The 72,089-nt window shown below is 44.7% G+C and overlaps 1 protein-coding gene, 1 long non-coding RNA gene and 1 pseudogene across 3 annotated transcripts; all 3 read right to left on the bottom strand.

Moving 5' to 3' along the window:
• Nucleotides 1–20,112: 20,112 nt before the first annotated feature.
• LOC109748383 (ultraviolet-B receptor UVR8) lies at nt 20,113–23,652 on the bottom strand. Of its 2 annotated transcripts, none has more exons than XM_020307416.4 (5): nt 22,982–23,652; nt 22,696–22,875; nt 21,985–22,020; nt 21,744–21,863; nt 20,113–21,645 (listed from the first exon to the last, which is right to left on the bottom strand). In XM_020307416.4, the coding sequence occupies exons 1-5, from the start codon at nt 23,504–23,506 to the stop codon at nt 20,347–20,349; spliced, it is 2,160 nt and encodes a 719-aa protein (XP_020163005.2). In that variant the 5' UTR covers nt 23,507–23,652; the 3' UTR covers nt 20,113–20,346. The 2 variants fall into 2 exon arrangements, with proteins under 2 accessions (XP_020163005.2, XP_020163006.1); XM_020307417.4 differs by having other exon boundaries at nt 21,744–21,871; nt 22,982–23,248.
• Nucleotides 23,573–26,346, bottom strand: LOC109748384 (CASP-like protein 3A1; annotated as a pseudogene).
• A 2,332-nt stretch (nt 26,347–28,678) lies between these two features.
• Nucleotides 28,679–31,535, bottom strand: LOC109748386 (uncharacterized). The gene is made up of 3 exons (XR_002229332.4): nt 31,381–31,535; nt 30,268–30,332; nt 28,679–28,925 (listed from the first exon to the last, which is right to left on the bottom strand). It is a non-coding gene; the product is annotated as an uncharacterized lncRNA (long non-coding RNA).
• Between the last annotated feature and the right edge of the window lie 40,554 nt (nt 31,536–72,089).

Below are 72,089 nucleotides of genomic sequence, written 5' to 3' on the forward strand. Positions count from 1 at the left end.
GCCATCTTGAAGTTGGTACAACGAGGTTGACTCATCGGTGGCCGACTCGCCGTCAGAGCCGGCGGCCGTCCCATCACCAGATCTAGACTGATCGGAGAGTTCTTCGTGGATACACCCCACAAAAGCATGCCTTAAGGCAGGCCGGGCCTGGGCGGGTCGCACAAGCTGAGCCGTCTCGATGAGATCAGCGCAGAGACCCGGCTCAGGGCCCGGCTCACCAATCTTGCCAATGAAAACGTGAATTCCGCCGAAGGGGACCCGGTACCCGTACTCAATTGAGCCGGCGTCGGGGCCCCAGTTTGCATCGTCGATGTAGAGCTTGCCGCGACGACTCTTGGTCATCCGGCCCACAGCGTATCCCTTGATCCCTTCGAAGCTGCCCTTCAAGAACTCAAATCCACCGTGCGCGAGCCCCACGGTGGGCGCCAACTGTCGTGGAATTGTCACGGCAGATGTCCTTGAGCTAGGACTTAGTCGTGGAGCCATCGCAGCTAGGAAGCTTGAAGGGGTTATGCGGGATAAGGAACACGAGGGTTTATACTGGTTCGGCCCCTTACGGTGAAGGTAAAAGCCTACGTCCAGTTTGAGGTGATATTGATTAGGGTTACGATCACCGGGGAGCTAAACAGCTATATCCGGCTCTCGATGAGATTGTTGTCACCCTTAAACCGCTGCCGGGTCATCCCTTTATATGGGGAGGCTGACGCCCAGCAGCCCTTAGAGTCCCGGCCGGCTCATAAGCGTGTCCGGCTCGGACTCTCAACTATACTTGCCTTACACTACAAGTTCTACCATAATAACGACTGTAACTACGGGCCTTAAGCCATACCGGGTCTCAGCCCATCTCTGGCCCATCGTCTTCAAACTTGGCTCCGGGCTTCTGGCAACGACCGTACGAGTAACCCGGCCCCTCCTGGCGGGTGACTCTAAGGTCTACATCCTCAACACTTTCAGAGCATGAAGAAGAGAGACTATTGAAAACTCTGAAGAAGCACTGTGCTGCTATTGGATATACTCTTGATGATCTTAAGGGCATTAGTCCCACTCTATGTCAACATAAAATAAATTTGGAAGAAGATACCAAACCAGTTCGTGATCATCAATGAAGGCTGAATCCTAAGATGAAAGAAGTGGTAAGAAAAGAAATACTAAAGCTCCTTGAGGCAGGTATAATTTATCCCGTTGCTGATAGTCAGTGGGTAAGTCATGTCCACTGTGTCCCTAAGAAGGGAGGTATTACCGTCGTTCCTAATGATAAAGATGAATTGATTCCGCAAAGAATTATTACAGGTTATAGGATGGTAATTGATTTCCGCAAATTAAATAAAGCTACTAAGAAAGATCATTACCCCTTACCTTTTATCGATCAAATGCTAGAAAGATTATCCAAACATACACATTTTTGCTTTCTAGATGGTTATTCTGGTTTCTCTCAAATACCTGTGTCAGCCAACGATCAATCTAAAACCACTTTTACTTGCCCTTTTGGTACTTTTTCTTATATATGTATGCCTTTTGGTTTATGTAATGCACCTGCTACCTTTCAAAGATGCATGATGGCTATATTCTCTGACTTTTGTGAAAAGATTTGTGAGGTTTTCATGGACGACTTCTCTGTTTATGGATCCTCTTTTGATGATTGCTTGAGCAACCTTGATCGAGTTTTGCAGAGATGTGAAGAAACTAATCTTGTTTCGAATTGGGAAAAGTGCCACTTTATGGTTAATGAAGGTATTGTCTTGGGGCATAAGGTTTCTGAAAGAGGTACTGAAGTTGATAAAGCCAAGGTTGATGCTATTGAAAAGATGCCATGTCCCAAGGAGATCAAAGGTATAAGAAGTTTCCTTGGTCACGCCGGTTTTTATAGGAGGTTCATTAAGGACTTCTCAAAAGTTTCTCGGCCTCTGACTAATTTATTACAAAAAGATATACCATTTGTCTTTGATGATGACTGTGTAGAAGCATTTGAAATACTTAAGAAAGCATTTATCTCTGCACCTATTGTTCAGCCGCCTGATTGGAATTTACCCTTTGAAATTATGTGTGATGCTAGTTATTATGTTGTAGGTGCTGTTCTAGGGCAAAGAGTTGATAAGAAATTAAATGTTATTCAATATGCTAGTAAAACTCTAGACAATGCTCAAAGAAATTATGCTACTACTAAAAAGGAATTCTTAGCAGTTGTATTTGCTTGTGATAAGTTCACACCTTATATTGTTGATTCTAAAGTAACTATTCACACGGATCATGCTGCTATTAAATATCTTATGGAACAGAAAGATGCTAAACCTAGACTTATTAGATGGGTTCTCCTGCTACAAGAATTTGATTTGCATATTGTTGATAGAAAGGGAGCTGAGAACCCCGTTGCAGACAACTTGTCTAGGTTAGAAAATGTTCTTGATGACCCACTACCTATTGATGATAGCTTTCCTGATGAGCAATTAAATGTCATAAATGCCTCTCGTAGTACTCCATGGTATGCTGATTATGCTAATTATATCGTGGCTAAATTTATACCACCTAGTTTCACATACCAGCAAAAGAAAAAGTTTTTCTATGATTTGAGACATTACTTTTGGGATGAACCACATCTTTATAAATAAGGAGTAGATGGTGTTATTAGACGTTGTGTACCTGTGCATGAATAGGAACAGATCCTACGCAAGTGTCACTCCGAGGCTTATGGAGGACACCACGCTCGAGATAGAACTGCACATAAGGTATTGCAATCTGGTTTTTATTGGCCTACTCTCTTCAAGGATGCCCGTAAGTTTGTCTTATCTTGTGATGAATGCCAAAGAATTGGTAACATTAGTAGACGTCAAGAAATGCCTATGAATTATTCACTTGTTATTGAACCATTTTATGTTTGGGGCTTTGATTATATGGGACCTTTTCCTGCCTCTAATGGTTATACACATATTTTAGTTGCTGTTGATTATGTTACTAAGTGGGTAGAAGCTATTCCAACTAGTAGTGCTGATCATAACACTTCTATTAAAATGCTTAAAGAAGTTATTTTTTCGAGGTTTGGAGTCCCTAGATATTTAATGACTGATGGTGGTTCACATTTTATTCATGGTGCTTTTTGTAAAATGCTTGCTAAGTATGATGTTAACCATAGAATTGCATCTCCTTATCACCCGCAGTCTAGTGGTCAAGTAGAATTGAGTAATAGAGAGCTCAAATTAATTTTGCAAAAGACTATTAATAGATCTAGGAAGAATTGGTCCAAGAAACTTGATGATGCATTATGGGCCTACAGAACTGCATATAAAAATCCTATGGGTATGTCTCCGTATAAAATGGTTTATGGAAAAGCATGTCACTTACCTCTCGAACTATAACATAAGGCTTATTGGGCTATTAAAGAGCTCAACTATGATTTCAAACTTGTCGGTGAGAAAATGTTATTTGACATTAGCTCACTTGATGAATGGAGAACCCAAGCTTATGAAAATGCCAAATTGTTTAAAGAAAAAGTTCAAAGATGGCATGAAAAAAGAATACAAAAGCGTGAGTTTAATGTAGGTGATTATGTATTGCTATACAACTCTCGTTTAAGATTTTTTGCAGGAAAACTTCTCTCTAAATGGGAAGGCCCTTACGTTATCGAGGAGGTCTATCGTTCCGGTGCCATAAAAATCAACAACTTCGAAGGCACAAATCCGAAGGTGGTGAGCGGTCAAAGAATCAAACATTATATCTCAGATAATCCCATAAATGTTGAAACCAATGTTATTGAAACCGTAACCCCGGAGGAATACATAAGGGACACTTTCCGGATGTTTCAGACTCCGAAAAGGAATAGGTATGTGGTATGGAAAGTAAACCGACTCCAAAACAATTTTTATGGCAATATTTCTCCGTTTTGGAATATTTAGAAAAATAGAAAAATAAGAAGCACTCCGGGAAGGACACGAGGGCCCCACGAGGGTGGAGGGCGCGCCCCCCTACCTCGTGTGCTCTCCGGACTCCGTTTTCTTGCACGATACGTATTTTGGTCGGTAAAAATTCATTATATAATCTCCCGAAGGTTTTGACCCCGATATCACGCAAATATCCTCTGCCCTTGTTTCAAGCTGTTTTTCTGATAGATCTAGATTATCATGACGTCTCCAAGTGCCCCCAAGGACAAGTTCTTCGAGAAGGTCATCAATCCTTACCTCGCGGAGGTGCTACGACACCCTTAAACCATTGAGATGCGTGATGGGTTGCTGCACATCCGCAATGTTGAGGGACCGAAGGGGACCAGAAGCGTGGAGACGAGGCTCGAAGCAATGGAGCAACAAGTTTTCAAGTGCCAGGGGATGGTGGAACGTGGACTCAACTCCAACCACATGATGATCGCGGAGTTCACCAACAACCACAAACTGGATGCCAACAACATTGGGGAGACCATCTTCAAGATTCACGAGAAGATCGAGCACCTTCAAGCCCAAATCTATGACCTGCAAAACCAAAACTGTGAGTATGAATATAGATTCAAAAAGATGAGTTTGGCTGCAGATTTGAGGATTCCGGAGACTCGATCATCCTTCTATGATGGTGAGCCTATGCCTTGGAATATGGACGACAAACCCGCATCATCAACAACTCCACCTTCTTCACCAACAAAGGAGACATAATCACATGGGTATGGGCACTCCCCTTGGCAACTGCCAAGCTTGGGGGAGGTGCCCCGGTATCGTATCACCATCACACTCCTATCTTTACCGCTTTCTTAGTTTGACCCTATTAGTAGTATCTTGATCTAGTAGAATAAAATTTATGGCATGGTCTAGTTTTGAGTTTTTCTTTATGATCTCTCTATGTAATTGAGTCCGTGAGCTTTATAATAAAGATTAGTGTTGAGTCAAGGGCTTGATTATTTTGCCATGATCTTAAGTGAAGAAAAAAAAGAGAGAAAAGAATAAAAAGAAACAAAGAGATCATATTGATCTTATTGAGAGTAATGACTTCACATAGAAAGAGTATGATGATTAAAAATTGTTGGGAGTTGGCAAACATAGCTTTGGTCATCGTTGCAATTAATAGGAAATAATAAGGAAAGAGAGGTTTCACATATAAATATACTATCTTGGACATCTTTTATGATTGGGAGCACTCATTAAAATATGACATGCTAAAGAGTTGATGTTGGACAAGGAAGACAACGTAATGAGTTATGTTTTCTTATATCTGAGATAAAGTATATTGTCATGGATCATCCAACATGTTGAGCTTGCCTTTCCCCCTCATGCTAGCCAAATTCTTTGCACCAAGTAGAGATACTACTTGTGCTTCCAAAAACCCTTAAACCAGTTTTGCCATGAGAGTCCACCATACCTACCTATGGATTGAGTAAGATCCTTCAAGTAAGTTGTCATCGGTGCAAGCAATAAAAATTGCTCTCTAAATATGTATGATTGATTGGTGTGGAGGAAATAAGCCTTATACGATCTTGTGATGTGGAAGAAATAAAAGCGACGGACTGCATAATAAAGGTTCATATCACAAGTGGCAATATAAAGTGACGTTCTTTCGCATTAAGATTTTGTGCATCCAACCCTGAAAGTGCATGGCAACCTCTGCTTCCCTCTGCGAAGGGCCTATCTTTTATTATTATCTTCTTCCTTATGCAAGAGTCATGGTGATCTTCACCTTTCCTTTTTACATTTTATCCTTTGGCAAGCACAGGGTGTTGGAAAGATCCTGATAGATATATCTAATTGGATGTAAGTCAGCATGAGTTATTATTGTTGACATTACCCTTGAGGTAAAAGGTTGGGAGGCGAAACTATAAGCCCCTATCTTTCTCTGTGTCCGATTAAAACTCCGTAACCACAAGTATTGCGTGAGTGTTAGCAATTATGAAAGACTAAATGATAGTTGAGTATGTGGACTTGCTAGAAAGCTCTGACATAGACTCTTTCTGATGTTATGATAAATTGCAATTGCTTCAATGACTGAGATTATAGTTTGTTAGTTCTCAATAAAGTTACTGATTCATACTTGGCATTGTGAATAGATTATTACTTGAGCATAAGAAATCATATGACAATATCCATATATGTTGTTGTTATGAGAATAATCATGATGCCCTCATGTCCGTATTTTATTTTATCGACACCTCTACTTCTAAACATGTGGACATATTTATCGTTATCAGCTTTCTCTTGAGGACAAGCGAGGCCTAAGCTTGGGGGAGTTGATACGTCCATTTTGCATCATGCTTTTATATCAATATTCATTGCAATATGGGTTGTTATTACACGTTATGTCACAATACTTATGCCTATTCTCTCTTATTTTACAAGGTTTACATAAGGAGGGAGAATGCCGGCAGCTGGAATTCTGGGCTGGAAAAGGAGCAAATATTAGAGACCTATTCTGCACAACTCCAAAAGTCCTGAAACTTCACGAAAGTCATTTTTGAAAATAATAAAAAATACTGAACGGAAGAAATACGTCAGGGGCCACCACCTGCCCACGAGGGTGGGGGCACGCCCCTGCCTTGTGGGCCCCCTATTGGCTCTCCGGCGGCCATCTTCTGCTATATGAAGTCTTTCGTCGAGGAAAAAAATCATAAGCAACCTTTCGGGACGAGACTCCGCCGCCACGAGGCGGAACCTTGGCGGAACCAATCTAGGGCTCCGGCAGAGCTGTTCTGTCGGGGACACTTCCCTCCGGGAGGGGGAAATCATCGCCATCGTCATCACCAACGCTCCTCTCATCGGGAGAGGGCAATCTCCATCAACATCTTCACCAGCACCATCTCCTCTCAAAACCCTAGTTCATCTCTTGTATCCAATTCTTGTCTCCAAGTCTGGGATTGGTGGTAGTGTTGATTACTCCTTGTAGTTGATGCTAGTTGGTTTATTTGGTGGAAGATCATATGTTCAGATCCTTTATGCATATTAATACCCCTCTGATTATGAACATGAATATGCTTTGTGAGTAGTTACGTTTGTTCCTGTGGACATTGGAGAAGTCTTGCTATTAGTAGTCATGTGAATTTGGTATTCGTTCGATATTTTGATGAGATGTATGTTGTCTATCCTCTAGTGGTGTTATGTGAACGCCGACTACATAACACTTCACCATTATTTGGGCCTAGAGGAAGGCATTGGGAAGTAATAAGTAGATGATGGGTTGCTAGAGTGACAGAAGCTTAAACCCTAGTTTATGCGTTGCTTCGTAAGGGCCTGATTTGGATCCATATGTTTCATGCTATGGTTAGGTTTACCTTAATACTTTTGTTGTAGTTGCGGATGCTTGCAATAGAAGTTAATCATAAGTGGGATGCTTGTTCAAGTAAGAACATCACCCAAGCACCGGTCCACCCACATATCAAATTATCAAAGTACCGAACGCGGATCATATGAACGTGATGAAAACTAGCTTGACGATAATTCCCATGTGTCCTCGGGAGCGCTTTTCTCTATATAAGAGTTTGTCCAGGCTTGTCCTTTGCTACAAAAAGGATTGGGCCACCTTGATGCACTTTATTTACTTTTGTTACTTGTTGCTCGTTACAAATTATCCTATCACAAAACTATCTGTTACCTATTATTTCAATGCTTGCAGAGAATACCTTGCTGAAAACCACTTATCATTTCCTTCTGCTCCTCATTGGGTTCAACACTCATACTTATCGAAAGGACTACGATAGATCCCCTATACTTGTGGGTCATCAATCCTACAAGCAGCCAGGCGCTGATACCAAAGCTGTTAGGACCCCGATCCTAAGTCACACCGATCTAGCCTGTAACACATCATATCACTTTGCAGCCTCAGGCACGGTATTCCCACGGGTGCCACCTTACCTGGCCCGGGACCGTTTGTGCCTTTTGACTCAAGTATATGATAGTGTCGCCAGCATCCATATGACAGAGAACTCGGGCCGACATGACTAGTCGTAAACCCAAAGTGGCACTAACTTACAGGGACAGGCATAAATGACCCAGCAACGAACATGTTGGTCATCAGCGAGTGAATCTGGGCTGTAGCAGCTGGGCTAACAGGACTCTGGAGAATCTGGGCTGTAGCAGGCTAACAGGACTCCGGTAGACACCGCGTGACATTTCCCCGAAGGGGCAGACACAGGAACAAAGAAGGACACATGCCGGCCAGCCTAAGTGTTCCGAAGCAGTAGCAGGCTACCATGGCTCAGTGGAAGCACTAGGAGACATTTCCCCATAAGAGAGGCTACCAAGAATAAACAACTAGATAGTCGGATCCCACACATACCAAGCATTTCAAAATCATACACACAATATGCTCGATATGTGCAAATACAACATGGCATCACAACAAAACTCTATGACTCAAAGTATTTATTCATAAGGCTCCGAAGAGTCAGATATTACAAACATGGGTCTGATGCCCCAACATTCAAGTCATACAAGAAATAAGCACATGCGGAAGCTTAACTTGTCTGAGTATAGACAACTACAAATGAAAAAGGCTGAGAAGCCTGACAATCTACAAGACCTTCCCAAGGGTACAAGATCGTAGCTGAGGTAACAAGCTAAACGTCGAAGTCCATGCGGAACTACTAGTGAGACTGAAGTCTCTCTGCAAAACATAAATTAAGCAAACGTGAGTACAAATGTACCCAGCAAGACTTACATCAGAACTAGCTACATATGCATCGGTATCGACAAAGGGGTGGTGGAGTTTAACTGCAGCAAGCCAGCTTTGACTCAGAGGCTAACCTGAACTACGACTGCAAGTAACTCTTTTGAGGTGGCGCACACGAGTCCACATATTCACCATATCAATACACCACTATGGATCCGCTCTCGTCTCCCTACGAGAACGCCATCCATAGCACTCACGCTTTTCTTGCGCATTTTAGACTATCAACTTTCACTTGTCTATGAACTGTACATGCAACCCAGAAGTCCTTTACTGCCGACGTGGCTATTTGAATAGATGATGTTAACCCTGCAGGGGTGTACTTCTTCACACATGCTCTCGCCACTTACCACCATGTACACATCGTGTATCTCGGCAACCTTCAAGCGGAAGCCTGGCGAGGGAGTCGGCCACGACCTGACTAACCACACAAGTCTCTAGTCCAGGTTTATCACCTATTCGGGTTCCATCCGCAAGGAGATCCGGGCGGGGTGTCGCTCACGGCCCCAAACGATATGAGCAGGGTTCCCAAGCCCACCAAACGGGCGACGCTTGGTACACCATGCCACTGCACCTAGTCTGTCCCAAGCCCACCTGTATCGGGTGCCACTTGGTAGACTACTAGCACTACCTACAAACACCAGAAACTAGTTGCAACTCCTGGACAGAGATCAGGTTGATTAATAAGTCGAGAGGGGCACTTAAGCATTCCAATGTGTGGTAGTAACTGTTCATGGATCACAAACACAGAACTCAGTTCCTGAGGATGTTTCAATGAGACAACCCACCATGTACTCCTACATGGCCTCTCATCGCTACCTTTATGAAATCGTGTTCACACACTTAGCTCTCAATAGTAGGACATGTTCACCACATTCCAATTCATCCCCGATGAATCAGACCTGACTCAACTCTAAGCAGTAGCAGGCATGACAACAAGCATGAATGAGTAGGCACATCAGGGCTCAAACAACTCCTACTCATGCTAGTGGGTTTCATCTATTTACTGTGGCAATGACAGGTCATGCAGAGGAAAGGGGTTCAACTACCGCAGCTTGTAACTGTTGAAACGTTGTTGTCCTAATGCAGTAAAAGAGAGCAGGAGCGAGAGAGTGGGATTGTATTGGAATGAACAAGGGGGTTTTGCTTGCCTGACACTTCCGAAGATAGTATAGCGCTTCATCGGTGTCATCGATCACATCGTCGAAGCAACGTCTACTGAGAGGGGACAATTACCGGCAACAGAGAGAAAACACAATCAATGCAATGCAACAATATTATGCATGAATGTGACATTGCAATATGCTGTAGATTGAGCTAAATGCAACTAGCAACAAGTTAAAAGAAGTTGGTTTGAACCCTAGGTTCAAATTCAAACTCCACATGTGGTTATTTAAATGCATTTAATTGATTTAACCAATTCAGCAACTTTAAGTTGTTCCAACATGCATGAAAATGATACAGATGGAAAGATTGGATTTTTCTGATCATTTTTCATATATAAATTATTTCATTTGGAGTTATGGTTTAATTACTATGAATTTTTGAAGTTTAGGACATTTTCTGGAATTTCCCGGATTAAATTAAATCCAGAAAATAGCTTATTGCATCAGCACTGTGTCATGATGATGTCAGTAGGTCAACAGGGCCGGTCCAGGTCAAACCTGACCTGTGGGACCCACCTGTTAGTGACTCAGGGCTAATCCTATTTTAGTTAAACCTATACTAGGTAATTAGCAGGGGCTGGCCCCACATGTCAAAGACCCAGGGCAGGTCAAACCCCTGGTCAACAAGGCCTAACACGCTGGCGGCTCATCGCCGGCGACGACAGAGATGGCGGGGTGGCTCAGAAATGCTCCTCCGACGACCAAATCGGCGGCGGAGAGCACCTACAGGACCAGCACGTTGCAGCGCATCTAAAGGAGGCAGCGACAGGTGCCGGGGTGCAGTGTAGCGGCAGCGGCGACGGGCGGAGCGGCGGCCGGAGTTCGGCCGTGAACGGGGAGGCGGTTCTGGCGCACAGCAGGACGAGCGAGTGTGTGCGTTCGGCTCCTGGGAGCGTGCTGAGCACGACGACAACCTCGAACGCGAGCTTTGCTAGCTCTGTCCACGGCGGCCTCATGACCGCCGGCGAGCACAACTCGGCTCTGGTGCATCTACGGCTAGAGCGCGAAAACAATGCGGGAAGGAGAGGGGAATCGACCGGAGGCTCACAACGCATCGTTTGGTGGTTTCATCGGGCTCGGGGAGGCCTCGGAGGCGATGTACGGGCGGCGGCGATCTCCGGTGGCCGACGAGGGAAACGGCGGTGTTGGCAGCGTCCAGGGGCTTCCGGCGTCGTGAGGATCGGTGAGGAGGAAGAGGGCATCGGAGCGGAGCTCGTATACTGCTCGGGGTATCGTCGGGACGGCGGTGGCCGTGGTGGTGCTGTACGGAGATAGCAGAGGAGGGGGATGGACACGGGGAGAGTGAGAGAGGGGCCATGGGTGTGCGTGGTGTCTCCGGGGGCGTCCAGGGAGAAGCGGCAAGCAGGAGGTGGCCGGGGCGCGTGGCCGCGCGCGCCGGGCGCATGCCCCTGTCCTCCTGGCACGAGGAAGGGGACGACTAGCACTGGCCAGTCGGCTTGGCCGGCTTGCTGGGCCAGAACAACTGGGCCGCCAGGTAAGTGGCCCAGGTAAGACTCTTTTCCATTTCTGTTTTCCTTTTCTGTTATTTGTTTTGATTTAGTTTTAAGCACTAAACCATTTTGCTTTCTTCTGATAATTTTGCAGGGACTAAAAGGATTATTCCAAAGCCCCTCACAATTTCCCAGAATTATTGGACACATATTCAATATATGGCAAATATAAATTCAATGCAAATAGTTATTGCATTAGCTTCAAATGCCCAAAATGAATATTTATGAGCTCCTAAAAATATTGGTTTGAATTTTACCTCTGGCCAATATTTTCAGAGAGAAACATGAACATTTTCTTGGACCTATTTGAAGCAATTTTTATCTTGGTCATTTTCAGAAATGATTTCTGAGGCTTTCACATGTCCCCATTTCAAATTCATTGAAATTTAAATATGATGCACACATTACTAGCTAGCCCAGAGCAAACCAGAAATAGGGATGTGACACAGAGGGGTGCCGACACACGGTGTGGAATAAGCTGTGTCTTGTGTGGCACCCCTCCCCACATATATATAGGTGTGGGAGGGGAGGAGGTAGCCACTAGGGTGCCCAATAGGGTCGGCGGCCACCCTAGGGTTTTCCTAGTGGTGCCCCCCCCCCTTCCATATAATGCATTTGGGAGAAGGAAAGGGGGAGGCGCCCCCAATCCTTCCTTTCTCCCTTCCGGATATATGGTAGGAGGAGGTGGCGCCTTCCCCTTCAATCTAATTGGGTGCGGCTGCCATAAGGGGGGCGCACCAGCCCATGTGGGCTGGTGTGCTCCCCTCTACTTGGCCCACTAAGGCCCAATACTCTCACAGTGCCTCCGGAACCCCTTCCAGCATTCCGATAACTTTTCGGTGCATTTCAAACTATTCCGGAGACCAAATATCATCGTCCTATATATCAATCTTTACCTCCGGACCATTCCTCGTCATGTTCGTGATCACATCCGGGACTCTAAACAACATTTGGTCACCAAAGCACATAACTCATATAATACCAAATCGACATCGAACATTAAGTGTGTGGACCCTATGGGTTCGAGAACTATGTAGACATGACCGAGACACCTCTCCAGTCAATAACCAATAGCGGAACCTGGATTCCCCTATTGGCTCCTACATATTCTATGAAGATCTTTATCGGTCGAACCGTTATGACAACATACGTAATTCCCTTTGTCCATCAGTATGTTACTTGCCCGAGATTCGATCGTCGGTATCTCTATACCAAGTTCAATCTCGTTACCGAAAAGTCTCTTTACTAGTTCCGTAATACATCACCTTGTGACTAACTCCTTAGTCATTTGCTTGCAAGCTTATGATGTGTATTAACGAGAGGGCCCAGAGATACCTCTTCGATACTCGGAGTGACAAATCGTAATCTCGATCTATGCCAACTCAACAAAGACCTTCAGAGATACCTATAGAGCATCTTTATGATCACCCAATTACCTTGTGATGTTTGATAGAACACAAGATATTCCTCCAGTATCCAGGAGTTGCATAATCTCATAGTCGAAGGAATATGTATTTGACATGAAGAAAGTAATAGCAATAAAACTGAACGATCATTATGCTAAGCTAACGGATGGGTCTTGTCCATCACATCATTCTCCTAATGATGTGATCCCGTTATCAAATCACAATATATGTCCATGGTTAGGAAACCTTAACCATCTTGGATCAACGAGCTAGTCTAGTAGAGGCATACTAGGGACACGGTATCTGTTTATGTATTCACACATGTATTTAAGTTTCCGATCAATACAATTCTAGCATGAATATTAAACCTTTATCATGAATAAGGAAATATAAAATAAAAACTTTATTATTGCCTCTAGGCATATTTCCTTCAGCATGTCTGGCTATTGTGTCTACCTCGGGCCATCCCTCATCTCGTGGCCGTCTAAGCGATAGCCCACAAGATCACAGGGTGCACCCCCGAGCTCATGACTCCCACACAACTCTGTTTGACCTAATTCCACCTCTATAAATTCCTAAATATTCCCAAACCAACAGAGACACACCCGAGACAGTTTTTCTGCCACCGCAAGCCTCTGTTCTTCCGTGATCCCATCTGGAGGCCTTTTCCGGTACTCCGCCGAAGGTGGAATCAATCACGGAGGGCTTCTACAATGACCTTGCTGCCCTTTCGATGATGCGTGAGTAGTTCACCACCGACCTACGGTTCCATAGCTAGTAGCTAGATGGCTTCTTCTCTCTCCTTGATCTTTAATACCATATTCCCCTCGATGTTCTTGGAGTTATATCCGATGTAATCTTCTTTTGCGATGTGTTTATTGGGATCCGATGAATTGTGGGTTCATAATCAGATTATTCATTGAAAATAATCGAGTCTTTTCTGAACTTTATTATGCATGATTATTATAGCTTTGTATTTCTCTCCGATCTATGTGTTTGGTTTGGCCAACTAGATTGATTTATCTTCAATAAGAGAGGTGCTTTGTGATGGGTTCAATCTTGCGGTGTCCTCACCCAGTGACAAAAGGGGTAGCGATGAAAGTATTTGTATTGTTGTTGTTAAGGGCAAAATGATGGGGTTTATTCATATTGATCGAGTTTACTTTGTCTACATCATGTCATCATACTTCATGCATTACTTTGTTTGTTATGAACTTAATACCTAGAGAGGCAAGTATAGAAGCGCTCTCGAAGTGGAGTAATATAGTAGTAGATGCAAAGTCGTTTTGGTCTACTTGTCATGGACGTGATGTCTATATACATGATCATTGCCATGAATAACATCGTAACTATGCACTTTCTATATATTGCCCGATAGTAATTTGTTTACCCATCGTAGCTATCTATTCGAGAGAGAAGCCTCTAGTGAAAACTATGACCCCGGGGTCTACTTAATCATATTTCTAAAACCAAAAATAACTTCTGCAATTTATTTACTTTTTTATCTATCTACCACTACAAGATTTAACCCTTGCAAGTAACAAGTTCAAGGGGATTGTCAACCCTCTTGCCCGCGTTGAGTGCAAGTATTTGCTTTTGTGTGTGCAGGTGTTGTTCACTAGGTTTTGAGTGATTCTCCTATTGGTTCAATAAACCTTGGTTCTTATTGAGGGAAATACTTATCGCCGCTATATTGCTTCACCCTTCCTCTTTGGGGAAAATCCCGACGCAGCTATAACAATCATACATAATAAAGTTCAGAAAAGACTCAATTACTTTCAATGAGTAATCCAATCATAAACTCATAATTCATCGGATCCCAATAGACACACCTCAAAAGAAGATTACATCGGATAGAACTCCAAGGAAAACATTGTTTTGAAGATCAAAGAGAGAGAAGAAGCCATCTAGCTCATCACTATGGACCCGTAGGTATGTGGTAAACTACTCACACATCATCGGAGGTGCAGCAAGGTTGTGAAGGAAATATACCCTAGAGGCAATAATAAAGTTATTATTTATTTCCTTATATCATGATAAATGTTTATTATTCATGCTAGAATTGTATTAACCGGAAACATGATACATGTGTGAATACATAGACAAACAGAGTGTCACTAGTATGCCTCTACTTGACTAGCTCGTTGATCAAAGATGGTTATGTTTCCTAGCCATAGACATGAGTTGTCATTTGATTAACGGGATCACATCATTAGGAGAATGATGTGATTGACTTGACCCATTCCGTTAGCTTAGCACTCGATCGTTTAGTATGTTGCTATTGCTTTCTTCATGACTTATACATGTTCCTATGACTATGAGATTATGCAACTCCCGTTTACCGGAGGAACACTTTGTGTGCTACAAAACGTCACAACGTAACTGGGTGATCATAAAGGTGCTCTACAAGTGTCTCCGAAGGTACTTGTTGGGTTGGCGTATTTCGAGATTAGGATTTGTCACTCCGAGTGTTGGAGAGGTATCTCTGGGCCCACTCAGTAATACACATCACTATAAGCCTTGCAAGCATTGTGACTAATGAGTTAGTTGCGGGATGATGTATTACGGAACGAGTAAAGAGACTTGCCGGTAACGAGATTGAACTAGGTATCGAGATACCGACGATCGAATCTCGGGCAAGTAACATACCGATGACAAAGGGAACAACGTATGTTGTTATGCGGTCTGACCGATAAAGATCTTCGTAGAATATGTGGGAACCAATATGAGCATCCAGGTTCCGCTATTGGTTATTGACCGGAGAGGTGTCTCGGTCATGTCTACATAGTTCTCAAACCCGTAGGGTCCGCACGCTTAACGTTACGGTTTTATTATGAGTTTATGTATTTTGATGTACCGAAGGAGTTCGGAGTCCCGGATGAGATCGGGGACATGACGAGGAGTCTCGAAATGGTCGAGACGTAAAGATCGATATATTGGACGACTATATTCGGACTTCGGAAAGGTTCCGAGTGATTCGGGTATTTTTCGGAGTACCGGAGAGTTACGGGAATTCGTATTGGGCCTTAATGGGCCATACGGGAAAGGAGAGAAAGGCCCCAAAGGGAGGCTGCACCCCTCCCCATGGACTAGTCCGAATTGGACTAGGGAGGGGGGCGCCCCCTTCCTTCTTTCTCCTTCTCCCTTCCCTTTTCCTACTCCAACAAGGAAAGGAGGAGTCCTACTCCCGGTGGGAGTAGGACTCCCCCCTTGGCGCGCCCTCCTCCTTGGCCGGCCGCCTTCCCCCTTGCTCCTTTATATACGGGGGCAGGGGGGCACCCCATAGACACAACAGTTGATCATTGATCTTTTAGCCGTGTGCGGTGCCCCCCTCCACCATATTACACCTCGATAATATCGTAGCAGTGCTTAGGCGAAGCCCTGCGTCGGTAGAACATCATCATTGTCACCACGCCGTCGTGCTGACGAAACTCTCCCTCAACACTCGGCTGGATCGGAGTTCGAGGGACGTCATCGAGCTAGACGTGTGCTGAACTCGGAGGTGCCGTACGTTCGGTACTTGATCGGTCGGATCGTGAAGACGTACGACTACATCAACCGCGTTGTGTTAACGCTTCCGCTATCGGTCTACGAGGGTACGTGGACAACACTCTCCCCTCTCGTTGCTATGCATCACCATGATCTTGCGTGTGCGTAGATTTTTTTTGAAATTACTACGTTCCCCAACAGGTTGATGTAGTGGCCCTCCGTGATTGATTCCCCCTCCGACAGGGTACCCAAAAAGGCCTCCAGATGAGATCGTGGAAGAACGATAGCTTGCGGCGGCCGCATAATTGTTTCGGGTCTCTCTCTGATGGTTTTGGTATTTATGAGAATATATAGAAGTGGAATTAGGTCAAACGGAGTTATGGGGGGTCCACAAGCTCAGGTGGAGCGCCCCCAAGTGGGCGCGTCGTGTGAGCATGTGGCTCTCCCGTACATCTTCTGGCCTCCTCCCGAAGCTTCTAGGGTCCCTTCTAGTCCAAAAAGTCAACGTAAAGTTCCATCGTGCTTGGACTTTGTTTTGTATTGTTTTTCTGCAAAACAATAAAATATACAAAAACAGGAACTCACACTGAGCACTGAGTTAATAGGTTAGTTCCCAAAAATGATATAAAATTACTTATAAAGTACTCCCTCCGTCCGGTCAAAAGTGTACATCTAGAGATTTTAGGACAAATTATGGAGTGAAGCTAAAAATGCATTGGAAAGGTGCAAGCCACCATCTCTCTCCACTTTAATTACCCAACCCCAATGAGCTAAGTGCATGTAGAAATTAAGAAGACCATGTGTAGATTGTTATTGGTCTTTGATTACCGTGTGATGAGAGAGAAGTAATTTTTTCTACTTTAAAGTGCATTGGGAAGATAGAAATACACTCTTTTCTGGACAAATTTTGAAGCCAAATGTACACTCTTCACCGGACGGAGGGAGTATCTAAGATTGATAATATAATAACATGAAAAAAATCAAAAATTATCGATATGTTGGAGACGTATCGTCACCTCACCGACCTGCTAGGTCATCTCGACTGGAGTTTTTTATGTGTTAACTAGGGGCTCATAAATTTTTATGTGTTGTTTTTAAGTATTTTTTTCTAAGTCATTGCAAAGCCTTTTTTTACCACTCGTTTTTGACTAGTGTGTATGGTCAAATAGTCGGATAGTCTGATTTATCTCTAAAGCTGCTCGAGTTTATTCCGCTAACTGGCTTGAGAAGCACTTCGCCTTTGGGAAAGGGAGGTTGAAGCCGAAGGCTGACCCACTTGAAGTCTAGAGATTGGATGTGTCATGTTAAAGCACGAAGGAAGCAAAAAATTAATTTTAAGAACAATTTGGATTGGCACCAAAAAACTTGACTTAATTTAGACGTAAAGTTTTTACATATTTTTTTTGGTTTTCCGCGCTTATGACACTTTTAACCTATTCGTCTTCCTTTATCCCCTTTTTACTTAGCAGGTCACGGACCAACAAAATATTTAGCTTCCATAGATGTAAAAGCTGAAAGCACACACAAAACATAGTTAGTCAACTAATCACATTGTCATTAACACCAAAACCCTCATTATAGGTGGTTGTCCTTTCATGATGCAGGAAAGCCATCGCAAACGCTTTCGATCCATTAGAAGCGGGTGAAGCCGCTCGCCTAATGACCCTTCCGGCGAAGAAAGTGACGACTACTACGAGCATCGACGTCACCACTATAGAGTACAAATGGGGTCATGCAATACCCTTTCAATAGAAATAAGGGAGACACCTTTCCTTCGAGTTCAAGCAACTCGTCTTCAATCGCTTCTCCGGGGACTCCAATCCTTTGAAGTTCCTGGAAGTGTACTCCATGACAATCCGTGTCGCAGGAGGCGGGCCCATGGAGATGTGTAACATATTTCCGCTCACACTCTCTGAAATTGCACATACATGTTTCTTCAACCTAAGGAGGGCATGTAAATATAGTGATAAGCCCCGTACGAGGTAATAAAAGAAGTCTTCATTTGATCCGCCTCTTTCATTTTGATCTGGTGATAGTCTGAATAGGCATCTAGAAAACATATGCATCGTAGCTAGTCATGAAATTGATTACATGATTGATACGGCGAAGAGCGAAAGAATCCTTGAGCCTTGTTGAGGGGTTGATAAGCAACACACACACACACACCAAATATTGTTCTTCTTAGGAACCATGACCGGGTTCGACAATTGTTCTGGGTGAAGAACTCCTTTGATGACTCCGAATATGATGATATTGGTGTTTTCTTCTCCAATGGCCTTACACTTGTCTACAACAAGGCGACGAAGGATATGTTTGACCGACTTCACACTCTTGATGACGTTGAGGGAGTGCTCAGCGATCTTTTGGAACACCCGACATGTTAGATAATTTCCATGCAAAGATGTCCTAGACTCCTAGTTCTGACGGTTGAATTTGATGAGCATGCTTTCCTATTGGGCCGCAAGGTCGGACTCGATCTAGGCCGTTTTGGACGGTTCCACGAGGTGGATCTGGACCTTTTGGTGTCTCTGGCCGACTGAATGAAGGCCCGGTAGCATCTTACTTGGTGGAGACAATTCAGCGTCAACTGACTTTTGGATCTCTGTCGGCTCCTTAGATGTGATTAAGGATTCGCCAATGCTCACATTGGTGACATCTCACCCGTTGGAGGGCTCAAAATCGCCCGAGACGGTGATGACCCCATTGGGACCTAGCATCTTGAGCTTGACATAGACGTACCCACGTGCAAATTTTCCTGATGAAATGGCGTTCACGACATCCTTGGAAAAAGAAACAAAATGAGTGCCCCAAATAACTTTCAAAAACAACTTTTTTGGAACATCGATTTTTTCTGCTGAGCATTGCAAAATGTTATTTATTCACGAAACTTTGCATGTAGGTGAAACACTCATCAATGTCATTTGTCACACAATTTTTTAAACTTCTTTGCTATTTAGAGGTAGTCTCTGACTTATGTAACTTATTTGCCGGTGGTAGATCACCTACACTGTTCTTGTTGTCTATGGCCCTCACCCCTCGGTTTATATAGATACCGAAACTGCCTAGAGTTTACATAAGTCTGTTGCATCTAAGGACAATCGTGCCAAAGTCTACCTCTAAATCTCTGGAGTAGACGCCAAGTCTTCAGGATCTTTCATCTTGGCTTCTCCTGGGCCCAACGAACGAGGCCCACTGGTTTATATTTACGGAGGGTCCTCGGCCCAGCCCATATGGCTGGGAGTCGATGTGGCTAACACCCCCTAGTTAGGATACCATCACTCTGTTCTATAATGTAATGCATAAAGATTTTTTGAAAACTCAAGCATCACAAACTTTGACCAAATTTCCAGAGGAAAATATTTACATCTAGAATGTCAAGCTTATATCATTAGATTCATCAAGATGAACTTTCATACATTATATATTTTTTATTGTAGATATAAATAGTTATCTCTAAAAACTTGGTCAAAGTTATGAAAATTTGACTTTTCAAAAAATCTATACGCACTAAATTGTGGAACAGAGGGAGTATTAGATAATGGAACTGGGTGATCTCATTCGACTACATAGAATCAGTTTCCAAAGCTACCGAGATCACCAGCTGTTTGGTGCAAATCAACTCCCAAACTACTTCAATAGAACCCATGTCACCTTTTAAAACCTATCGCTTCCAACAGAACAAAAATGTTAAATGAAAAAACAATGCAAACAAGTGGTCAAACCCTATTTTAGGTTCACGACACAAGCGAGATAGATATTCACTTGAGTAAGTTGTCTGATGATAAAACATCAAAAGACACTATATTTGCCGGCTGCTACCAATCTAACTGTGGTTTTTTAGTTGCTAGTGTTGCCATATAAGTATATAGCTGATCTTAGATAATGTACATAGTGAGAATAATTAACACGGAGAAATAACACGATAAACCCTACAATTATGCGATAGCACAGATCGTGCCCATAAATTGGTCAGCCAAGTGACCATCAGTGGTAGGTGATATACCAAATAATTGGTCTACGTTGCAGTAGAAAGTTTGACAAACTAGGTGAAACAACAGGTTTGCACAGAGAGCTTATTGCGATTTTAACACATAATATAGGTTGGATTCTGTACAGTGAAAATGCAGTTTATAACAACTGTCTTCCAACTCACTGACCACGCGGGGTTTGCCTCCCTGCAGAGAGTGAAACAATGCATTCCTGGACCATCACTTGAACTTTTCTCTTGAGAAGCTTGTCCTTCACACCAGAAAGCATGCTACGGTAAAACATCTCCAAGCGAGCGAGTTCATCAGTATCTGACGAATCCAAGATGTTCTCAAATTCCTTCCTGATGTCAAAGACTGCAGACTCTTGAAGTGAACGAGGAAGCGTCCTTTCGTCCATTGGCTTGCGGAATATTGAAATGTGAAGTATGTTGGCATATCTCTCCATGAGTGTCAGTTTTGACCTAAGGAACTGTAGCTCCTCTGAGGCAGCAGATAACTTCAGCTCCAGCTCGGTGTTAGTGCGGTCATTCGCTCTTGATGTCGATGCCTGCCCTTGGTCCTCATGAATCTCTTGGAAGTTCTCATCAAGAGGAGGCCACATCACAACGCATGGAGTGTAACTGTCAGTAGTCTGGTCTCTCCCAAGCACGCCGCTGCGGCCACGGCCCCATGCCCACATCCTGTACCCCTCACCGGCAACAAGAACAGTGTGGGCAGCTCCACAGGCAACCTGCACTGGACCCAGAAACTTGAACCCATTCGTCTCAGGAGACTGAACTCTTATGGGGTACAGAGCATCCCCTGCGTCCATTCCTGAAAAGCTAGCATCTGGGCACAATCCGAGACCTCTCTCCATTCCCCAGCACCACACCTCTCCATCGGAGGAGACGACTGCCGTGTGGAACAATCCACAATCAAGAGAGATGAGGAAGGAACCAGTGGGCAAGCCGTCAACAGGCTGCGGGGAGCAGATGGTCGCAGTTGTTCCATGGCCAAGCTGTCCATTGTCGCCAATGCCAAATGTCCAGCACCGAGATTCAAGATCCTGATCAAAAGACTTCTTATTGGTGAGCACAGCAGTGTGCCAAGCTCCGCATGCAATTTCATACACCTCCCATGAAGAGCCCTCACTAAATTCTGAGATGAGCACGGGACGAGACCTGCTTTCCTTGTCACCCAGACCCAACTGCCCATGGTTGTTGTTGCCCCAGGAATAACAGACAAGGTCACCTCCTGTATATGTTTCTCCAGCGCTGACGGCAGCCACAACATGTTCATTACCGCAGGCAACCTTAACTACAGTGTGACCATGGAAATCCCACACAGGCAGTGGGGCTGAGGTAGCTGCTATACAAAACTCCCCATCATCAGTCTGCTGCGGGCAATTTCCCCACATCCACAGGGCCCCAAGACTGTCTATTGCGAATGACATCATGCCCCCAGCCTTCACAGAAGACAACTGTAACAGAACATACATCAGGATTAATCAAGCAGAAAATTCTCAAGCTTAGATTCTTGCAAACTGTTGATAGTTGAAAAGGGGTGCTTCTTTTATACCTTCAAAGGAGTCCGTGCAAGAGCATTCTGTTCTTCGTCCTGCAGTGTTTCAGGAGAACCCAAATCTTGAAAACCGTCGACTAAACATGGAGAAAGGGAATTCTCTTCTCCATAGCCAAGCTGACCGTCCGTTAGATAGTCAAGAAAGTTAAATAGTCGATAATGGCAACTTGGCAATGATATTACTAGAGCGATTTCGATATGACAAAGTTCCAAATAACACAAGCAGTATAAAGGATACAGATATTGTAGCCCCATGACCAGAGTGAGCCTTCATCTGCAATGTTGAAGAGTATTCATTACCAATGACATTTAACTATCAACCTTCATCATACTATATTTGGAAGTGTGTTTTGCTGCTACTGTTGAGGCTAAGAAATCATTTACGGATAAGACCAGTAAACCACTAAATAGGCACAACAAATAAAATAAAGTAATAAACTTATTTCTCATGCACCGAGAGCATAGAGAAACAAGGAATGTTTTGTGTACTGGATACTCTCACTGTATCAGTTCAGTCAGTAAAGCATGGTCAGTTCCCTAAAAAAAAGTAAAGCATGGTCAGGTCCAGACTACAGACCACACGCATCGTATGAAAGCTCAAAAGCTTGTGAAATGAAGAGAAATCACACATGGCCTGGACCCTGGGCATCATTTTAACTTACAAACTGCATCACCAGCAAATAAAACTGCCAGGTTAGCGGCAACCTTAAAATGGAATAAGGCAGTCTCACGTTTGGAGCCACTGTAAGATCAATTCCAGTTTTCAGGCTAGTGCATCTACCACTCTCCACAAGCCGCACAGACATCATAAATTCAGAATGCCGCAAGTACTTCAGACAGTATTTTCCCAACCCGAATTGCTGTACAACATTCTAGTTTCGCTTTTACTACCACGGAGAGAAGTACAGTAGCAGAAAAAGCGGACGAGATGGAGGCATAGAGCACGAACCGTCGAGCGCGAGGCTGTGGTACGCGCCGGCGGCGACGGCGGTGAACCTGGGCCGCTGCCTCCCCGCAGCAGGAGCAGCGACGGCGGGCACGACAGCGGTGGGCACGTGCACGTCCGCCTCGCGACCGGTGCCAAGGCGGCCGAACGTGCCCCGCCCCCATGAGTACAGCTCCCCGTTACCTGCAAGCCACGAACAAAAACCACCTCTCAGATCCCTAATTCCGGCCATGCCCGGAAGCATCCGCGTGACTGACTAAAGTGGCCAGGCGGGGGGCAATTTACTTACTGGTGAGTGCGAGCGTGTGGGCCTCGCCGGCGGCGACGGCGGACACCTTGGGCGGCATTTGCGGTGGAGTGGAGGAGACGGCGGGTGAGGAGCGGGAGGTAGAGTACAAGTGGAAGAAGAATCACCCGCGAGAGCAATGTGGCGGTTGAAAAGGAAGCTCGTGGAGAGGAGGGGAAGACGATAAAGGAGTCGACTCACTCGAGTGAATGAATCGAAACGGCAGAGTGAGTTGCGTGCGTGCGAGCGTGTCGTCTTCGCTTTTTCTCCGGAGCTTATCCTCTGATACTGCGTCACTGCACATACAGATATGGCTGCTGCTACCATGATGATAAGCGTCATTAAGTGGTTGGAATTTAGGAACAGGTAGGGGTATTTGCTGATTGGGAGTGCGATGTAGACAAGTGTCCACGTGTACTCACTACTGTCAATGTAGACAAGTGTCAGTGTAAACTTTCTTTTTTGGGGGCGCGTGGAATTGTCAATGTTTTTACTGAACTGAAGCGGCAACCAATGCAAACTCTGCATATATGATCAGAGCATCCTGGAGAAAAAACTCATGACACTACTCCAAAAACGCAAACTCGCAACACTGCAAATCAACATCCCAGGTGATGCCATCCATTGCACCGAGGGGGCTCCACTTTGCACAAGCAGCGAACTCACATGACTTCAGGACACTTTACAGGTTCAGGTTCGGCGCATCGTCCTAAAGGCGCAGCACCCTGGAAAGTTTTGAACTCCCTGCGAAGGAGTGTACTAGTTTGCCACCATCTAGTACTATCTCATATTCTCACAGATTTGACAGCCAGATCACATCGATTACGGCGGATGCCGCAAGGAAGGCGCAGCTGAGAAAGGCGCACGCGATGGAGGCTGCTGATAGGTCGCAGAAACGTGGCAAGGGCTTGCAGAAGTTGGGAAGCGCCGTGTGCCGGATGCCGGTGCGGTTCAAATTTGCGACGGCCGCCGCCGCTGACCCCGCGCTCAGCATCGCGTACGCAAAGACCTGCCATGATGCACCAGCCGTATCATTCTTCAATTCCGTTGAAATGTCAGACACTCGCAGAGTTCGAAAAGTTCAGATGTTATTTGTCAAAGCTAACAGAGGGTCATGATCTACTGAAGGCGCAACTGCCCAGATTTAGTCTCACGCTGCCTGGGAAACAAAGTTTGGAAGCAAACAAAAGCTTAAGGGCAAACATCGTAAAGAAAGCTTGCATTGGTAGGGGCACTGGAGTGATTCGGTGACTATTTTTATGTGGTAAACTTTCAGATTTCCTCAATCACTTCAATGTGACTTGTCAAATGGCATAGTGAATGCATCAGTGCTCAAAAGAAACAGATAAATGCGTCTTTTAAGCAGCATTAATTTTGATTGGGAGGAGTGCGAAAATAATCATATGCATGGTGCTACTAAGGATTCGGTAATGAATTAGTTGGTAGTTTGCTTGCTAAGATTTAATCTATGACTATTATAAATCATTCTTCATCTTATAGATAGCATGAGAAAACAATGCCGGATAAAAAAATATCAATGCCAAAAAAAACAAGATGTGCATTTACCATGTATCAACTCCTGCGAGGGCCAGTCAAGAAACGCCATACCAACTATGTAACAGAAAATTCAGAAAAAAAAATTCTGTACAAACATTAGTTTGCTCAAATATGATTTGCCTTTGCTCTTCACCTAGTTGGCTGCCACTCTGGAGTTTAACTCACAATATTTTGACGAAAAAGCAAACACCCCTTATGGACTTTTATTTTATATTTAGCACAACTGAATCCCTATACCGCCGCGCATGTACATGATACTCAATTTTGCTCATGCGTATTTCTAATAAAAGTGCAGAATATACTTATCTAAAATATGTTTATAAAGTGATATCAGTGTATTTCTCGAATGCATAAGACTAGGTGACAAAATGCACACTCACATGCACAAAAAAGTGATATGTTTATAAAGTGATATCAGTGTACAGTGATAAAGGACAGAATGGGAATACTTTGCAACATTGCACACTCACATGCACAAAAAACAGAATAATTTCTCTGCAAGCTATAAAAAGGATTCATTTTCTGTAGTCTTTTATGGATAGTGACAAACATTCCATCTAAATCAAGCAAGGAAACTTTTTTACCGCTTCATTCCTTCTTTTGCTAGTTTGTTGTTCTCTTTGCGTTTGTTTTTCTGACTTAGGTTTTTTGTTTGGTATGTAAAGACTGGCACCATTTTGATGATTTCTCCTAACACAAAATGATGCACATTTAAGTGCACATTCAAGAAAAAAAAGTAACGGAACTATTTTTATGTAGCCAACATATAGACATGGCAAGCTAGTGACAAGAGACTAAATAAATTGTGTACTAAGATGCCAGTTGCTAGCATGAGATTTCTTCAGTCGTAACTTAGAACTAACTCAACCAACCGCCTATCCTAGTACTGGCTACTGACCCACCCATAAAATACATAAGAGTATTACATAACATAGAGGAAACTGTCACTTTTATGCAGACATCACAAACAGGGAAATAAATTATGAAACAACATGACAAAAAAAAAATCTAATCATCAGAGCACAAATAACAATGATAATTACTAGACAATGCATATTCAGATCAAAATCACCATAACATACCTGATCACCAGCTAACAGCATCCAGGCATAGCGCCTGGATGAAACCACAGGAACTTTCTTCAAGGCCTTGTATGCAATCGACAGGAGTTGTGCTAGGGAGTAGGCAGCTGCTGCCGCAGATATCCCAACCAAGGATCTGAAGTTACGAACAACACCATCAGAACTCAGTATTCTGCACGGAGATTATTTACAGATTTCAAACTACAACAGTTCAAAGACTTACTTCAGCGAATCAGAGAGGGACCATTTGGCATAAGTGGAATCTCGATGCCAAAGATGATGAGACTACCCCGTTGCTTGGCGGAGACCATGAGCGACATTGAGAGCAGCGCCATCACCAGGGCTGCAGCTCTGGTTGCCACCATGGCCATGTCCAGCCGTGGACATCTTGGTGCTACAGATGTTGTGGGAGGCTCCGGCACCGCGCTGCTCCCCATGGCCGGCATCTGGATGCCAAGCTCCGAGCCATTCTGGCCATTAGCAAAGGAGCCCATTCCTGTTGCTCCAGGTTCTGGATTTGTGTTCCTAGAAGCTTTTGGCTATGCTTCCTTTTAGCATGGTGATGCAACTGAAGGGGGGGTTGGAGGATTCTAGTAAAAATATGTCTCTGGCTGAGAACCCATGTTATATGCATATATGATGCACCCGTGAGTGTTTTGTGTACTTGCTGTCACCATGCTATGACAAAAGCAGCACGGTTTTCGAGCTACCCAAGACCTGTAAGTTGTTTGCTAGCCTATCACTAGGATAAGATTTTAGCTGACAACTGCAGTTATCGCCAAGTGTCACCAGGATGTGTATTTTGTGCATTAAGAATAGTGCTAAGTGCTATAGTTATTGCAATAACAAAGCAATTGCGTGGGAATCTTTTCTTTTCTCTCCAAAGATTCGTGGGAATCTGCGTATTCTACCAAATGCAGTGGACTGAAAGGAGAAGGCAGAATTAGTAAGACTAAAAATTTGCAGTCACATGGGTTAGTTATTTGGGATACAATACGGTTGTCCAAATCATTAGGTAAGCCTACTTTAAGACTGATTTGGAGTATGGTTCTTTAAGGCAGAAGTGGGCGTCAGTTTTAATGGAGATCTACTACAAAGATTTAAGATCTCGCTCAGTACCCATGTAATCACTAGAAAACACACCTCTAGCATTGGATAAAAGTCAGAGAAATCTAACTGGAGCAGATCAAAACAGTGTTTCTTTGGCGACCTCGCCAAAGAAACACGCCGGCAAAGAGCAAAGTCATAAAAGACCAAACTTATACCTAAGCGAGGGAAAGGAAAAAAAACCAAAGCGATCAAAATAGTGATCAACAAACTACAACAACGACCGTATCTGCAAATGAGTTTCCATCATGATTTTGATAACGAGATTGGAGAACTAGGTATTGAACAAGTATCAGTGAAGCAAAGAACAGACCTTTAGTAGTTCAACGGCGGCCATTTTACAGAGCTGTAGGCTGCAGCCTGGGAACTTCGTAACTTTCCTCTCCGACATCATCTTCCTCACCATCTCTAGCTCACCCCACATGCCAGCAGCAGCGTATATGTTGGACAGCACTACATAAACCCCGTCATTCCATGGCTCAGCCGCTAGTAGTTGCTCGGCTGCCAACTTCCCAACATTCACATTGCAGTGCTTCTCGCATGCACCAAGCAATGTTCCCCAATCCCCATATCACCACATTTGCCTTCATCGGCATTCTGTGCTCCGCCAAGGCACGCGACTCATCCACCAAACCAACTCTACCAAGCATATCAACCACACACCGGTAGTGTTCAACGGTTGGTGCTACCTTAATCTCTCCATCTCCCATTTGCTTCAGCAAGCCCATCCCAGCATCTACCGGCCCTCTGTGTGAGCAAGCAGAGAGCACTGCCAACATCGTCACCCTGTTTGGCGGCACCCCTTCATTCCTCATTTCATCAAACATGCTTAGTGCACGCTGCTCCTCACCATGTGTTGCAAGTCCTGTAATCATGGTTGTCCATGACGACACATATTTGAGAGGCATTCTCGTGAACACCCTCCCTGCAAGGTCTGTGCGGCCGCACTTGGCATAATATCGACCAACGCGTTGGAGAGAGTCACGTCAAACCGGCCTGACCGCTTGCATTGTAACATGCACTTGTGCAGCTGCTCTACCAAGCGAATATCTCCAACGGCGCAGCAAGACCACATGAAACTCACCATGGTCAAATCATCTGGTACCACGCCACACCTCCGCAGCTTGACAAACAATTTCACGGCTCGCTGGATTTCCCAGGTTGAGAGAGGCCGCTTATGATGGCGTTCCACGAACCGAGTCCCCGGTGCGGATTTTCGTCGAACACCCTGCGGGCGGCATCCAGGTCGCCAGCCTTGGCGTAGCAGCTGATGAGTGAGAGCGCTCTCGGTGAAGGGTGACGCGCGAGGCCGCGCTTGGAGGCGGCAGCGTGGAGCTGGCAGCGCAAGCTGGAGGTGGGGGGCGCGGCCTGAGCCTGGGCTGCCGCCTTGAGTGCGAGCAAGAAGGTGTAGCCATTGGGCTGCGCGCCGTGGCGGAACGTGTGGATCGCCACGTAGAGCGCGGCGCGGGGAGAGCCGAGGCGTACGAAGGCTCGTGTGAGGGTGTTCCAGTTCACGGTGCGAGTGGGACTGTCCGGCCTGTTCGTTTAATCCCTTTCCCAAGGGGATTGGAGAGGTTTGAAGGGGATTGAGAAGGAATTTGACTTAGGCCTCATTTGATAGGAGGGGATTGTAGAGGTTTTGGGAGGGGGGGATTTCAGAGGATTTGGTGAATCCCCCTCTTCCACCCAATCCCCTCAAAACCCCTTGAATCCTCAAAACCCTTCCTTTCACAATCCTCTTTGTTAAAAATTTCTATTTGGTAGAAAGGGTTTGTCATGTTGACATAACATGATGTAGAACATTTAAAAATCCAATCTTTACAATGTAACTAACTCCCCTTATATCTTTGCTACAGAATTACCTGAAAAAATGACTTGAAATCAATATCTCATAATTTAGCAGCAGTTTTCCCAACAGCAACATAATTTTGCATGACTTGAAAGCAATATCTCATCACAGCAACAACATAATTTATCATAACAGGATGACTTTGAATCCCAAATCCCAGCATTCATAATTTATCATAACAACATAATCTTCCGCAGCAAACAGTTCATCACAGCCACAACATCATTTTGCAACAAAGATAATGCAAACAAATGTATCCATCTTTTGGTGTCATGGTCATCTAGCATTGAGAACCTGGGAGAAATTTATCCATTCGGCTTGTTTATTGTGCCTTCTTTTGGTGCTTGAGAACCTAATGAAACAAAAAGAGATGAATATTAGAGTGCCTTGAGAAAAACTGTTACAGCAAATAGCTTTGCTAGATGAACATTAGTTCTATTTACAGAGGGAGTAATACATATGAAAGCATAATAGAAGATTTCGTCAAGTATCGCCGGAACATAGTAAGCAACTAAGCATAATACATGTAAAACAAGCCCTACTACTTGCAGATAATAAAATACAAATGCAGAGATACAGCAGTATTCAGTTTAGATGAATAGAAAAGCCGGTGTTGGCAAGATAATCACTGATATAGATACAGTAGTACCACAGAAACTACTACTACTACTACTTCTACTTGCAGATAAGCAGAGTCAGCAGCAGAGATACATCAGCCAGCCACAATTGTCAAAGCAAAACTAGTTCAATACAGTACTAAACTGAACATGTACAAGTCTTTGGCCCTGGAATAAATTTACTCTAAAAATAAGAAGATATCCAAGCGGCAGGATTCTATCAAAATAAGAACATATCTAAGTTGAGAACAGAGGGAGTAGATAGCACAAGGCCATCCTATCATGTACACTGCGGAATGCATGCTCCTGTGAGAGCATGTTCATTTTGATTGCATCATGTACACTGTTGTACTATGTCACAGAAATATGTAGGAGTGATCCGACTACTCATCACAGAGATCTCATAGAAATATGTACGTTTCTCTCTCTCTCACTAATCCGAGTGTCAGTACTATAACATAGTAGCATATCATTTATTATGATACAGTATAACGAATCAATTCTCCAGCTCAAAAAGTGGTGATATGAGGCATAACGATTGATAAATATCAAGAAGACCACTTAATACACATAATGAAGCAGAGACCACGGGGCGGATCAGCTCGCAAATATTTCAAAAGTAGAGCAAAACAGGTCAGGACCAAAACAAGTGTCAAGGTAAAACACCAATGATCGATACTGACCAACAAGAACACGTCCCCAACACCCGGCTGGTGAAGGCAAATGGGTCGCTCACAGAAAAATTCAGGACACAATTTGCCTCTGGTTATAAAGATTTGAGGGAATGGCTAGACATGCTCTAACCACGTGGGCTTGCATCTAGCATTCTGGACAAAACATAGCCACAGCAAGAACCGAATTCCGTTTCACAAACCGAAAGCCGATCAGCCATTCAGATCACCGTAGTCTCTATTCAGAAGGAAATTAATTAAAAGTGCACATTCATTCAGAAAGACACATCCACACCAGTATCCATTCAGAAAGGATCCACACCAGTATCCATTCAGAAAGGATCCACACCAGTATCCATTCACTTAAGAAATAAGGTCTAGAGGCCAAAAAGTTTGTGTACATTACCGAAATTAGGCGTGACAACTGGATCCCAAGAATCGGAGCGGCAGGCTGTCAAAATAAGAACATATCTGCAACATATAACAGTTAAAAAAAATCAAATAACATACTTAAACAGTCGCCAAACTGCTCAAATTTTGATCAGTTAAAAAAATTAGTAAGAATGGATCGTTAAGAGCTGCTATTGTTTCCTTGTGCTGACTGCTAATTGAAAGCTTGGTAGAATGGTAGCACTTGTTCCAGAGAATGGTCAAAGTTTTGACAGAGGATCACAACAAGAAAATGAAGTCAATTCACGGCAGGCAGACCAGCACACGCAGCCATGAACGGTCAACCGACGCCGCCCATGACCCCTGCCTGAGTCTCAGTAAATCGCTCATGTTCATCGCAGCAGTAGCTGCGGCTGTTTTTACTTAAATATGTGGAGTTTCTTTTTTTCTTGGCGCACCAATTCAAAAGGACACGCTATATTAAATCTGGGTTTTCACCTATTGTGCTTTCACATGTAGGTGTTCTCTTATCTGCACCAAGCAGAAAGTAAAACAACGAGCATACTAAAAAAATAGCCTCGTGTACGAATATAGAGACAAGTTCGTCCATTGTTTCCTAACCAAAGAATTACGCATGACCTTGAACTAGCAATCAAGAGGCTGTCCATGGTCACAGGCTCACCGCACATACGCATAACAGTTACGACATCAGACCATCACCATCACTAATACAATTTGCACCACACTGCCATCACCATTAGCATCAGACCATCACAAACAAGCACTACTAATACTACTATATATCTCTAGATAGGCACGCAGATCGACTGCGGGATCAACAGCAGTCACCAAGAGGGGGCGAATTTGATTTAGAACCTGCCAATTTATCCTCCTAGATGCATCAGACCATCACCAACACAAATTTATGGCAATCTCACGGGCTAGGGTTAGGGTATAAGAGGGGCTAGAAGAGGACGGCGTCCTTGGCGAGCTAGCCGGGTAGGGTTAGGGTAGGATACGCCGTTCTTGGCGTGCTCGCCGGTGAGGACAAGGCGGACGGAGGGCGTGCGGGAGGTGGAAGCCATGGCTTCTCCCGGGAGAGGATCGGGGAGGGGCGACGATGACTTACCACCGGGGAGAAGTCCAGTACGCCGGAGGAGATCGCCGGCGTCGAGCGGCGCGTAGTCTTGGGGAGGAGTCGGCGGCGGCGTCTTGGCGAGTGTCGGGCGGCCAAATCCTCGAGCCTCGAGGGTTCTGAACCGCGTGGGGAGAAGTGGATCGAAGGGGAATCGAGGGGGTTTGGCCCATCTAACCTCGCGTACCAAACGGGCTGACGGGGCTTTGCGAGGATTTTGGGCCTCGCGAGGTTTTTTTTTTTGCGACTGGGCCTCGCGAGGTTAATCCTCTGAAATCCCCTCACATCCACTCGAAACAAACGAGGCCTCATGGGAATCCTACAATGATCCACCTAGTCCCAACAAGATTTGGTGGAAAAGAAGTGAACGTCCCATCAAAACTAGCGCATATTATGTGGGAATAAGTGGGATCCCACTTAACAGATACACTTGCAACTGAAAAATCACACTTCAGAGCATTACATGCATGCATAACTGAGCAGGACAACATTATGCAGATGGGTGGATCGATTGACTAGAGGATAATATATAAAGTTAAACTTCAGTTCATGTAAAAAAATAGAGTTAACCTTCAGTTACTTATACATATCCCATTTATAAACTTGCAGCTCGTCGACAACGGCGAGAGCATGCAGCTACTCTCACTGGCCAGGAAGGGACATCTTTCATGGTTTTTGCTCTACGACGACGGGAATTCATTGGCCCGGCAAGTCAGAACTGTCCTACTCCTACATAGAAAGGAAATACATCAGGTAGTTAGTGACAAGAAAATACAATTCAGTGCCAGCAAAGATCATTCTAAAGTTGGAACATGAACATGTCCATATTACTAACAGCAAACACTTAGCCAGCAAAGATCATTCTGAAGTTGGGACATGAACATGTCCATATTACTAAAGCAAGCACCTAGCCAGCAATGAAAATATTAGACCCTTGGCATAACAAGTATGTGAAACCTTCGGAATATCAACCGTCTGCTATTTTTATGCCAGAATAACAAAAATGAATTCGATGTACCTTAAGATGGTTCCAACATGGTCCAAAGAAAAAATCTATAAATATTCAGAGAAGATTCTATAGATAGAAAACTGAGAATTATAAGGTACAAGCGACATGAATAAACGGTTTTTTTGTGCTTCCAGTCCAAAGCACAAATGTTAGTACTTCACGTCAACACAATGAAAGATCAGCAATCATTCATGTCCTAATGAGTTAAAAAAATTACCCCAGGACAACAAAGAATGATTGTACTGAAGTGTAGCATACAAGTAGCAGAATTACCTAAGTTGTTCCAGCATCGTCTTGATCACCACCACGTTCTCCAACTATTGGCTCCGCCTTTTGGCGATCTGCAATGTTAAAGGCATTCAAAATGAAACATTCAACATGGAAAGTATTAAATGGAGTATGGGAAGAATAATTAAAAGCATATTACCAGCAGCTCTAAGCAAATCCTCGAGGCACATCAGCGTCTCGACAGTACTCGGGCTCAAACTACTTCTTTGAGAGTGCCAAATATGTCCCGCAGGCACGGTAGACGCGGACACTGCCAAATATGCCCCGCGCTATAGCCGCAAGCACTGGATACTTTGGGGAGTGGATTTCCCACCACTTCAAGATATCCAACTTCTGTCGACGAGGAAACAAGTCTTCTTCAAGATATCATTGTAGCTCATTCGAGTTGTGGTATCTTTTCAATCTCAAATGCTTATCCCAATCATCAAGAGTGTCCTCCCCGTCCTCCTCTACAAGCTCATCACCTTCATCAGAAGTGTTTCCAAATTCAGATGCATATTCAGCAAATAGGATCTTCATCGCATTCTTCACCTTGGTAATATATTTGTTGGCGCCACCACCAAAAGCTGTAGTCAATCGGAAGTGAACATAATCGTACTTGTACCTCGGATCAAATATCACCAGCATACAACTTGTTAAGAATGACTCCTCAAAATATTTAATCCATTTCTTCTCCATCTCTTTCACCATGGCAACAATGGTAGGATTTTCACTTAAGACTTCTTTCTCCATTACTTGCTTCACATTCCAGACCTCATAGAAGTAAAGGTGAGAGGTGGCACTATAAAAAAATACACTTCCGTGATGATACGTGTTTGTCACAGTAGGTCGCATTTTTTGTCATGCATGTACATCCATGACAATTTTATGTAAGAATCAAGATAGTCATACCTGTGATGTCGTAGAAGTGTTCCATGACATTACCAAAATTATCATCACGGAAGTGTCCACTTCCATGACGATAAATCGCGCGTCACAGAAGTGCTTTCGTCAAGGGTAACCGACACATGGCATCCACCGTAACGGAACGCCGTTAAGCTATCGGGTCCGGTTTTGGATCCGATAACCCGTTAACAACCCTGACCAATGGGGATTTTCCACGTGTAAAATCATCATTGGCTGGAGGAAACACGTGTCAGCTCACCGTTGGGACATATGTCATCCACTCATTGGACACAAAGCGCCTATGATACGTCGACACGTGGCACGGCCCAACAGAGGCCCATTCCTGTGAAAAGGCCGGCCCGTTTGACTTGGTCAAAAGGTGGCGGGCCGGCCCACGACAAGCCTGTTAACGGCCTAGCCCATTTACAGCCCACTAACCCAGGGCCCGTTTACGGCCTAACCAAATTAGGCCCAGTAGCGTCATCTAGGCCGTCCAATATAATTCCAACCCGTTTTAACTTTCGGCCCATGTATGGCCCATGACGTCTTTCGGCCCATATGAGGCCCTTATTACTCTCGGCCCATTAACGGCCCGTGGTAAAACTGGCCCGTAATGAACAGTGTATCACTTTATACCCATTAACGGCCCGTGGTGAAACTGGCCCGTAATGAACATTGTATCACTTTATACCCATTAACGGCCCATTATTCAGTTGGGCCGTTTCCAGCCCATGTTATCTTTCGGCCTTCTCGGGGCCCATTTATTCTTGGGCTCATTTCCACATTCGTTTACTTACGGCCCGTTACTGTCATTTTCTGCTTGTGGGCCAAATCCAGCCCGTGGTTACAGTCGGCCTGTTTGTGGCCCGTTAATACGTTGGGCTGTTTTGATAGCGTCATCAAAATACGGCCGATTAACGACGGCCCGTTATGGTCGGCCCATGAACGGACGATTTCAACTCTAGCCCATTTACGACCATAATGTGGTCTGTTATTGGCCCATGTTTGGTCAACCGATCATAAGCCCGTAGAAGGCCCATTGATGATACGGCCCATTGTGTCTACGGCCCGTATAAGGTGTTGGGGAACGTAGCGGAAATTCAAAATTTTCTACGCATCACCAAGATCAATCTATGGAGTAATCTAGCAACGAGGGGAAGGGGAGTGCATCTACATACCCTTGTAGATCACGATGCGGAAGCGTTGCAAGAACGCGAATGAAGGAGTCGTACTCGTAGCGATTCAGATCGCGGTTGATTCCGATCTAAGCGTCGAACCACGGCGCCTCCGCGTTCAACACATGTGCAGCCCGGTGACGTCTCCCACGCCTTGATCCAGCAAGGAGAGAGGGAGAGGTTGGGGAAGACTCCGTCCAGCAGCAGCACGACGGCGTGGTGGTGGTAGAGGAGCGCGGTACTCCAGCAGGGCTTCGCCAAGCACCGCAAGAGACGAGGAGGGAGAGGGGTAGGGCTGCGCTATGAGGGAGATGTTCTCATGTTTATGGCAGCCCCAAAACCCCCACTATATATAGGGGAGGGGGAGGGGCTGCGCCCCCATCTAGGGTTCCCCCCAAAGGGGTGTGGCCAGCCCTAGATAGGACTTGGAGGGGCGGCCAAGGGGGGAGAGAGGGGGGCGCACCACTAAGTGGGCCTTAGGCCCATCTGAGCCTAGGGTTTCCCCCTTCCCCCCTTCCCTGCCCCTTGGGCCCCTTGTGGGAGGCGCACCAGCCCACCTAGGGGCTGGTCCCTTCCCACACTTGGCCCACGCAGCCCTCTGGGGCCAGTGGCCCCACCTGGTGGACCCCCGGGACCCTCCCGATGGTCCCGGTATGTTACCGATAGCACCCGAAACTTTTCCGGTGACCAAAACAGGACTTCCCATATATAAATCTTTACCTCCGGACCATTCCGGAACTCCTCGTGACATCCGGGATCTCATACGGGACTCCGAACAACATTCGGTAACCACGTATATCTATTCCCTATAACCCTAGCGTCATCGAACCTTAAGTGTGTAGACCCTACGGGTTCGGGAACCATGCAGACATGACCGAGACGTTCTCCGGCCAATAACCAACAGCGGGATCTGGATACCCATGTTGGCTCCCACATGTTCCACGATGATCTCATCGGATGAACCACGATGTCGGGGATTCAATCAATCCCGTATACAAATCCCTTTGTCTATCGGTATGTTACTTGCCCGAGATTCGATCGTCGGTATCCCGATACCTTGTTCAATCTCGTTACCGGCAAGTCTCTTTACTCGTTCCGTAACACATCATCCCGTGATCAACTCCTTGGTCACATTGTGCACATAATGATGATGTCCTACCGAGTGGGCCCAAAGATACCTCTTCGTTTACACGGAGTGACAAATCCCAGTCTCGATTCGTGGCAACCCAACAGACACTTTCGGAGATACCTGTAGTGCACCTTTATAGCCACCCAATTACGTTGTGACGTTTGGTACACCCAAAGCATTCCTACGGTATCCGGGAGTTGCACAATCTCATGGTCTAAGGAAATGATACTTGACATTAGAAAAGCTCTTAGCAAACGAACTACACGATCTTGTGCTAGGCTTAGGATTGGGTCTTGTCCATCACATCATTCTCCTAATGATGTGATCCCGTTATCAACGACATCCAATGTCCATGGTCAGGAAACCGTAACCATCTATTGATCAATGAGCTAGTCAACTAGAGGCTTACTAGGGACATGGTGTTGTCTATGTATCCACACATGTAACTGAGTTTCCTATCAATACAATTCTAGCATGGATAATAAACGATTATCATGAACAAGGAAATATAATAATAACCAATTTATTATTGCCTCTAGGGCATATTTCCAACAGTCTCCCACTTGCACTAGAGTCAATAATCTAGTTCACATCACCATGTGATTAACACTCACAGGTCACATCACCTTGTGACCAGCATCCAGAGAGTTTACTAGAGTCAACAATCTAGTTCACATCACTATGTGATTAACACTCAATGAGTTCTGGTTTGATCATGTTATGCTTGTGAGAGAGGTTATTAGTCAACGGGTCTGAACCTTTCAGATCCGTGTGTGCTTTACGAATATCTATGTCATCTTGTGGATGGTACCACGCGCTACTTGGAGCCATTTCAAATAATTGCTCTTATACGAATCCGGTTTACTACTCAGAGTCATCCGGATTAGTGTCAAAGTTTGCATCGACGTAACCCTTTACGATGAACTCCTTTTCACCTCCATAATCGAAAAAATTCCTTAGTCCACTAGATACTAAGGATAAGTTCGACCGCTGTCATGTGATCCATTCCCGGATCACTATTGTACCCCTTGACCAACTCATGGCAAGGCACACTTCATGTGCGGTACACAGCATAGCATACTGTAGAGCCTACGTCTAAAGCATAGGGGACGACCTTCGTCCTTTCTCTCTCTTCTGCTGTGGTCAGGTCTTGAGTCTTACTCAATACTCACACCTTGTAACACAACCAAGAACTCCTTCTTTGCTGATCTATTTTGAACTCTTTCAAAATCATGTCAAGGTGTGCGTTCTTTGAAAGTATCATCGGGCGTCTTGATCTATCTCTATAGATCTTGATGCCCAATATGTAAGCAGCTTTATCCAGGTCTTCCTTTGAAAAACTCCTTTCAAACAACCCTTTATGCTTTCCAGAAATTTTACATCATTTCGGATCAACAATATGTCATTCACATATACTTATCAGAAATGTTGTAGCGCTCCCACTCACTCTATTGTAAATACAAGTTTCTAACAAACTTTGTATAAACCCAAAAACTTTGATCACTCCATCAAAGCGTATATTCTGACTCTGAGATGCTTGCTCTAGTCCATGGAAGGATCGCTGGAGCTAGCATACCTTTTAGCATCCTTAGGACAAAACCTTTCTGATTGTATCACATACAACCTTTCCTTACGAAAACTGGTAAGGAAACTTGTTTTTGACATCCATCTGCCAGATTTCATAAATGCAGCTAATGCTAACATGATTCCGACGGACTTAAGCATCGCTACGGATGAGAAAATCTCATCGTAGTCAACTCCTTGAACTTGTGAAAATTCTCTTTGCCACAAGTCGAGCTTCATAGACGGTAACATTACCGTCCATGTCCGTCTTCTTCTTAAAGATCCATTTATCTCAATGGCTTGCCGATCATCGGGCAAGTCCACCAAAGTCCATGCTTTGTTCTGATACATGGATCCTATCTCGGATTTCATGGCTTCTAACCATTTGTCGGAATATGGGCCCACCATCGCTTCTCCATAGCTCGTAGGTTCAGTATTGTCTAACAACATGATATCTAAGACAGGATTACCGTACCACTTAGGAGTAGTACATATCCTTGTCGACTTACGAGGTTTGGTAGTGACTTGATCCGAAGTTTCATGATCACTATCATAAGCTTCCACTTCAATTGGTGTAGGTGCCACAGGAACAACTTCTTGTGCCCTGCTACACACTAGTTGAAGTGACGGTTCAATAACCTTATCAAGTCTCCACCATCCTCCCACTCAATTCTTTTGAGAGAAACTTTTCCTCGAGAAAGGACTCATTTCTAGAAGCAATTACTTTTGCTTCCAGATCTGAAATAGGAGGTATACCCAACTGTTTTGGGTATTCTATGAAGATGCATTTATCCGCTTTGGGTTCGAGCTTATCAGCCTGAAACTTTTTCACATAAGCATCGCAGCCCCAAACTTTTAAGAAACGACAACTTAGGTTTCTCTAAACGGTGTCGTCTCAACGGAATTGCGTGGTGCCCTATTTAAAGTGAATGCGGTTGTCTCTAATGCCTAACCCATAAACGATAGTGGTAATTCGATAAGAGACATCATGGTATGCACCATATCCAATAGGGTGCAGTTATGATGTTCGGACACACCATCACACTGTGGTGTTCCAGGCGGTATTAATTGTGAAACACTTTCCACAATGTCTTAATTGTGTGCCAAACTCGTAACTCAGATATCTCTATGATCATATCATAGACATTTTATCCTTTTGTCACGACGATCTTCAACTTCACTCTAAAATTACTTGAACCTTTCAATAATTCAGACTTGTGTTTCATCAAGTAAATATTCTCAGCATCTACTCAAATCATCTGTGAAGTAAGAACATATTGATATCCACTGCGTGCCTCAGCACTCATTGGACTGCACACATCAAATGTATTACTTCCAACAAGTTGCTCTCTTGTTCCATCTTACTAAAAACGAGGCTTTTCAGTCATCTTGCCCATGTGGTATGATTTGCATGTCTCAAGTGATTCAAAATCAAGTGAGGCCAAACGATCCATCTGCATGGAGTTTCTTCATGCATATATACCAATAGACATGGTTCGCAAGTCTCAATCCTTTCAAAAACGAGTGAGTCCAAAGATCCATCTACATGGAGCTTCTTCATGCGTTCTATACCAATATGACTCAAATGGCAGTGCCACAAGTATGTGGTACTATCATTACTATTTTATATCTTTTGGCACGAACATGTGTATTACTGCGATCGAGATTCATTTTAGGTGCAAGACCATTGAAGGTATTATTCAAATAAAGAGAGTAACCATTATTCTCCTTAAATGAATAACCGTATTACGATAAACATAATCCAATCATGTTTATGCTCAATGCAAACACCAATCTCGATGGTAGAGGGAGCATGCGATGCTTGATCACATCAACCTTGGAAACACTTCCAACACACATCGTCATCTCACCTTTAGCTAGTCTCTGTTTATTCCGCAGCTTTTATTTCGAGTTACTAACACTTAGCAACCGAACCGGTATCTAATACCCTGGTGCTGCTAGGAGTACTAGTAAAGTACACATTCATATAATGTATATCCAATATACTTCTGTCGACCTTGCCTGCCTTCTCATCTACCTAGTATCTAGGGTAGTTCTGCTTCAGTGACCGTTCCCCTCATTACAGAAGCACTTAGTCTCGGGTTTTGGGTTCAACCTTGGGATTCTTCACTAGAGCAGCAAATGATTTGCTATTTCATGAAGTATCCCTTTTGCCCTTGCCCTTCTAGAAACTAGTGGTTTTACTAACCATCAACAATTGATGCTCCTTCTTGATTTCTACTTTCGCGGTGTCAAACATCGCGAGTTGCTCAAGGATCATCATGTCTATACCTGATATGTTATAGTTCATCACGAAGCTCTAATAGCTTGGTGGCAGTGACTATGGAGAACCATCACTTTCTCATCTGGAAGATTAACTCCCACTCGATTCAAGTGATTGTAGTACTCAGACAATCTGAGCACATGCTCAACGATTGAGCTTTTCTCCCTTAGTTTGCAGGCTTAAGAAACTTGTCAGAGGTCTCATACCTCTTGACGTGGGCACTAGTCTGAAATATCAATTTCAGTCTTCGGAACATCTCATATGTTCTGCGACGTTTCAAAACGTCTTTGGTGCCACAATTCTAAACCGTTAGCATTACGCACTGAACTATCATGTAGTCATCAAAACGTGTATGTCAGATGTTTCGCAACATCTACAGACGACGCTGAGGTTTAGCACACCGAGCGGTGCATTAAGGACATAAGCCTTCTGTGCAGCAATGAGGACAATCCTCAGTTTACGGACCCAGTCCGCATAATTGCTACTATCAACTTTCAACTAAATTTTCTCTAGGATATATCTTAAACAGTAGACCTAAAGCGCAAGCTATGACATAATTTGCAAAGACCTTTTGACTATGTTCATGATAATTAAGTTCATCTGATTATTCAATGAACTCCCACTCAGATAGACATCCCTCTAGTCATCTAAGTGATACATGATCCGAGTCAAACTAGGCCGTGTCCGATCATCACGTGAGACGGACTAGTCATCATCGGTGAACATCTCCATGTTGATCGCATCTACTATACGACTCATGTTCGACCTTTCGATCTCTTGTGTTCCGAGGCCATGTCTGTACATGCTAGGCTCGTCAAGTCAACCTAAGTGTTTCGCATGTGTTCCGAGGCCATGTCTGTACATGCTAGGCTCGTCAACACCCGTTGTATTCGAACGTTAGAATCTATCACACCCGATCATCACGTGGTGCTTCGAAACAACGAACCTTCGCAACGGTGCACAGTTAGGGGGAACACGTCTCTTGAAATTTTAGTGAGGGATCATCTTATTTATGCTACCGTCGTTCTAAGCAAATAAGATGTAAACATGATAAACATCACATGCAAATCATAAAGTGACGTGATATGGCCAATATCATCTTGCGCCTTTTGATCTCCATCTTCGAGGCGCGGCATGATCACCTTCGTCACCGGCATGACACCATGATCTCCATCATCATGATCTCCATCATCGTGTCTTCATGAAGTTGTCTCGCCAACTATTACTTCTACTACTATGGCTAACGGTTAGCAATAAAGTAAAGTAATTACATGGCGTTTTCATTGACACGCAGGTCATACAATAAATTAAGACAACTCCTATGGCTCCTGCCGGTTGTCATACTCATCGACATGCAAGTCGTGATTCCTATTACAAGAACATGATCAATCTCATACATCACATATATCATTCATCACATCCTTTTGGCCATATCACATCACATAGCATACCCTGCAAAAACAAGTTAGACGTCCTCTAATTGTTGTTGCATGTTTTACGTGGCTGCTATGGGTTTCTAGCAAGAACGTTTCTTACCTACGCAAAAGCCACAACGTGATATGCCAATTTCTATTTACCCTTCATAAGGACCCTTTTCATCGAATCCGATCCGACTAAAGTGGGAGAGACAGACACCTGCTAGCCACCTTATGCAACTAGTGCATGTCAGTCGGTGGAACCTGTCTCACGTAAGAGTACGTGTAAGGTCAGTCCGGGCCGCTTCATCCCACGATGCCGCCGAATCAAGATAAGACTAGTAACGGCAAGTAAATTGACAAAATCGACGCCCACAACTACTTTGTGTTCTACTTGTGCATAGAAACTACGCATAGACTGTAGCGACCCGACCCGAATGGATCAAGTCTCCGTGCTTAAGTGTCATCCCTGGATCGGTATACTGACACACACAGTACTCCAGAATTTATAACAGAGGTAAATCACATGTATAAAATAACGTGAATACTATTACCTCAATCCAAATAGCGGAAGTAACAAGGTTGTGGATTCCCATCAACACCAACGGCAAAGTTGAGTGTAGAAATCGTAACCCTAACGAATCACTTACTCGTCGTAAGATATCCTGCAACATGAAACGTTGCAGCCCGAAAACGGGTCAGTACATTGAATGTACTGGCAAATTCACACCATAGAGAAATGATGAACAAAGGCTATCACTACATGCATATATGGCTGGTGGAAAAACTCTATGGTTATAATGTTTTTGCGAAAAGCCAATTTTTCCCTACTTCAAAGGAATAAATTTTATTTAACTATCATGGTGGTTGTGAAACATTGAGATGGTTGACAGCATCTCAATCCCAATTAAGTATCATCATTAACCCAACAATATTAATTAAAGTAACATGATGAGATCAACGGGATAATCCAAGAACTAGATACTCAAGATGTCCATAACTGGGGACACGGCTAATCATGATTAGTTTGTACACTCTGCAGAGGTTTGTGCACTTTTCCCCACAAGACTCGATCGCCTCCGCTTGATTCTCGCACTGCATGATGTTTGAGAAATGGATGATCGAGACACAGCCTTTCAGAAACAATCACTCTTTACTCTGGATGGACCGGTACACCTACTTTCCCCTACATCTGCTAGCCCACCTCTTCAAGAGATCCTGTAACCTACTCAACTATGCTAGAGCCCATAATAGCTTGTGGCTGCACACGGAAGTTTCTAGCATGAATAATCTTATGATCCCTTTGAGCCTGGGTGGCGGACCTTATACATACAGACAACACTGGGTTCTCCAGGTGCCTCAGTCCACCCAGATGTGAGTTTTAGTTGCCACCTTAAGTTGAACCATTAATAACATCTCACATCTGTCATGAATCTCACTCAAACCCAATCCACGTCTAAGAGCATAGCATGGCGATAATAAAAGCAACGTAGAAGTAACTCCCAAGGGTTTGAATAGAAAACAGGTAATAGGTACTACCTCAACTACTTCCCAATACCCACAATTTATCAGATCCTAATCATGCAATGTTTGAGGAATAGATCTAATGCAATAAAAACTGGGTAGCGAAGGTATGATCAAGGTGTTACTTGCCTGCAATGTTGATGAAGATGATTCGCACTCAAAACTCTGGATAGATCTACTCGTCACACTCCGGTCAATCTATCGTGAGCAAGCAGTAGTAACCACACATAAGCAATCACTCAAAAGATCGGGAAGAACGAAGAAGACAGTTCGGAAAACATCAAAACAAAGCAAATAACTCTTGCAGCATAAAACAATTTCTAACAGTACCAAAATTATGTGAATTTGGCCTTATCAGAAAGTTTAGGTCAAGAGCTTCGAATTGCAAAAAGAATCAACTCAAACGGAGTTATAAAACTCAAGTTATGATCAAAAGAAGATTCAAATTCAAATCTGTTTGAAAGCAAATTTTAAATTTTCAAAAACATGTTTAAGTTGTTTTACTGGATAGAGGGGATCATAACGAAGACGTGGGCGTTGGTTTCGTTGGATTTGGACAAACGAGTAAAAAGTTATAGACGTTTGAAGATCAGGGGCTAATCTGTAAATAAAATATTCACAGATGGGTCCCTGGCCGAAAATAACAGAAAAAGAAAAAAACTAAATAGTGAACGTTCGTTTTCTAAACCTAACCGGCGGACGTTCGCAGTTTAGTAAAACCAAAAAAAACAGATCTAGGTTTTCTTAATAAAACCAAAAGCGAATAATAAAAAAAAGGGGCGGTTTACGGTTTATACCGGTTCGCGGCGGTTTTCGGCGGTGGCGGGGTTCACCGGCGAAGTGCGGCGGAGCGACGCGGCGGTGGCGGCGGCTCGGGTCCGGCGGCTCCGGTCGTCGAGGAGGGCAACGGAGGGGTCGGGGAGGGGCGGCGCGTCGCGGCGAGGAGGATGGCGGCGTCGTCGGTGGTCCTCGGCGATGGGACGAAGCGCGGCGGCGGCGGCGGATCTCGTCGGGGCGGGCTCCGGCGAGAGCGGCGGTTGCGGCGGGGAGGAGGAGAGAGAGAGGGCCGGGGTGGCCCGGTATTTAAGGAGGAGGGGTGGCCTTGGGAGGCGTGGGGAAGGGGCAAGGCGGCGGCGGGCGCGGCTCGGACTCTGGCCGGAGTCCTGCTCGGCGACGGGGACGATGGCGGTGCGCGGAGCTGGGCCGGCCCAGTTCGCGGGAGAAGTTTTTTTTTTAAAACTCCGACAAACAAAATAAAAACAAATAAAAGTAAAAATATTATATAGGCATATAATATATCAAAAAATTTAGAAAAAGATTTCCTACAACGTGGACATTTTTGTGAAGTCAAATAAAATCCTCACAAATTTACATAAAGCAAAAAGTGCTACTGCCTTAATAAAATCCAATAAAAATCATTTTTAAAATACCAAAATGATTTCAAATTTATTTCTCTCCAATTTTCTGATGTAGGGAATCATGTTACCCTATTTTCTGTATATTTTTATTTTGGAGAAAAATAATTTGAATAAAACTCAAATAAGTCCAATATTGGAAAAATAATTTCAATGGGACTTTGAATTTAATCCTTTGAAACTCCCAACTCCTATTTCATATGTTTTGAAGAAGTCATTTTATCTCCTCTCGTGAAAATCATTGAGTTGCATAAAGTTTCAGAATTGGAAAATATTCTCAAATGAAATTCAAATATTTTCAACACCCCTTTTCATTTAAATAAATGGAAGAAGTCATGTCATCTTCTCTCCAGGGTTTTGTGGTGAAGAGAATTTGAATTCATGGAGATCATAAAAGCAAAATGAAAGTTTGGGAAAGTCCTTTTATTCCCTCTCATTTAACTTTCAAAAGATTTTGAATTCCACTCACTTTCAGTCAATCAATCAAGCAATCAATCCAATCTATCTGTTTATTATAACATTCCAAAATTTAGAATTTTGGGATGTTACAAACCTACCACCCTTAAAATGAATCTCGTCCTCGAGATTCGGAGAGGCTAGAAAGAAATAGGTTAGGGTTTGGGGGTCTTCTCAAAATCCATCGATCATCTCAGGGGTCTGGGGTGCTACCACCCTTAGAAACATGGTTACGGTTCCATAAAAGCTCATATACTCCATCCTTATTCTTGACAATGTCGGTCTTCTCAAATTTTCGGAAAAATTCCTTCTCTTGCTCTTTGGGTAGCGGCATAACCTTTTCCTCAATTCTTGTGTCCTTTTTATCTTGGTAAGGTTATTCCATGACTGGGTCTTCATAGCTGACGGGTCAGGCGCCAATACTAAACAACTATCGACATCTCATGGTGGTCAACAATTTACGGTTTCTCCTGCAGGAAATGGGTCTGGTTGATCCTCACCGTATAACCTACGATTGGCAAGAGCTGCCTTGTACAAGGGAAAAAATACTTACACCATTCTAAGGTTTAAACAAGGTTTAAATCGTCGTCACTCTACTATAGGCAAGTCACTCAGATTTACCATCCCATATAGCAAAGTGAACAATAAGAGTAAGTCGGTATGGTGATCAATCCATCCCGCACCCAAATCATTACCTTGTATATGGTTTAGCGAATCTCGCATTCTAACACTCGGTCAACCTCGCAAGCATTGCAGAATTTCTCTTGTCGACGAACCAAGTTCGGATAAATCCATGGATTCTGCAAGCCAAACAAACATCTATCGTTCCTTCACAACTCTCAGGTTTTTGCGTTACTCCTATAAAATCGCCTGTCGATAAAATCGTAACTTCTTCCGGGGTCTTTCCTTCAGCAAGAATGTGCTTGCTTCTTGGCAGGTCCTGGGGCCTGTGGGTTATGGCCCATCTCATCACTTGTAAACCTTGAACTCATCATCGGGCAGCTGATCCTTAATCCAACATCCAACTTCCTGGTATTCTTAAATCCATCCAATTGTACTGTCTTCCTTCCTTCTATTGGCACCACTAGGACATGATTACTCAGACTCATCATCGAATTCCATTGATCCATAATTCCAACATCATACCTCCTTTATATCCAATAGTACTCTTCATCCTCGTGGGATATCCCACATACCGAGATAAAATAAAAACACTTATACTTATGAAGTCCATACTCCACTTCGTGGAACATCATTATCCTTTCCAGGGTCAAGCATCCTTACAGGGGAATATTGGCCATCTCTGCATGGCATTTCTTCAACTGGGAAACATGAAACACATCATGAACTCCTGACAGTCCTTCGGGTGACTCCAACTTGTTGGCCTCTTCTCCCATACGTTCCAAAACTCGGTATGGTCCTACAAACCTCGGGGTTAACTTTCCCTTAACTCCAAACAGTTTAACTCCTCGCAGAGGGAACACACGAAGACATGCTCTGTCTCCAATTTCATAGACTACCTCCTTTACATCCAATAATACTCCATACCCTCATATTCTTGGGGTATCCAACATATCGAGATAAACTCATACTTATTTTTTTTCGAAATCCACTTCGTGGAATATCATTACCTTTTTCCAAGGGTCAAGTTTCCTCACAGGGTACTACCACCCTTAAGATGCACAATCTTCCATAGACCATATTTCTCATATCCTCAAAAATGGTCAAAATCTTTCTTCATAGAGTAACAACTCATAAAATCCAAATCAATACCAATGATGCTAACTTTATTGATTCTCAAATTATTACAATCTCCTGCATTCCATTACATGCCTCAATCCGACACCTCACTAATAAAAGAAATGTCCACACTACTACTACTATATTTCTCGTTGCACTCAACTATTTGCCACAAGTCTCCGTCTCCTTGGGGCATTCTCTGGCAAAGTGCCCTGCTTCATCACAACGGAAACATATTACTTCTGACATATCTCGAGGTTTCCTTGTGATTATATAGCCTCCTGGGGTCCTCATCTTCCCTTTTGGGCAATCACTAAAGTAGTGTCCTGAATTTTTGCACCTGTAACATGTGATATGACTCAGGTCCTTTTTTGTAGAAATTGGGTTGTTCCTGGGATCCAATCTATTTCTCTTCCTGGACTTTTCCGTTCCAATCAGGGCTTCTATTTCCTGTGGGTCATACTCTACTTCCTCTGTCGGGAATTCTACTAAATCCCCATTCAGACAATTTTGGGAGATGTGTCCTTCTTCTCCACATGAATAGCATGACTTGGTGCAGGGTTTATTGGGTTCTTCTTTGGGTGTGTCCTCCACCTCTTCCTTCATCACAGATTCTTCTAAACTTTCCATGAGGGCTCTTTTCATTGCTTCTTTCTTCAGCTGGATAGTCCTTTGTACCATGGGGTAGATGTGACACTGAGAAGGGTAGTGGGTAGTCCCTTCACACAAGAAACAAGTGATCTGCCGAGTTGGGCATTCTTCAGCTGGGTGACTTCCTTCACAATTAGGGCATTCATCCTTGTGTTCCTTATGGTTGTGTCGTATTTCTCCACAAGGCTTGTATGCACAAGGTTTCTTCATATCCTTTCCATAAGGCTTCAATTTCTGGGACACAAGACGAGATCTTTGTAGAGTCCACTTAAATTCTTTCCAAGTGGTTACTCCTTGCCATCCATTGATGGTTTGGTACATCCTCCACCAAGTAGCAGCACCTCTTTCAAAACATTGAAGAGCATGCCGGGTCATATGTTTTCCGACTATAGGGTTATTCTTCATGTGATCCTCCATGTTCTGAATCCATCGGTCCGTCTCCAATTGACTCATCGGTCCAGAAAATACAAGCTCATCTCCATTCATCCTCTGTTGGGTCCATGGGTTTGGGGTGAGATAAGAGAGGTCGAGAGGGATGCACACAATACAAACAAAAGTTTTGAAAAGACAGATTTTTATTGTGGCTGTCGGAAAAACAACAAACAAATGACAGCTCACAATCGTCGCATCTAACGTAGGTATATAACAGGGGTTGGGTCTTCTAGAGGTCAAAAAGTCTTCAACGTCATCAAACTCTTCAAGTCTTGTTAATGTCTCCGATGGCTTCTTCCAATCATGCTTGTCCTTCTCAAGTTCTTTTGCCATATCATCTCTGTTGACGAGAATTCTCTCGTGGCGTCCTTTAATAATTGCGTTCCAAACTTCTGGGTCTCAACATCCTTGGCATGAACCATGATACTACTGTCCTTCAATTCCTGATGAGTCTCCGTTATCTCGAGGTTTCGCTTTCCCAGCTTGGCTACTTTCAGTTTCTGGGTTCTGAGTTCTTCACGAAACGCTTACTTGTCGAATACTGCTTCCTGAAGGTTCATCTTTAAACTTCCTGATGTAATGCTCCAGACCCTGGTGATACACCAGCTAAGGTTAAAAGTCTTGCTGATAGGTGCTCCATCAGTTTTCTATCATCCAATCCCTCCATGCATCTGCATGCTTAAGTCCGCACGGTGACAATAGCATAAGCGGACGATAACATCATGGATAGCCGTGTTTCTGCTCTTGTCATTTCCATGAGCTATCTCTACATAGTTGATATCTCCTGCCTTAGGGTTTTTCTTTGACAGAACTTTGAGTTTCTAACTCTCCATGTTTCGGTCTTTCTCCGATACACCTTGATCTCGGGTATTGACAGCTTCCATAGTCTGCCAAGTTCCATAAGGGTAACCTTCCTAGGTCATACACATCTGGCAATTCTTCAGAGCCTTCAAAATCTCCTAGTCTTCGGAGTCTTCAACCACTGTAGTTTCCATCATCATAATGTATGGTAAAATCCTCTTCATTACGAATGGTCTTAGTTGTCCGATATCCTGTACTTCTTGGAGTGGTCTCATCAGTCGAATCTTCGAGTGGTCAAAAGGGGAAAAGGTATGGTCTCACTAAAGGGAATATTTGAATAAGACTCAAAAAAGAAGAGAGGTAAAAGATCTTTCTGAAAAGGAAAGTTTTTGAGAAAATCCTTCCTATGGGCTTGCCAGTTTCTAGGGTCACGTCCTATAGTCAACATGTGCTCTGATACCATCTTGTAGCGACCCGACCCGAATGGATCAAGTCTCTGTGCTTAAGTGTCATCCCTGGATCGGTATGCTGACACACACAGTACTCGAGGATTTATAACAGAGGTAAATCACATGTATAAAATAACGTAAATACTATTACCTCAATCTAAATAGCGGAAGTAACAAGGTTTTGGATTCCCATCAACACCAACGGCGAAGTTGAGTGTAGAAATCGTAACCCTAACGAATCACTTACTCGTCGTAAGATATCCTGCAACATGAAACGTTGCAGCCCGAAAACGGGTCAGTACATTGAATGTACTGGCAAATTCACACCATAGAGAAATGATGAACAAAGGCTATCACTACATGCATATATGGCTGGTGGAAAAACTCTATGGTTATAATGTTTTTGCGAAAAGCCAATTTTTCCCTACTTCAAAGGAATAAATTTTATTTAACTATCATGGTGGTTGTGAAACATTGAGATGGTTGACAGCATCTCAATCCCAATTAAGTATCATCATTAACCCAACAATATTAATTAAAGTAACATGATGAGATCAACGGGATAATCCAAGAACTAGATACTCAAGATGTCCATAACTGGGGACACGGCTAATCATGATTAGTTTGTACACTCTGCAGAGGTTTGTGCACTTTTCCCCACAAGACTCGATCGCCTCCGCTTGATTCTCGCACTGCATGATGTTTGAGAAATGGATGATCGAGACACAGCCTTTCAGAAACAATCACTCTTTACTCTGGATGGACCGGTACACCTACTTTCCCCTACATCTGCTAGCCCACCTCTTCAAGAGATCCTGTAACCTACTCAACTATGCTAGAGCCCATAATAGCTTGTGGCTGCACACGGAAGTTTCTAGCATGAATAATCTTATGATCCCTTTGAGCCTGGGTGGCGGACCTTATACATACAGACAACACTGGGTTCTCCAGGTGCCTCAGTCCACCCAGATGTGAGTTTTAGTTGCCACCTTAAGTTGAACCATTAATAACATCTCACATCTGTCATGAATCTCACTCAAACCCAATCCACGTCTAAGAGCATAGCATGGCGATAATAAAAGCAACGTAGAAGTAACTCCCAAGGGTTTGAATAGAAAACAGGTAATAGGTACTACCTCAACTACTTCCCAATACCCACAATTTATCAGATCCTAATCATGCAATGTTTGAGGAATAGATCTAATGCAATAAAAACTGGGTAGGGAAGGTATGATCAAGGTGTTACTTGCCTGCAATGTTGATGAAGATGATTCGCACTCAAAACTCTGGATAGATCTACTCGTCACACTCCGGTCAATCTATCGTGAGCAAGCAGTAGTAACCACACATAAGCAATCACTCAAAAGATCGGGAAGAACGAAGAAGACAGTTCGGAAAACATCAAAACAAAGCAAATAACTCTTGCAGCATAAAACAATTTCTAACAGTACCAAAATTATGTGAATTTGGCCTTATCAGAAAGTTTAGGTCAAGAGCTTCGAATTGCAAAAAGAATCAACTCAAACGGAGTTATAAAACTCAAGTTATGATCAAAAGAAGATTCAAATTCAAATCTGTTTGAAAGCAAATTTTAAATTTTCAAAAACATGTTTAAGTTGTTTTACTGGATAGAGGGGATCATAACGAAGACGTGGGCGTTGGTTTCGTTGGATTTGGACAAACGAGTAAAAAGTTATAGACGTTTGAAGATCAGGGGCTAATCTGTAAATAAAATATTCACAGATGGGTCCCTGGCCGAAAATAACAGAAAAAGAAAAAAACTAAATAGTGAACGTTCGTTTTCTAAACCTAACCGGCGGACGTTCGCAGTTTAGTAAAACCAAAAAAAACAGATCTAGGTTTTCTTAATAAAACCAAAAGCGAATAATAAAAAAAAGGGGCGGTTTACGGTTTATACCGGTTCGCGGCGGTTTTCGGCGGTGGCGGGGTTCACCGGCGAAGTGCGGCGGAGCGACGCGGCGGTGGCGGCGGCTCGGGTCCGGCGGCTCCGGTCGTCGAGGAGGGCAATGGAGGGGTCGGGGAGGGGCGGCGCGTCGCGGCGAGGAGGATGGCGGCGTCGTCGGCGGTCCTCGGCGATGGGACGAAGCGCGGCGGCGGCGGCGGATCTCGTCGGGGCGGGCTCCGGCGAGAGCGGCGGTTGCGGCGGGGAGGAGGAGAGAGAGAGGGCCGGGGTGGCCCGGTATTTAAGGAGGAGGGGTGGCCTTGGGAGGCGTGGGGAAGGGGCAAGGCGGCGGCGGGCGCGGCTCGGACTCTGGCCGGAGTCCTGCTCGGCGACGGGGACGATGGCGGTGCGCGGAGCTGGGCCGGCCCAGTTCGCGGGAGAAGTTTTTTTTTAAAACTCCGACAAACAAAATAAAAACAAATAAAAGTAAAAATATTATATAGGCATATAATATATCAAAAAATTTAGAAAAAGATTTCCTACAACGTGGACATTTTTGTGAAGTCAAATAAAATCCTCACAAATTTACATAAAGCAAAAAGTGCTACTGCCTTAATAAAATCCAATAAAAATCATTTTTAAAATACCAAAATGATTTCAAATTTATTTCTCTCCAATTTTCTGATGTAGGGAATCATGTTACCCTATTTTCTGTATATTTTTATTTTGGAGAAAAATAATTTGAATAAAACTCAAATAAGTCCAATATTGGAAAAATAATTTCAATGGGACTTTGAATTTAATCCTTTGAAACTCCCAACTCCTATTTCATATGTTTTGAAGAAGTCATTTTATCTCCTCTCGTGAAAATCATTGAGTTGCATAAAGTTTCAGAATTGGAAAATATTCTCAAATGAAATTCAAATATTTTCAACACCCCTTTTCATTTAAATAAATGGAAGAAGTCATGTCATCTTCTCTCCAGGGTTTTGTGGTGAAGAGAATTTGAATTCATGGAGATCATAAAAGCAAAATGAAAGTTTGGGAAAGTCCTTTTATTCCCTCTCATTTAACTTTCAAAAGATTTCGAATTCCACTCACTTTCAGTCAATCAATCAAGCAATCAATCCAATCTATCTATTTATTATAACATTCCAAAATTTAGAATTTTGGGATGTTACATAGACCTAGCTCATGATGCCACTGTTGGGGAACGTAGCGGAAATTCAAAATTTTCTACGCATCACCAAGATCAATCTATGGAGCAATCTAGCAACGAGGGGAAGGGGAGTTCATCTACATACCCTTGTAGATCACGATGCGGAAGCGTTGCAAGAACGCGGATGAAGGAGTCGTACTCGTAGCGATTCAGATCGCGGTTAATTCCGATCTAAGCGCCGAACCACGGCGCCTCCACGTTCAACACACGTGCAGCCCGGTGACGTCTCCCACGCCTTGATCCATCAAGGAGAGAGGGAGTGGTTGGGGAAGACTCCGTCCAGCAGTAGCACGACGCCGTGGTGGTGGTGGAGGAGCGCTGTACTCCAGCAGGGCTTCGCCAAGCACCGCAAGAGACGAGGAGGGAGAGGGGTAGGGCTGCGCTATGAGGGAGATGTTCTCATGTTTATGGCAGCCCCAAAACCCCCACTATATATAGGGGAGGGGGAGGGGCTGCGCCCCCATCTAGGGTTCCCCCCAAAGGGGTGTGGCCAGCCCTAGATGGGACTTGGAGGGGCGGCCAAGGGGGGAGAGAGGTGGGCGCACCACTAGGTGGGCCTTAGGCCCATCTGAGCCTAGGGTTTCCCCCTTCCCCCCTTCCCTGCGCCTTGGGTCCCTTGTGGGAGGCACACCAGCCCACCTAGGGGCTGGTCCCTTCCCACACTTGGCCCACGCAGCCCTCTGGGGCCAGTGGCCCCACCTGGTGGACCCCCGGGACCCTCCCGGTGGTCCCGGTACGTTACCGATAGCACCCGAAACTTTTCCGGTGACCAAAACAGGACTTCCCATATATAAATCTTTGCCTCCGGACCATTCCGGAACTCCTCGTGACGTCCGGGATCTCATCCGGGACTCCGAACAACATTCGGTAACCACGTATATCTATTCCCTATAACCCTAGCGACATCGAACCTTAAGTGTGTAGACCCTACGGGTTCGGGAACCATGCAGACATGACCGAGACGTTCTCCGACCAATAACCAACAGCGGGATCTGGATACCCATGTTGGCTCCCACATGTTCCACGATGATCTCATCGGATGAACCACGATGTCGGGGATTCAATCAATCTCGTATACAAATCCCTTTGTCTATCGGTATGTTACTTGCCCGAGATTCGATCGTTGGTATCCCGATACCTTGTTCAATCTCGTTACCGGCAAGTCTCTTTACTCGTTCCATAACACATCATCCCGTGATCAACTCCTTGGTCACATTGTGCACATAATGATGATGTCCTACCGAGTGGGCCCAGAGATACCTCTTCGTTTACACGGAGTGACAAATCCCAGTCTCGATTCGTGCCAACCCAACAGACACTTTCGGAGATACCTGTAGTGCACCTTTATAGCCACCCAGTTACATTGTGACGTTTGGTACACCCAAAGCATTCCTACGGTATCCGGGAGTTGCACAATCTCATGGTCTAAGGAAATGATACTTGACATTAGAAAAGCTCTTAGCAAACGAACTACACGATCTTGTGCTAGGCTTAGGATTGGGTCTTGTCCATCACATCATTCTCCTAATGATGTGATCCCGTTATCAACGACATCCAATGTCCATGGTCAGGAAACCGTAACCATCTATTGATCAATGAGCTAGTCAACTAGAGGCTTACTAGGGACATGGTGTTGGCTATGTATCCACACATGTAACTGAGTTTCCTATCAATACAATTCTAGCATGGATAATAAACGATTATCATGAACAAGGAAATATAATAATAACCAATTTATTATTGCCTCTAGGGCATATTTCCAACATAAGGCCCATTGTTTCTACGCCGCGTTGAAGGCCCATTGTTTCTACCGCCCTTAGAAGGCCCATTGTTTCTATGGCCCGTAGGAGGCCCATGTAAACTACAGCCGGTGGGCATCAAAGTTCGCCACCAGTGCAAATATAGGGAACACCCTACACTACAAAAATGGCTTGCTGTTTTCTTCAGCCAGTGGCTGCACGTTAAGAACAAATTTTGTATCGCACCAAAACAAATTACAACTATAAAACAAAAGGAAGGTTGGCATAAAAGTTAACAGTCTAGCAGATAAATGCACCACCAGAAGTTCAGAAGCTCAGTTCATTTGACCTGGCTGTTACATTTTCATGCTGTATTGGCCGATGGAGCACCATAACCTTGGCCTTCAGTTCTCCTAGGCTCCTGAACAACATAGCAAATGTCTGATAGTCTAGTTTCAAAACCATGCATATCTTGACAACATCGAACAATGTATCTCCTTGTTTCACAAAGGGTCTCTGTTAGGGAATGGACTTGTGTCTGGAGCGCAGTTACAACTTTGTTTTGAGCTTGCATATCTTGATCATGAGGCAGTTTGGACGAGATTGCCTTAACAACCAACCCAGTATTACGCAGGAACGTGCTTTTGGCACTGTTAGTGGACAGGTACTGACCCACTGCATCAAGAGCTGACATTGCGGTTATAGTTGCCTCGCCACCTTCAGAAGGTGGCGGTTCCACCATTTTTTCCATAGCTCGCTGAAAAGTTGTGGTTTTACATTAGTAGTACCAAAACAGAAGATATTAAGGAGGCAGCAAAACCAAACAAAATAGCTTTGGTCTATATACAGAACTTATTCTGGTGAACCCATGATAAATAATAGTTGTATTTTATTGCAAAGTACATAGTAAAACCAGGTTCCAAACATATGACCATGTACCATCGCTAATGTATTGTCTATTTCTTCACATTGTATTGAGGGCTAAGGATAAAGAGACGAAGTTTATAATACGGTAACCATAGTATGACATCATTCATGTCACAAAACAACTGAGAACAGACAAACAGGCAATTGTAACATTGTGTGGGCAAGTCCAGCACGGAACTAGATTACAGGTCAAGGTCAAAGGAACATCACTCCTCTCTTTTAAACCTTGTAAGGTGCAATGATACGCTAAGACAATTGTGTATAAAATTGAAAAGAGTAATAGACATTGGCTGCAAACCATGCAGTTTAAGGCACAAGTCATAGTAAGTAGTAGTTAAAAGGCATGAGGATTAAGGACTTACAACATCGGCTTTGACTGGTGTAGTCATGCCCTTCTTCTTGCTGGTGTGACAGTCCTTGAAGATTTCCACAACATTTGGTTCAGGTACTTTTTGGTCCTTGCGGGCTTTCCTCTGCATTTGGAACAAGTCAATATAGATCTGATAATATGGTACAGCAAAAAGAGTGAAACAATAGCTAATTACAAGAGCCTCGCCGTGTGCAATATAGCTACGAGATCTTGTCGTCTGTTGGAATTTCACTTTCATACGGTTGGCCTTGTTCTTTGAACATTTCACCTACAAGAAGATAGATTTGTGTGGCACATGCGTAAATAGGACTTCAATGTGTGATCTGATCACACACACACACATATATATATATATATATATATATATATATATATATATATATATATATATATATATATATATAATGTACCTGATACTTCGGATCGGACCAGTGTTTAACGAGGCCTCTCCAGTCTTCATCAGATATATTTTCCACTGGAGATGTTTGGGCAAGTTCACTGTTAGCCTTGCCTTCAAAGTGAGTTTTCCTCAAGTTATACCGATACTGTCGCAGAGCAGACTTGAAAACATGGGTGCAAGCTTGTCTGGTTGCATCATCTTGGCTATCCAACTTGAACCTCATCTGTTGAAAATTATGGGAGTCTCATTATCAGCAACCTAGAAAGTATTGGACAGAGCAAGAAGATATTACTAGTTTCCATACATAACCATACTTACAGATAAATGGTCGAGGAAGGTGTTGAACTAGGTTTCGTCTTTGTCATTCCTGTACTGAATCCATGTTGGGAGGATACATACATGACACCTAACAGCAACCGCTGCCTCTGATACTAACTTGGTTGACTCTGTAGCATCACGTGGCCTTTTTAAACCTGCCTCAAAACGGATCTCCATTCTTCCTCCTCTAGATTTAGTTAACCTATCGAGCATTATCCCTAATGTTTGTTTCCTCTTGCGCCTAGGTGCTAGTCCAACAACAAACATAGGAAGTGTTAGTGTACATCAAACTGTGAGACTACATATAAAGAAGCATGCAACTGTAACTTGACTCCAGCAACTACCTTCTTGCTGTTGAAGCTCACAAAGTCCATCTGATCTTGCCAACTCATCTTGTGTCAAGAGTGCTTCAGAAGTAGTGTCAGGTGGCAAGGGAGCTTGGGAACGTGCTGCTAGCTGAGTTGACGAACGAGTAAATCGTGCAACTGGTGGTACTGTGGAAGGTGTTGCAACAACTAGGGTTGTCTCTGCTTGTTTGGTGGCAGCTATTTGTTTCTGTTTGGCTTGTTCTGCAGCTCGTGTAGCATGGGATACCCCGTCGGTACAATTTTCCGCTGGACTTTGACCTTCTATTGCACCATCAGTACCAGCAGAATCTGCAGGATTGTTCCGCTTCCCTTTCCCCTGTCGTTCTGTCTTGCTTCCTCTTTCTCTGTGCCATGTTAAGTCAAGCCGACAAGAAAAATGAATAACAATTTAGTTCTTCAGAACAAATGTACTTTGATGTAAGAACATGGTGTGATAGACAGATATTATATGTTCTAGAAACAGGAACACGTGTCTTAGTCACAAGTATAATGTGTAAAGTAAGCAGATGCAATTCAACAAAATTAGAAGCAATACAAGCTAGACATCATACATAACATGAAACCACATATAACAGTGCCAAGTTAGAGGGAGCACCTGTGATGGTGCACTAGGGGAGACGTGCTCATCACCAACACAGCTATGTTGAGTGTCTATGCATGTGTTGTCTTGGAGATCATCTTGGGGGGATGGAGGAGTAGAATATGTAGAGGCCCTCCATTTGGAAGGAGCACCTTCATCCGTTGCCTTGCTAACTTCCTTCCGCTTTATTGATTTTGAATTCTCAAGTAAAACCGACAAGAAAAAGCAATAAAATTCACTCTTTAGAACTCATTCATGCATGATACTGACAATCACTACTTTGATGTAAGGCAAACACATGATTCCGGGATGGAATAATACGAAAAACAAGACGGCATGGCATATTCACAACTGTTTGTGTAAACTAAGCAGAAACCATTTCACCAAATAAGAAGCAATGCAAGCTAGACACCACGTGAAAGATGCAACCAATATGACTCTGCCAAGTTAAAAGTGTCCCATCATAAATGGCATTTCAACAAATTAGAAGCAGCGGATGCTATAAATCATATCAAAGATGCAACTAATATCACACTGCATATACTGAAGGTGTCTCGTCATATTGATTTATGCGGGATACAAAAAAACAATAGTTTTATGTGAGGACATGCTTAATAGACAGATGTACTATGTACTAAGCAGAATAGCACATGCAGTTTAACCAGATTGGAAGAATTACAATCTAGACACCATATGCAACATGCAACCACATATCATGCTGCCAAGTTAGAGGAAGCACCTGTGATGCTAGTGTAGGGGAAATGCAGTAATCAACTATAGAGCTACGTTCACTATCTTCATCTAGCCTTGCTGTTTCTTGAGAATCATGTCGGGAGGCTGATGCTGCATTCTTTAAATGAGGAGTATTCCGCTTGCCTGACTGCCTCATCATAAGTGATTGATGAGGGATACACAAGAACATTAGTTTGATGTAAGGACATGGTTAATACACAGATGTACTAGTATGTACCAAAAACAGAAAGGCATGTCATATTCAAAGGTATAATGTGTAAGCTAAGCAGATGCAATTTAACCAAATTGGAAGCAATACAAGCTAGACATCCGGCTGGAGTGGTAAGCATGATCATCTAGGACCTGAGAGCCTGCTGGGAGGCGGGCTGCTTCGCCACCATCGCGGCTTTTTAGTTGGCTTCCAGGTGATGCCTCTCTTTGTTGGGCTTGTCACTGGCTCGGCCAGTGCCCTGACTAGCTATTTGTCTTCTGGTGCTCACGGGATGGTGGTTCATGTAAAAAATATCTTTCCTTATCTTAATAAAGACCGACTTCGGCCTTTCGAATACAAGCTAGACACCATATGGAATATGCAACCACATATGACACCATGAAGTTAAAGCAAGCACCTGGGATGGTGGTTCATGGCGAGCGAGATCATCAACTCCAGAGCTACGTTCCCCGTCTCCATCTGCTGACACTACACCCTTTATAGTCTTGAAACGTGTCTGGCTTAGCCGCGTACCACGCAAGAGCGACTTCTCTCTTATCTTTTCTGCTTCTGTCAAGGCAGGGTCTGAAATACCCTTGCATAAAAACACAATAGTGAGAGTATGGGTGAAGTGTGTGCAGAACTAGTGCACTGTAAAAGTAGCAGATAGCAGGTGGTTGAAAAATAAATGACAGGAAACATATGATAGCTCTACAACATTGCATGGCAAACAAAATTAGATTCTACTCCGTATGATTTTCTAATATATGAGCACAGGAAATGCAGGTACTCCTCCAGCACACCACCACATGTGGTCATGTCAAGATAACAGTCGACTGAAAATAAATAGGCCAGTCGATTTTTTTAATGAACCATCCGATCTATAAGGAACGGGCAGATGGCCTTCGTCTACCTCCCGCCAGTCACTGTTGACGATCTTTCTCGAACCGCCAGCGACCACCGGCCCAAACCCCTGCCTCTGCCGCCCCGCCCTCCCCTCGACCTCACACCACCGCCATGCTTGGCAGCGCCCCCAGGCCATCCCTTTAATCCCGGCCGACCTCCAGACCGGGAGCCAGTAGCTCTAGGCCCCACACGCCCCTAAGATAAACACCAAGGCGCTGCTTCCCCGGCGTAATAGGCGGACTAGCGCCTGTTACGCCGGGGAATGCTTCCGTTAATTGGGAATCAACTGACCAGGAATTGAAATTCAGGGGGGCGACGGACCTCTAGCTAAGGTGAAATAGTATATGAGGAGAAACCTTGTGCATCGCGAGTTTCTAGGAACATCTAGTATCAAGAAGAAGCGGTCAACTAGTGTCTTCTGTGGGATGAATACCGTGCAAGCAGACACGTAAGATTTGCACGAATAAGGGAAGAGGAGTACCCTTATCGGTTGCCAGTGTGGTCTCCTCCTTATGTCGCGGCGATCTTCTTTTTTCTCCCGGGGGAACCGATGTTTTGGAGAACCGTGGATTCTTGGACAAACCCATGGCCAAATTGTTGACTGTGTTGTCGTGGCCGTATGTCGGCGGAGGGGAAGAAGATCCGAGGCGGCGAAGAACGGTGTAGCAGGAACAGCTCTGGTGCGGTGGAGGGTGGCGAAGTTGGAGCGGCAGCGGTGAAGCGCAGGACGACGTGGTTGAACTGGCTCGGGTACGGACGGCTCGGCCTCGACTTCAACTACTAGCCGTGGAGGGCGTTGCGGTTGAGGTTGTGGTGGACGACGACGTCGGGATATTGACTCCTGCGTGATGGAGGAGGGCGGCGGTTGATGGGTGGAATGGGGTGGCGGACGGAGGACGCCGGGGTTTCGCGGCTGGTGGAGAGGTAGTTTTGCACCCACGGAGTACGAATGGGGAATCGGACGGGTGGGCGGGGGGGAGGGGAGAACCATGTTTTGGTCTGGGACGCGCTCGTTTTTGGCTATTTTGAACAGAAGATGGGACGTGCTTGTTTGAAATTTGGGGAAAGTACAAACTTTGCCCCCTCTTAAATTTCGGACCTACTGGGGGTCGGGGGTAGGATGGTAATCCCAGGTGTCCCAAATAGTGGGCGGGAGGGATTTCGGCCGCGCGCATGTGTGCTTAGGCGGCCATTGTGTATGAATGTTTTTCGGAGGCGGTTGCGTGGCGTCTAGATGAAGTTACAAACCTACCCTGGTTTAGACCTTTGGATGTCGGGCCGGTAGGTTTCACGGGTCGGAGTTATTAGAAAAGTAATTTCCTTGTACTACCAAACATTGGTCTCACGCGGTTTCGGGCGAGTAGAGGATCTTTTGGCGCTTCGTTCGAAATTTTGAAACACAAGCATTCACGTTTAGAGTACTCTTGAACTTTGAGGATTGACCTAAATAGACAACGTTAAATTTGACCTTGTATGTTTGAAAACCTCATTAAATTATCCGCTTCTTTTTGAAATTTTGACACTTGAAAATCCTATAACTACGATTATTTTGGAATGGAGGAGCTAAATTAGAATCTATTTTATACACGACTACATATGCTATTATGTACAAAATCAAAGCAAAGATTGGTGCCCCCATAATTTAGGTATGATTTACAAACGCCATGATATCAAATTCAAATAATCGAATGGACTTCATGTTGAATTCGATTTTTTAAAACCACCTTAAGTTGAATTCAAATGTATGCTAGTTCATAGGTAGCTATTTATAATGTTCATTGTGTAACTTTCGTATGTATAATGTGCTTTACACACACAACATGAACTATACTCACGTTTATATTCGATTGCTAAAGCGATGCATTGTCTGGAGTTCAAAATACTAACTATGTGGATCAATTGTGTCGAATAATAACATAGCAATGCTCATATTCGATAGAATCTAGATGTCTGATGGATCAATGACCGTTCCTTACGCGAATTGCAAATATCATGATCCCATCCTAATATTTGGATACAATTTATATCTTTAATCAATGTCTACAGCAGTCTTGTACGTGTAGTTTCACTCTCCATCGATGGTCTCTCACACATGCTCACACACTCTCTCCCGAGGTGTCTTTCTCGCACACATGCTCTCGATATAACCCTCCCTCCCTCTCGTAACCATTTACGACTGTTTTCACTAACCTTTATCACAAGCACTCTTCCTCTCGCAAGCATACACACGCACAATCCCCATCGACCCTTTCTATATACATAGACCTGCCTACGTGTCTCCTGTACGCACATTATCTTTAGGCATGTCTCTCACGCATTGTCTCACACCTCTCTTCCTAACCGACGAGTATGATTCTAGCAGAGCATTCTGTAGGATGCCCCTTAAAGTTAGGTTGGATGAATAGTAATATCAGAGATAAAGGGGTTACCTTAGTCCGAGAACCCAGGGTTATAAATCCTAGCCGGCTTTGTCAGTGGACATAGAGTCCTTCACAATTATGCTATCTTTGTCTTGTACGACTAGTCATCCATGGGTCTCCCTAAATGCGTCACGGGCCGACCAATGTGGCGCGGGACGGAACCGAACGAAGGGCCTCACCTCGACCCACCGGACCTCACGCGGTGACACACCCTCTGCCCCCATGTCTCGTTATCTTCTCACACCTACACATACCAACACAGACACCACACACAAAAAATATATTCTCCTGGTGCCTCTATCCACTCCCCCCTTGCATATACACACTCAAGGGAATCTCTCGCCGTGACGTCATATTCGTCTCTCTCTCTCTAGACCACTCTCATTTCTCGTGCTATCTCTCCCACGCCCCCCTGTCGGCCCCTCTATCCATGCCTCTCTCGAATACGAAATACACACACATACGTCTCTAGGCCCTGCCAAATGCATCAACTACACATTCACACATGTTACATCACGTACCCCATTGATCTAAAAAGCCCTCTCTTCACGTTTATTTCGGATACAACATTCCTTTTGAATAAAGTGTGGCCAAAAAAATATTTTAGAATTTCTACATATATACAACATTACAAAGTTATATGGAGGAGTATGAATGCTTGCATTGCATGGTGCCCACAATTATATTTATTCCGCATTGTGAATTTGTATATTTTTATACTATATATAAAGGTAGTCATAATAAAGAGAAACGAAGAGCATCTCTCTCTCCATCGCATACCCCCCTCTACGCCCCTTTTAGGTACGCACACAAACTATCTCCAGGTCCTCTAAAAGTAAGCCCCCAGCACATTCACACATGTTTCATCTTTCTCTCGCGATATATACAGTGACGATCATTGTATTTGAAGGAAAAGCACGATACGTACATTGGACTTCAGAATCCAGTCATTACGGTCACCATTTACGTTTTGTGGTTATTATACAGTCACGGGCTCACCGTACAACTCTGTATTTGCTCAAGACACGACTAGTTGACCAGTTAAACGCTCCACGTGGCACCTCTAGTGTTGCATCACATTATCTCACTACCATTGGGCCCACCTGTCGGCTTGTATCTACTCTACATCTACACTCTTATAAAATACTAGCAAGATGCCCATGCATTGCACGGAACATCAAGATGCATTTGTATGAGTAGTTTATCTTGTGGGAGAAAAGGATGAACAAGGGAAGGCCTTATTTGCAAGTGTGGAGAGGGGTGTGGGTATCTTTTTGCAAAACTGCCATAGTTTCCTTCCTATCCGTCAGATATAGATCGGATGGCCTATATTGCAGGATGGCAGGCACACGATCATCACCGACTATGCTTTTTATAAGAGTAGGGATAAAATACACTCTTATAAAAAACAGAGTTGGTGATGATGGTGTGCCTGCCATCCTGCAATATAGGCCGTCTTATATCTGACGGATAGGAAAGAAACCTGACAATTTTGCCTAAGATGTACCCACACACCTCTCCACATTTGCAAATAAGGCCTTCCCTCGCTCATCCTTTTCTCTCACAAGATAAACTAGTCATACAAATGCATCTTGATGTTACGTGCAATGCACGGGCATCTTGCTAGTAAGAATGAAAACAAACGACAAAAAAATATTGGACGGTGGTTCGGAGTCATGACCACGGGCACAACGGACAAGGTGGCCTTGTATTGGTATGCTGAGCCGTCTGTTTTAATACACAGGAGCTGGTGTGGTGATTATACACACACGCACGCATGCACACGAACTGCATGCACGCAACACTCACACTCACACATGCACCCACGCACGCACGCAACACTCACACATACACACGCAGCCACGCACGCACGCAACACTCACACGCACACACGCACGCATGCATGCACACACCAGTACACCACACGACCAACACACACTCTCACGCTCAAGTGCTCAACCTACACGTGCATGCGCACACATCAGGCCCTAACAGACACATACACAACCAGGTGATTCCCGCGCATGGGGTGGAGTCTTGTTGCGCCTGCGTAAATTTGTGTTTATCTGACCTTTTCCCTATGCGAACTGACAGGTGGGACCCACAAGGAACGTGGTCAATTTAACTAGTCAACATGGTGCCACGCAGACTATTTGGCCGGTCAACAGAGTGCAATCCGATGCTGAACCGTGAGCAAGTGACCGTATAATCACCGCAAAACGTATATAGTGACCGTAATCAGCTTATTCTGAAGTTCGGTGAACGTATTACGCTTTTCTCTCTATAGGCCCTCTAAAACTACATCTCTACACGTTCTCGCATGTTACATCTAACAACTATGGAATACAGCACTACTACTACACTCTAACACAATAAATCATATGTGTTTTTAGTTTTACTAGATATCATATTGTTACTTAATTATTCAGTTTGCATACATTAAAATTGCCTTTGAAATGTATGGCCAGTATCATATACCGCGTGGGAAAAATCCCGCCCTTTCCTGTTTAATCGGGTTTGTATCGATGGATCGTGCGAAACAGCAAAACTATAGTACTATATACAGTACAAGTGACAGTTTACTGGGCCGTCGTGTCGTGTACTCCTCCGTCGTAAGAGTGGAGCGCTCGCTTTCATAAATCTTCTAGTCCCTTTCGCCGACATGTGGGGCATCAAGCTACCGGGTCCACGTGCCATACCGGAATACAGTGCAGAGCAGCCGGGGTGAAGCACCCAGTCATGGCGCCGGCGTAGTAATGAGCAATGAGGCGTCAAATCACAAAGATGCATCTTTCCCGCAGTTAAGTTGGAGGGACGAAGTAATAATGATAAAAAAAGAAGTTGGAGGGACGAAGCAACCATCATTTCACTCATTGCTGAATCCGCTTCTCCCTCATCTTTTTCAAGTTAACCACGTGTTGCTTCTACCGTTGTTCTGCCTCATGTGGGAAGCGGATCGGCTTGGTAAAGCACTGACACGTGGGACGACATGTTAGCAAACCGCCAGGACAACGTCCTCTAAAAATAAGAAACCTCCCCTGCCATCCGCGCGGCAAAATCACCTCCTTTTTACTAATCTTGATTCTATAATTTTTTAGATCAATATAATTGAGATTTGTATAGATAGCACACATGAGCAAAACCAAGTGGTACGGTTAAGGGCATCCACAATGTGTAGCCAAATGTGAAAATAGCTTTTGGCATCATGGGAACCATTGTGGACGGTGTTGCCAAAGCCAAAAGGTTGGAACCGAAGCTCCCTGATTGATTGATTGAAGGAATAGAAAAATGCAACGTCTCTCCTCTTTCTCCCGTGCTTGGACGCATGTACAGTATAGAGGACAGAGTCTACTCCCCTGTCCCTTCTATCACAAATCACAAAGCAGTGAGGCGTCAAATCACAAAGCACGGACGAAGCAACCATCATTTCACTCTTCGTTGACTCCGCTTCTCCATCGTCTTCTTCGAGAAACCATCTCACCGCACTAAGCTGGACAGACGACGCTATTGTGTACGAGTAGTACTAGTACATTTATGCGTCCTTTGGTTCAACGGACTTCCTGGATGCAAATAAGGCGGTTGTCTCGGCTTGCAGGCGGCACTTGCGAATGACTTACCGTGGTCTCCCTCAATGGTGTTCTCCGTCGAACGCACTTCGACAAACCACAACGTTCGAGATATCGTCGACGTCACCGCAATGGGGAAGGAAGTCAAATATAGTTACTACCTCCATTTCTATTGTACACAAGGCCAGTATATCAAAATTACAATTTGCAAAAGGCCACTAACACTAATCGAGGCAAAATTGATGGGGATTGCCTTGTACTAGCAACCAAGGACATTAATATCCCCTGCATGCATGCGGAAGTGAGAAGGTTGGTTTGCATGGCACTGCATTAATCAAGCGATGAGGAGTGAGATGGTTAGCTCTTTGGGCTTTGGAGAAAAAAAATACGCATTAATTGACACGTGAAACGAGGATTTGTATCGATTAATCCCGCGAAGGAAAACCCTGCCTTTCTTTTTTAACACTAGTACTCCTAGTACGTAGTACTACGTACTTATCCTGTGTGGGTCTAGGCCTTGCATTGCCATACTTCGCCACACATTTTTGCCAAGCTTGCCTAAAGTTTTCAAAATGAAAAGGAGGTACACTTGCGCACGGCTGTCGCGGTCGCACCGCACCCTCACACGGTCGCTCTTGCACGCCGTGATCGCACCGCACCCTCACATGCACAGTCGCTCCTGCACGCCGCAAACCCAACCAAGGGAACGCACCTCACTGACACGTGCTGTCGCATGTGAACAAACCAAACTCAGTCATCCTACCGCTGACACATAATTTTCGTTCATAGAGTATGTTTATCCAACCGCATGTTGGGGAGTATCCTACGGCCCGTGCGGTGGTCTGTTGGGGAAGAAGAAGAGGTGAGGAAGAAGGGTTAGGAGACGTAGGGTATTCATCCAACCGCCTGAAATGGTAGACTGACCAAAGTCAGGCGACTTGCATAACTATATATGTTTTTACACAGCAAAAGATCCATAAAAACAACAACTTAAAGAAAAACTATCACTGCTCGCGGAACGAGACGACCTCGTCGTCTTTGGCTGCCGGCGCGAACCTGCCGTAGCTGCCGACGTGTGTCTCTGCACCGTGGTTGTCCTCGGCCTCCAGCTACTCGTTCACGCGGAGCATGCGGGCGCTCTGCACGGACAAGAGCACCGCCCGGTTCAAGTCGAGGACGTCCGGTTCCGCCTGCAGGAGGGCCTCGATGGCAGCGGCATCCGCGCACTCCGCGTCGAGTCGAGCCTCCGCCATACGGTTCAAGTCCAGGATGTCCAGTTCCACCTGCAGGAGGGCCTCGATGAGAGTGGCATCCGCGCGCTCCGCGTCGAGTTGAGCCTCTGCCGCCCGGTTCAAGTCCAGGACGTCCGGTTCTGCCTGCAGGAGGGCCTCAATGGCAGCGGCATCCGCGCGCTCCGCCTCAAGTTGAGCCTCCGCCGCGCGGTTCACATCCACGACATCCTGTTCCGCCTGCAGGAGTGCCTCGATGGCAGCGGCATGCGCGCGCTCTGCGTTGAGTTGAGCCTCTGCCTCCCGGTCCTCCTTTAGTATCGCCAGGTTGAACCGCTGGTCCGCCTGCACCATGGGGGACTCGGACGCCGGCACGAAGTCGACGTCCATCGTCTCATACTGTCGGGACCCCGATTCTAAGTCACACCGATCTAGCATGTAACACCTCATATCACTTTGCGGCCTCACGCACGGTATTCCCACGGGTGTCGCCTTACCATGGCCCGGGACCGTTTGCGCCTTTTGGCTCACGTATATGATAGTGTCGCTAGCATCCATATGACAGAGAACCCGGGCCGACATGACTAGTCGTGAACCCAAAGTGGCACTAACTTATGGGGACAGGCATACATGAAACAACATCGAGCATGTCGGTCAGCAGCGTGTGAATCCGGGCGGTAGCAACTGGCTAACAGGACTCCGGGAACCCGGGCTGTAGCAGGCTAGGCAGGACTCCGGATGTCACCGCGTGACATTTCCCCGAAGGGACAGACACAGGAACAAAGTGAATCACATGCCGGCCAGTCTAAGTGTTCCGGAGCAGTAGTGCTGGGCTAGCAGGACTCCGGTAAACCGGGCTGTAGCGGACTACCATGGCTCGGTGGAAGCACTAGACTACATTTCCCCATAAGAGAGGCTACCAAGGATAGACAACTAGGTTGTCGGATCCCACACATAGCAATACACGTTACACGTACGCATAACATGCAAGTATGTGTTGTACAACATGGCATCACAACATAACGCAAACTCATATAGATAAAGGCCCAGAAGAGCCACATAGCATTAACTACAAACAGGGGTCACATGACCCATCATTTAGAGCATACAAGCAACGGAAGCATTACATGTCTGAGTACAGACAACTACAAAGAAAAAAGGCTGAGAAGCCTGACTATCTACAAGACCCTCCCAAGGGTACAAGATCGTAGCTGAGGTAACAAGCTAGTCGTCGAAGTCCATGCAGAACTACTACTGAGACAGAAGTCTCATCCGCAAAACATAAATTAAGCAACGTGAGTACAAAGGTACTCAGCAAGACTTACATCAGATCCTATCATACATGCATTAGTATCAAGGAGGCAATGTGGGGTTCAGTTGCAGCAAGCCAGCTTTGACTCAGTGGCTATCCTGTTCTACGACTGCAAGTAACTTCTTTGAGGTGGGAAAGCGCACACGAGTCCACTAATCACCACATCAATACACTACTATGGATTCATTCCCGTCTTACTACGAGAAGCCATCCAGAGCACTCAGACTTATCTTGAGCATTTTAGAGTATCCACTTCAAGTTGTCTATGTACCACGTAAGCATCCAAGAAGTCCATAACCGTGGACCCGGCTATTCGAATAGATCATGTTAACCCTGCAGGGGTGTACTTCTTCACACACGCTCTCACCACTTATCACCATGTACACGTCATGTATCTCGGCAACCTTCAAGCGGAAGCCTGGCGAGGGTGTCGGCCACGACCTAACTAACCACACAAGACTCTAGTCCAGGTTTATCGCCTATTCGGGTTCCATCCGCAAGGAGATCCGGCCGGGGTTTCGCTCACGGCCCCAAACGATGTGTACAGGGTTCCCGAGCCCACCATCCGGGTGCCACTCGGTACACCGGGCCACGTGTGCCTAGTCTGTCCCAAGCCCACCCTGCCGGGTGCCACTTGGTAGAAAAATAACACTACCTACAAACACCAGAAACTAGTTGCGACTCCTGGACAGAGACCAAGTTGGTTAATAAGTCGAGAGGGGCACTTAAGCATTCCAATGCGTGGTAGTAGCTAGTCATTGGATAACATACACAGAACTCAGTGCTTAAGGACGGTTCCAGTGAGACAACCCACCATGTACTCCTACATGGCCTCTCACCGCTACCTATACCAAATCGTGTTCACACACTTAACTCCCAACATCAGAACATATCATAACACTCCAATCCATTCCCAATGAACCAGACCTGACACAACTCTAAGCAATAGCAGGCATGGCATGGTAGGAACACAACATGGCTCAATCAACCCCTACACATGCTAGTGGGTTTCAACTATTTACTGTGGCAATGACAGGTCATGCAGAGGAATGGGTTCAACTACCGCAGCAGAAAGTACCAGTTGAATCATTGTTGTCCTAATGCAATAAAAGAGAGCAGGAGCGAGAGAGTGGGATTGTATTGGAATGAACAAGGGGGTTTGCTTGCCTGGTAGATCAACAGAGGGCACTGCTCCTTGGACAGGTACTCTGGAACACTCTCCGGAGCAGGACCTATCGAGAAGGAACGGTGTCGACAATCAATACACAATCATATGCAACAATATGATGCAGGAATATGGCATGAAGATGTGATGTTGTTTGAATTAATGCAACTAGCATTCATTTGAATGAAGTCCATTTGAACCAAGAATTCAAATGCAACTCCAAGTTAAGTCTTTATAAATGCCATTTATGTGTTTTCACCTATACATCAGGTATAAGTTGGTTTTTCATGCATGAAACTGGTACAGATGAATAGATTGATTTTTTCTGATAATTTTTCATATATAACTTATTTCAATCTGAGCTACGGTTGAATTTCTATGAATTTTTGAAGTTTATATCATTTTCTGGAATTTCCTAATTAAATTAAAATCCAGAAAATGATTAATTATGTCAGCACTGCGTCATGCTTGCGTCAGCAGGTCAACGGCGCTGACCAGGTCAAACCTGACGTGTGGGGTCCACACGTCAGTGTCACAGGTTAAACAGGGGGTTTAACTTATCCTAAATACAGGGTTAGTGGCGCTGGCGCCCACTGGTCAGTGTCAGGGGCTAGGTTAGGTGGTGATTAGCACTAAGCTAATCACCTGGCAGGTCGGGCCCGCACGTCAGGCCGGCGAGGTCATCGCCGGCGACCTCTGGACGCGGCGGTGTCCGCGATTCAGGCCACGGGGGCGGCGTCTAAGGGCACCGGGGCGTTGCCCGGGCTCTCGCGCATCCAGGGGAGGTGACGGAAGGACGCGGGGTGGCCGGAGCTCGCCGGAGCGGAGCTCGAGGTGGCGGCCGGAGCACGGCTATGGGCGGGAGCGGGCTGCGGGGCATGGGGAGGCCACCCGAGGGGCTCTGCGGCACCCTCGTGGCACCAGGAGCACGGTGAGGTGCTCGGGGCGAGCTGCGGTGGCTCTGGCCACGACAGTGACATGGTCGGTGGCGAGGCACTCGCGGGCACGTCGGCTAGCACGGCTACGGCACGAATTCGAGCGCGGGGACGGAGGGGAAACGGAGGAGAGCTCACGGAGGTTCGGCGGGCGTGCTCAGCGGCTCGGGGGAGGCTCTGGAGTCGACGGAGCGGCGACGGCGATCTCCGGTGCTGGAGGTTGAAGACGACGGCGATTGCGGCGATGCAGCGCGTCCGGCGCCGTGCGTCTCGACAAGGAGGCGTAGCCCACTGCGGCGGGGCGCGTGGGCACGACGGCGAGGCGAGAGGGAGGTTGTGGCCGCGTCGGCGTGCGGCGGCGCTTTCCGGTGCGTTCGGGCATCACGGGAGAGAGCGAGAGAGAGGAGAGAGGTGCGGGGCGGCGCGGGAGAGAACGAGAGAGAGTGAGAGAGGTGCGGGGCGGCGCGTGGCGACGTTCGCGACGGCCAGGGCGTCGAGGAAGAGGCCAGGCAGGCAGGTGGCGTGGCGGCACGGCGGTGCGCGCGCGTCGGCCACACGCCCCTAACCTCCTGGCGGGAGGTGGAGGACGACTAGCACTGGCCAGTCGGCTGGGCCGGCACAGAGCCAGGCCAGCAAGTGGCCCAGGTAAGTCCAGGTAAGGGTTTTTTTCCCTTTTGTTTCTTTCTATTTTGTTTTGTTTTCTATTTTCTGACATTTGTTCTGATTTAGTAAAATATTAAATCATTTTATTTTCTTTTGTTAATTGTTGCAGGGACCTAAGGGATTATTCCAAAGCCCCTTACCAAAATTCAGAAATATTGGACAATATTTTGTATATATAAAAATATTTATCCAACGCAAATAAATATTGGATTAATTCCAAATAGCCAAAATAAATGTTTGTGAGCTCCTGAAAATATTGGTTTGAATTTTAACTCTGACAAATATTTTCAGAGAGTAACATGAACATTTTCTTGGACCTGCTTGGAGCAATTTTTATCTGGGTCATTTCCAGAAATGATTTCTGAGGGTTTCACAAATCCCCATTTCAAATTTAAATGAAATTTAAACATGATGCACACATGACTAGCTAGTCTAGGTCATACCAGATCTAGGGATGTGACACATACCCATCGGGGGCCTTCTGCGCCGCGATGTAGCAACCAGACCTCAAACAGTCTGACCTCTGTGCATCAGTGTCATCCCTGGATTGGTAATGCTGACACGCATAGTACGTGAAGGATTTATAACAGAGTAGCAATCACACACTTATTACAACGAATGTCTCAAAAGAGAACTTATTACAATAAATATGGCTTAAGGCCATCTAATACGATAACAGCGGAAGGCTTGGAAGATAAAGTGAGTCCATCAACTCCAACGGCATCACTGAGTGAAAGACCACGACCTAAGGCTCCTTACTCGTCATCTGAAAAGTCTGCAACATGATACGTTGCATCCCGAAAATGGGTCAGCACATGGAATATGCTGGCAATGTAACACAAGAGAGAAATGAACAGAATAATGCTATCACTACATGCATATATGGTTGGTGGAGGCTGTATGGTTAATATGTTTTGCGAAAAGCCAATTTTTCCCTACTGCAAAGGAATATATTTTATTTAACTACAAAATTTGTTGAAAACATTGAGAAGGTAAACCCCCTCTCAATCCCAATTAAAAGGTAATTAATAACCCAATCAATTTTTTTTATAATTAAGAGTGATGAGATCCACATGATAATCCAAGAAACTAGATACTCAAGATCTCCATAACTGGGGACACGGCTAACCATGATTAGTTTGTACACTCTGCAGAGGTTTGTGCACTTTTCCCCACAAGACTCGATTGCCTCCGTTGGATTTCTCGCACTACATGGTGTTTGAGAAACGGATGACCGAGACACAGTCTTTCAGAAGCGTTAGCACCTTACGATGGGTAGACAGTACCACCTACATCCCCTACATCTGCTAGTCTACCACTGTAAGAGTTCACGACTTAATCAACTATGCTAGAGCCCATAATAGCTTGTGGCTGCACACGGAAGTTTCTACCATGAATAATCTTATGATCCCTTTGAGCCTGGGTGGCAGTCCATAGGAGAATCACACGGTACCCCAGGATTTCCAAAAAAAATACAGGCAATCACTGGAATTCCCCAGGTGCCTCAATCCACCCAGATGTGTATTAAAGTTGCCACCTTAAGTTGAACCATTAATTAACAATACTCACATCTATCATGAATACACTCAAACCCAATCCACGTCTACGAGCATAGCATAGCAGTATAAGCAACGTAGAAGTAACTCCCATAGGTTTGATAATAAGCAGGTGAATAGGTACTACCTCATCTACTTCCCAACCCACAATTTAAATCAGATCCTAACCATGCAATTGTTTGAGGATTGATCTAATGCAATAAAACTGGGTAGTAAAGAGGTATGATCAAAGTGTTTCTTGCCTTGCTGATGATCCGCGAAACCTAGAGACTCGTAGTAGCACGCTTCACACTCCGGGTAGTCTATTGCAAACAAACAAGCATACAATAAGCAATCAAGCAAGGGCACGGGTAAAACTCAAATAAGAGATCTAACCAGAAAGTTCAACTTAAGAACTCCGGTTTGCAAAAAGAATCAAATCAAACGAAGCAACAAAACTCAAATGGCGAAAGAAACAAGCTTTGTTTACTAATCTGGACTAAAGTCAAATTTTACAGTAGCAAAAACTTGTTTGAGTTGGTTAAACAGAAAGAGGGTTTCGAGACGAAACTCTAGGCGCTTGAATCGCCTAATTCCGATAAACGAGCGAAAAGTTAAACTAAAATGAAAATCAGATCAGAAATCACGATCGAAAATAATCGCGGAAAATTCGGGAAAAAGAAAAACTGACGAACAGGCTAACGAACGAACGTTCGCTGTCTGCGGCTAAACTGTGAAAACCGTTCGTTAAAACGAACGTACGGACGAACGTCCGCTAAATAACTAAACCGGAAAAATAAAACCGATCTAACGAAATAACCCGGAAAAATAAAAAAAATCCGGGGTTTACCGAAGAAAACCGACCGGTCAAACGACGGTCAACGGCGGCGGGTCCGGCGATATTTTGAAAAACACATATTTTCCTAATTCAAGTAAAATAGCGACAAAACTCCGAATAAAAAATCTTATTTTATTTTAATATTAAATCT

Source organism: Aegilops tauschii, chromosome 3, assembly GCF_002575655.3.
Source record: "Aegilops tauschii subsp. strangulata cultivar AL8/78 chromosome 3, Aet v6.0, whole genome shotgun sequence".
Lineage (NCBI taxonomy): Eukaryota > Viridiplantae > Streptophyta > Magnoliopsida > Poales > Poaceae > Aegilops > Aegilops tauschii.

Coding starts and splice junctions, on each gene's coding strand:
- LOC109748383 (XM_020307416.4), bottom strand. CDS start 23,506: ATGCAGAGTTTGCATTGGTTGCCGCTTCAGTTCAGTAAAAACATTGAC. Junction 21,864..21,984: donor GTCATGGGGCTACAATATCT/GTATCCTTTATA, acceptor ACGGACGGTCAG/CTTGGCTATGGAGAAGAGAA. Junction 21,646..21,743: donor TTGCACGGACTCCTTTGAAG/GTATAAAAGAAG, acceptor GTTCTGTTACAG/TTGTCTTCTGTGAAGGCTGG.